The following is a 56,465-nucleotide window of genomic DNA, read 5'->3' as shown; positions in this document are numbered from 1 at the left end:
ACTAGGGAGGCAGAGGCAGGTGGATCTATTGAGCTCAAAGCCAGCCTGGTCTACAGAGTAAGTTCCTACACGGCCAGGGCTACACTAAAAACCTCTGCTCCTGAGTGCTGGATTAAAGGTGTGGCTACCCCTGCCCAGCTCTACAGTGATTCTTAAGCCTTGTTGCATGAGTGTTTGTCTGGACTTAACAGTTTGTTTTTTGAGACAGTCACCATATAGCCTTGGCTTACTGGAATCAGTGTAGATTAGGCTGGCCTGGAACTCACAGAAATCTGTGTCTGTCTGCCTCCCAAGCACTAGGATTAAAGGTATACATCACCATGGCTGTCTTATCCATGGGTTACTGAATTTTATTTGACCAATCTGCTTTTCAAGGTGAGGTCTGCAAATACTGTTCTGTGTCAATATTTTTTTCTTCTAGTTTAATCAAGAAAAGCTTTATGGAATAACCAACAATTACACACACACAGACACACATTTATAAACTTATAAACTACAAATTTATGGGGCTGGGGATTTAGCTCAGTGGTAGAGCGCTTACCTAGGAAGCGCAAGGCCCTGGGTTCGGTCCCCAGCTCCGAAAAAAAAAAAAAAAAACTACAAATTTATAAACTAAAAGAAAAAAATAACATTTGTCAGATTGAAAAAATTCAGGGGGCTGGAGAGATGGCTCAGTGGCAGTTTAAGAGCACTGGCTGCTCTTCCAGGACTGGGGTTCAATTCCCAGCAACCACAGGGCAGCCTACACTGTCTAGAACTCCAGCTTCATGAGTTCCAACACCTTCACACAGACAGGCATGCAGGCAAAACACCAATGCACAGAAAATAAACATAACTTAAAATTCAGTTTTATTTGGCAAGTAAAATTTTAATTGTTCTAGCTAGAAACAAGCATACATTACAGATATAACACGGAAATATATTAGACGAAGAAGGCTATTATAAATTTCTCAATAACTAAAATAACATACCAGCAGCTACTAGCACTATCCCATACATGGTTCCAACTCTTCACTGTCCCCTCAGGCTCAACATGTGGGTATTAGGGGATGGCTGAACTTGGTGTGGGACACGAGACTGTCAGGCTGGCATGAGATGAGCCTTGTTCCTGAATGGACATGGACTGCATGCACTCATTCAGTAGATCCTCTTCCTTTGTCTCATCGTTCATGCATGGCTGATAATCCTTAGAAGAAACTAAAGGGAAGATAAGCGTTTATAATGTGTTCTGAAATAAAGTTCTCCAGTTTTATTACTGTCATTTTATGTGTATCGGTATTTTGCCTGCATGTTTGTCTATGTACTGTGTGTGTGCCTGGTGCCCACAGACTGCACAAGAGGGCCGCCTGCCTTAAAGGTGTGCACCAACACACAAGCCTGGGAGTGAACTTCTAAACACCACTTCAAGTGGCCCGGCTTACGAAGCTTTTGCAAAAACAAGTCCCCTACTGTTTTCAACTTAGTTACCTTTCACTTCCTCCAGTCTCTTTTACGGTAGTCACAGCACCCTAAGTGTGCTACGCATAGTATAGTATACACTATTCCCACTGATTTTCAAAGCCTTTCAGTGAGAGAATTAGAACTCGTGGCACTCAGTTATGTTTTCAGTGTCTCCATATCCTTTAGTTTTTCTTTCATGGTTTGAGGACCTTGGCAATGTGTCCTCTGCCAGGGTATCTATCCTTGGCCTTTTTGGACTGGACTCTTGGGATAGGACTGCACACTCTTAGCCAGCACCTACAAAATACATGTGATACTGGGTATACTGGCAAAGTCTATAGTCCTAGCACTTGGTTATCAGTCACTCTGTGCTAGAGAGAGAGAGAGACCCTGCCTAAAACAAAACCAACAGCAACAACAACAGACCCTGAAGGACTTGGGGTGAAAGTCTGTGTGCAGAGCACACGCCTAGCACAGGAGAAAAAGACTGAATCTCACTCTCTTGAGTAGTGAATTCTGAATGGAGGCATAAGTTGCTTCATGTTTAGTTTTGGGTTTGACATAGGGTATTCTTGAGCAGCTCTGACTGGACTTGAATTTGCTGTGTAGACCAGGCTGCTTTGGAGCTCAGATTCACTGCTTCTGCCCTGGGACCTATGTCATGTGCCACCATGGTCAGAACTCATCACACTTAAAATATTTAATCAAGGCTTAATTAGAATGACTGTATTTAGTGTTTTGTTTTGTTTTCCCCCGGAGCTGGGAACCGAACCCAGGGCCTTGTGCTTCCTAGGCAAGCGCTCTACCACTGAGCTAAATCCCCAACCTGTATTTAGTGTTTTTTAAGCAAAGTGTTCAAAAGTGCAAGGCAGACATGGTAACCCTGCCCACCTATAATCTTAGTGCTCAGAAGTAGGGACAGGAGGATTGGTTCTGAGACCTTGTTTCAAAAACAAAAATCCTTAACTGTGTGTGTGTGTGTGTGTGTGTGTGTGTGTGTGTGTGTGTGTGTGTGTGTGTGTGTGTGTGTGTGTGTGTGTGTGGTGTGTTACCTGGTAGCAAGAACAGTCTGCCTGGTCTTCTAAAAATCTTCAGGGACTTGCATCTTGTTTTAGATGCATATCCAATTTTTAACCTGTGAAAAGGGAAATATTTTAATTGGAGACAGTAAAGTGAACAGTGCTGTCAGTCTCAAACATAAAATAAGGTTCTTTTTACTAGCTGCTGGGATTACCAAAGACCCCCATTCCCCAGATTATCCTGTGATCCGCTAACCCTGAAGTGCAGCACTGCCATCAGTTTGGAGACTGACACATTTGTGCTGTAAGCTGTGGGTTATTTTCTGAACCACAATCTCATGTAATCCAAGCATGTCTCAAACTGACTAAGTAACCTTCTGATCCCCCCAAGTACTGAGCCTACAGGCTTATGCCACCACACCTGCTGAGAGCTGCTGTTCTTCCTCCTGGCTGTATAGTACTCCCCTCTGCAGGAGCACTACATGTTTCTGGAGGAATCTATTGTTTGGAATTTGAGTGGGAAGTGCAGTCTAGCTCTTGGTGATCCAGAATTCTTTTTATTATTATTTATTCTGTGTTTAAATATGGGTGGTTGCTATGGTTCATGTGATTCATGTATGGAGGTTAGAGGATAGTTTTGGGGAATCTGCTCTACCAGATTCTACCCTGGGTTCTAGGGATCAAACACAGGTTGTTGAGCGTGCATAGCAAATACTTTTACTTGCTGAACCTTCTTGTCCTGATTGAGAAATGCTTATACGTCCAGATTATGCTGTGTGGGAAAGTGGAACACCTGGTGTGGTGGCACGCCTATACTGCTAGCATGTGGGAAGCTGAGGCAAGAGATTACCCTGCATTTGAGGTATACCTGGGCTATACATCCTGTCACCGAAACTCAGACGCCCTTAATGTCATATCCCACTCACTTCAAGGAAGAGGAAGTGGCCTCCCTCATCTGAGTTTAGGGGAGTGATTGTAGGAAATGGGAGTTTTAATCTCAGGAGGCTCCCCAGATTCTGTACACAGAACTGGGTGGTTTTTCCTTCTTAAACTCAAGAACCAGACAGACCCTTCTTTGTGTCTCAGGGGTCTCCAAAGGGCATGTATGATCATTTCAGGTGCTTCTGCTGCAATGCCCAGAGAGTCTTCTCTCTCCAGATGGTGTCTCCATGTAGTGCAGGGGGAATGCTGTTTCTGTGAGTATCGAGAGCTGATATGGCTTCTATGATGAGTGAGGACACCTGGAACACAAATCACCTCTTAGAAGATGCTCTCACTTCTAAACTGACAAGAAACCAAGTGGGGGACACCTGCCTGGCTTCTGTAACCCGTGATGAAACAGATGCATGTACTGCCTCTTCATTAAGGTCCTCAGATAGCTGGAGTTGCAGATCTTAGCAATGCTGCACAGGTAGCGCTTCTGGCCTGAGGTGAGTTCTGGATGCTGAAAGACAGAATGGGGGCTCTTGACTGCTAGAGTGTAGGAGGCATGTAGGTCCTATGTTCACAGAGAGACACTGGGAGAGCTGGGAATGTCAAATATACAGGGTCCTCTCTTCTAAGGGAGAGATGTGGATATTTAACCTGCGTTTAATAGCCTAGAGATCACTGGGTTACCTGTGTTGCTCCTCCACACCCTTGTCAAAGAAAGACCTGTGAGCCTCTCTCCTCAGGTAATCTACAGTACCTATTGTCTACTTTACCAAGAGTCTTCATGTGGCCATGTCTTTCCTTTTTTTTTTTTTTTTTTCCCTTCGGAGCTGGGGACCAAACCCAGGGCCTTGCGCTTGCTAGGCAAGTGCTCTACCACTGAGCCAAATCCCCAACCCCATGTGGCTATGTCTTAAACTTTGCTGTGTACATGGGTAGAATTCTTTATCACCAGGAAACCTTTTCCCAAATTGGGCTGTGTTTACAGATGCCTGAAATAAGCTACTGGAGGTAAGACTCGAGTTGAGCCAACACCAGCTACTGAGTTGTGGTGAGCTGAATGGCCTTATCTTTCACAGAGTGACATAATGCTGCCCTTGGTGGTTGCGGAGACCCACGACACTGTACAACACAAGGCAGTAGTCTTCTTACTAAAAGGATGGGTGTTGAGGGCTGTCCCACCTCATCTTTATGGTTCTCACAAGCAAATTCAGTTATCTCGACTTGCCCAGAGGAAAAGGAAATGATGGTTTATTAAAACATGCAAATGGCTGTAGCTGCCACCTACAATAATTCATGTTATCTTTTGAGCTTTGAGAACCAAAGAGGGGCTCAGCTCTCTGTCCACAAGCTTTAGCTCCCATCTACCTTCTCAAGTTGGACATCTTGCTTGATTTACTTTGTGTGCATGTATGTGTGAGCTGTGTGTGTGTGAGTGTGTGAGCATGTGTATGTGTGTATGAGCATGTGTGTGTGTAAGCATGTGTGTGTGTGAGCGTGTGAGCATGTGTGTGTATGAGCGTGTGTGTTTGTGTGCATGTGTGTGTGCATGTGTGTGTGAGCGTGTGCATGTGTGTGTGTATGTGTGTGAGCATGTGTGTGTGAGCGTGTGTGAGTGTGTGTGCATGTGTATGTGTGTGTGTGTGAGTGTGTGTGCGTGTGTCTGTGTGTGTCTAACTTGCAGCTTTTGGTTGTCTTCTTCCACTGTGTGATCTCAGGGATCCAATGCAGGTTCAGGCTTGGTGTCCAACAGCTTCCCCAGCTGAGCCATCTGCCCTGCCACTGCCTGTCACTCTGATGTTTAAGGTATAAGATGGTGGTACCTGAAAGCACCTTAGTTTACTGTCTCAACTAAAGAAACACCTTTTCCAGAGCAGAAAAATACCTGCTAGTTTCTGTGAAACATACTGTCAGTTTCCAACCTACAATTTAAAAACTTGTGTGTCTATCTGTGGGTATGCACACAAGTACAGATGATGCACGGGGTGTCCAACCAACCCCTGGAGCTGGAGTTCAAGGCAGCTGTGAGCCACCATGTGGTTGCTGGGAATTGAACTCAGGGCCTCTAGAAGAGCACTCAGTGCTCTAACCACTAAGCCATCTCTTCAGCCCCTAATTTTTTTCCCCTGAAGCAGGCTCTTATATATCCCAGGCTGGCCTTGAATTTGCTATATACCTTGAACTTCTGGTCCTCCTGCCTCCATCTGAACACTGGGAATATAAGTGTGTGTCCCCATACTAGGTTTCTTTAATCAAATTGTGACTGAATGTACGTCCTTTTTTTAAAAAAAATATTTCCTTCCTTAAGATGCAAGACTCATGTATATGTAGGCATAAAATGTACATTACTGAATAAGTCGTTCACCTAAAGTAGGAATTTTGGCAGAAGAAACTACTAGTCTAAAGAACTCTTTACTAACTACAATACTTTAGAAATGAGACTCTAACCAGCTATGGGAAGTTTTCTTGTTTATTTGAGACAGAGTCTCCTAATGCCTAGGCTGGCCTCAACTCCCCATCTTCTTGCTTGTACTTCCCAACAGCCATGAGCCGAGCTACTACTCCTTAGACTTTTGGTCTGTTTGTTTGAACAAGGTGTCACTGTGTTACTGTGGCTTGTCTCAATTTCTGGACTCGAGTCACCCTTCTGCCTCAGCCTCCCCAGTAGCAGGAGCTACGGGTCCATGCCACCATGCTTAGCTCTCCACTGTGACCCAGGGAGAACACATGTCCATAGCTGTAAAACCCTCGATGCCATTTTCTCTACTGCTTGCTTCTAATTTTGTAGTCCTTGAGTGAAGGCTCTGAATTTGGGCTTTATCGCTGGAGTGTCTTGGTGAATGGCACTTGATCTTCCTAATAGAAATGTATTAGCTCTGAAGTTCCTGGAAAGAACCTTTGTGACTCTTAACTTATAATCCTTGAAGTCACTCATGAATTTATCCAACATATTTAATGAATGATTCTGTTTTGGGTGTGGGTGGGTTTTAGTTTTGGGTTTTTTATTTGTTTTTTGAAACAGGATTTTACTATGTAGTCCTGGCTGGCTTCAAACTTCCTATGTAGACCAGGCTGACCTTAGACTTAGAGAGATCCGCTTGTTTCTGTTTTTCCGGTGCTGGGGTAAGGCCTAGTCCTACTCTTTTTTGTTTGGTTTTTGAAGACTGAGGACAATTTTTTTTTTTAATTTTGAGGGGAAATATAATAAGCCAGGCAAACTGAAAATGCCCGCAGCTGCCAGGAGGAGAGAAGTGGAGAAAAAGTCATGCCTTTCAAGCTAGGTATGGAGGTCAGAGATGCAGTGAGGAACTAGAGTGGCAGCGGAAGCATGCTTAGCTTTGGCCAGCATCCAAAGGAAAGAGCTAGAAGAAAAAAGGAAGCAGACAGGCTCCCCAGTGTTAGATCACCACATCTCTGCAGGAAGCTCCCTTCACGGACTCACTGACGGTCTGTTAGGTGTGTACCATGTGGTCTGCAGCACCTTAGATTCTACCTGAGCAGTTTATCTTCAGACCCAAGTTCTGGCCCTATAGCTCGGGAGCTGAGCTTGTTAGGATGTGCGAGGCCCTGGGCGTCCCCCAGAAACATCTCAGGGCTGGTAACAGGGCTCTGCAAGCAAAAGCGCTTGCTGCCAAGCCTGGCAGCCTGAGTCTGACCTCTGCACGCACAGGGTGGAAGGAGAGAACTGGTTCTCATGAGTTTTCCTCTGACCTCCACACATACCATAGTTAACACTTAGAAATCTGTCTTACCTTTAGAAAAGACGCATCTGTCATTGATTTAGGGATGTGAATTGTTTGGATTTGAGTAGTTCTCCATAACTCCTGCAGTTTGGCAGTGTGTGAGGACATTCTGTGTCCCTCCTTGATTCTCTCTGTGGGCAAAGACATCGTATGACTTCCTGAGGCAAAGATTATTAATAATATTTATGACTACCAACGATTACTGTGAAGCAGAGTTAAATATTGAGACAATATATAATATGCCCTTTATTTTTAAAACACACAAACATCTGGAATCCACGTGTCTCACATAAAAAGATGCTCGGCATCACCCCAGTTCAGTGCAAGTAACATGAGGTACAGGCCTGACGACGGTAAAGGATTTGCCCAGCATGTCTAGCTGTCTGAGATCAGTCCCTGGACTGTCAAACAGAAGGAGAGAATGACTCTACAGAGTTGTCCTCGAACATCCCCTGTACACACACCCATGTCTCCAAGGCCAGCGCACTCTAACCCCCCTTATCCCTTAACTTGCAAAAGGCCTTTAGGGACTTTTTTTTTTTCTCTTAACTTCATCAGAAAAAGAGCTATTTTGAAAGAGCTCCCTATGAAATAGTTTATGGTTTTTGAAGCTGCTCATGCAGGATTCTTCCCTTTCATCCACATGTAAAAAACAGGTCTGCCCTGTGCATTCCAACCATTGCTAATTCTCAACATATTTTACAAGTCATTGGTTTTTGTTTTTTTTTCCCCTGAGCTGAGGACCAAACCCAGGGCCTCAAGCACTTTACCACTGAGCTAAATCCCCAACCCCTGTCACTGGTATTTTTAAAAAAATGTTATACAGGGGCTGGGGATTTAGCTCTGTGGTAGAGCGCTTACCTAGGAAGCACAAGGCCCTGGGTTCGGTCCCCAGCTCCGAAAAAAAGATCCAAAAAAAAAAAAAAGTGTTATACAGTAACAAAAGGTAAAGAGCTTTCATCTCTCATCTTTGAAACTCTTTTTAAGAGTACAACTCAAAAAAAAAAAAAAAAAAGTTCTCCCCTCCCTGTGGGTTCTGGGGGAAGTAAACTCAGGTAGTCCAGCTTGACTGCAAGTGCCCTTAGCAGCTGCTCCCACCATCTTGACAGCCCTTTGAGCCTATTGTTAAAACTCCATTGTGGGGCTGGAGAGACGGCTCAGCAGTTAAGAACACTGACTGCTCTTCCAGAGGTCCTGAGTTCAAATTCCAACCAACCACATAGTGGCTCACATCCATCTGTAATGAGATCTGATGCCCTCTTCTGGTGTGTCTGGAGACAGCTACAGTGTGCTCATGATAAATAAGTAAATAAATCTTTAAAACAAAACAACAACAACAAACCCTCCATTGTGTACAGTTACAGGTAACCTGTTTCTCTCAAATCTGTAATCTACATGTATTACCTGCTTTATGCTGCTCACCAGTGCCTTTGGAATTCTGGTGATAAGACTGTCCAGCTGACCTGTCAGAAAAGAACACATATTATACGTAATCAGGCATCCTGACAGTCAATGTCAATGTCTAATGACAGCTTCACGTGCTCCTTACTTTCTCCTGTTTTCATCAATGTCTTGCAAATTTTTTCCTCTAATTTTGCTACAAAAAAGAATGAATAAAGCTTTTTTTAAGTGAGCTGTCAGATTTTTATCACACTAGGATGAAAGTCTGAGTGTATGTGCCACTAGGAGATAGAACCCAGGGCTAACCAACACTACACAAGTGCTCTATTAATACTGAGCAGTATCCCCAGTCCAATTCTTACTTTACCAGAAAGGACTTGGTTAAATTTGGTTTCATAGCTTCCTAGTCTAATTCTACAGTGAGATCAAGCGTGTAGTATGTTTGGTTCCTGTACTTATATCCACATGGTATCTTTCTTGTTCTTTAATAAAAGTAATTGCTGTACTGAAAAGAGTAATTATGTTGTGCTGTAACTAGTTCGTCCGTTTGTAGTGTTTCCAATCTTGTATCCGTTCTTTTTACTTTTCGCAAAAAGTTAAATTGCTTCCTGCAGTTTCTCAGTGACTGCGGGACCACTGAGCCAGCACCCTGACAAGCATTATGAAACAGGCAAGCAAACAGGAACCCCGTCGCATGTTTAATAAGTCTTAGTACCAAATATATATGTACAATAAAATGTACATTTAATAACAGTATATACTTAATAAACATAAATATATATTTATTTCATGGCCATGGATTCAGATTCAACAAGAGCCATGGTCGTGGGCCTGTTTGGATCCCAGTCATCCTGCTCTTGATTTTAAGGAAAGGGGCAAAGGGGGGAACAGGGGAGCTGTGACATCTTCTGAATGAACTGAATCAACTGTCCTCAATCATCTTAGGGAATAGTTAAAACCTTCCCAGGTCCGGGGCGGCTGGGCCCTAGACTCGCCCCTAGGTTAGGGGCAGAAAACGCCAGCGCGCCGCAGTCTCTGTCCGGCTTCGAGGCCGCCTCGCCAGCCCCTGGCCTCACTAGAGCCTTCTCCCCGGCTCGCGCCTCCTCAGCAGGGGTTCCCAGGCCTCACCCTTCGCTGCCTTCCGTCCGGGCCAAGGCGGGCGGCCCCGCGACCCCGGGACAACGGCTCGGCATCCTGTCCACACGCGTGCGTCAGTCCGCGGTGAGCCTGCGGCCTCCGGCTCTACCCTCTGACCCTGCTCAAACGACTCCCGGATGGTGCGGAGGACGACCCGAGATCCTGAAACTAGACCCGAGGCGGAGGAGACCTCAGGTAACCAGACTCCTGCGCCTTGACATCTCTCCGTGACCAGGACGCGTCAGGGCAAATCCATACACACGCACCCTAAAGCAAAAGGTGTCTTCCACCTCAGTATTCTAGACCCTCGGAGGATCTGCAAACCTTGGGTTGTCACCCTAGGAGTCAAAGCCAAGAAATCAGTGCTCCGGCCCCGGGGCGCGGAGCGTTATTCACGATCCGCTATCACCCAGGCAACCGTCTTCGCCTGTTGGCCAACCGACAACGGCTCGCAGCGCTTTCTCTTCTCTGCGCACGCGTGAACTCCTGTCTCCGCCTCTTCGTTTTCCTCGGTACGCGTTTCACAGGGCACTTGGCCCTTGGGACGCTCCGTAGTCCTAGGTGTAGTAAATACCAGCGATGGACAAGAGATCTGGGTTGCGATTGGCTTCTACCCACGCTCCCGGAACTCAGTGGCCGTCGCGCGAAGGCTGAAGGGAGTGTGGCAGATCGCTGTGAGAACCCGGAGAACCGGCATGCCTCGGTATGCGCAGCTTGTCATGGGCCCCGCGGGCAGCGGGAAGGTGAGGCTGGAGGACCTGCGGCTCGTGGGCGGTTGGGCCGCGGGGAACCCTGGGTAATTCGCTTCCGCTCTCTGCTCGTACCTTGGTTTTTGTTTGGGAGTAATAGCATCTTTAATAGCTATGGGGCGGATGGAGAGGTGGCTGAGCGCTTAAGAGCTTGTTCTGACCTTCCAGAAGACCTGAGTTCAATCCCAGCATCCATACAGAGCTGTAACCTCAGGCCTCCACGAACAGAGTGCACACATGGTCACGTACTAACGCAGGACACGTATCTTTAAAATAATGGTAGTAGGATACCTTTGCTCCAGACACTGTCCTGGTCGTTCCAGGTGTTTTCATAACGTCTCCATGTGCTTGATCTGTAATCTGTAGAATACCCAGACACAGAAAGGGTTTTTTTTTTTTTTCTAGAATCATACGCTTAGTTATGTCCAGAATCAGAGTCTGTTTCTGTCTTAACTCCAGAACAGGCCTTCTGCCACACACCCAGTATGGGGTCTCGTCTTTCTCTGTTTCTCAGAAGTTTAGACCTTGGGTTCCATTCCAACACCAGGAGCTGGGGGTAAAGTTGGGGTATGGGTTTCTGATACGTGTATATGTGTGTATATATGCACCATTCGTGGGCACTGCCCAAAGAGACCAGAAGAGGCAGTCACTTGCAGAAAACCCAGGTCTTCTGTAAGAGCAGCAAGTGCTCTTAAGTTTTCAGCCATCTCTCCAGTTCCCAAAGAATGATTATAGCAGACTTTCTTTCCTTGTATGTGTGGAAGGCTGAGGGGTTAGGTTTGGTCTTTTCATTGTTCTTTGTGTTGTTCTTCTCCCCCCCCCCCCCCATCGGAGGTGGGGACCAAAAGCGCTCTACCACTGAGCTAAATCCCCAACCCCTCATTGTTCTTTGTGAAGCAGAGTCTTAACTAGTTCTTAAGTGGCCTGGTACTCACTGTGTATATGGTGCTATCTACCTGTCATCTGCCCACCTCTGTCTCCTCAAGTGCTGGGATTAAAGGTGTGCTCCACTAGATTCTGCTTTTTTCCCCTCTTTGAGACAAGGTTTCTCTCTATGTAGTCCTGGCTGTCCTGGAACTCACTCTGTAGACCAGGCTGGCCTCAAACTCACAAAGATCCGCCTGCCGGGATTAAAGGTGTGCAAGGCAGAGGTCATGTCTATAATCTAAGTTAATTTGTGCACTGTGTTTAAAAAGTTTGCTGAGCCCAAGCCCTGCATCTTGATCTGCAGCTCTGATTTTGCCCCTTCCTAGGGTTTTCCCTGGAGATGTAGTTTGGTCTGGGTGGACAGTGGCTCAGAGAGGGGAGAAGTGTCTGACAGTGTGAAGGGTGGCAGCATACTGCCTTGGGTGCTAACTCCCTACCTTGTAACCTTACAGAGCACCTACTGTTCCACCATGGTTCAGCACTGCGAAGCCCTCAACCGATCTGTCCAGGTAGTCAACCTGGACCCAGCGGCAGAACACTTCAACTATCCTGTGATGGCTGGTAAGTCCTGGCAGGGCCACCTTCTTCAGGCACAGTAAAGCTCAGAAGGCACTGAAAACTGACTGCTCAGCCCAGAAACTGACGCTCAGTCAACTCACGTACTCACCCCTGGTTTCATGGTGAGCGGAGATAAGGCCAAGGGCCATTTGGTGGTGGTAGCGGTGTTTGTGGGTGTGGGGACAATGGCCTCCTTTTCTGGTCTTTTTTTTTTTTTTTTTTTTTTTTTTTTTCTTTTTTCTTTTTTTCGGAGCTGGGGACCGAACCCAGGGCCTTGTGCTTGCTAGGCAAGTGCTCTACCACTGAGCTAAATCCCCAACCCCCTTTTCTGGTCTTTGCTGGAAGACTCCAAGGTGATTGGGTTCCTGCCTACCTGTCTTTCTGTCTTGTTCCTTTGTTGCTTACTTTGGTAAGATGGTTTGTCTGCAGTAAACAGCACCTGTGCTGGCTTAGAAAGGTGAGGCTCAGGGCTGGGGTGTGGCCTGGTGGTGGAGTGCTTCCCTGCGGTCCATGAAGCCCTGGGTTTTACCCTCAGCACCCCATAACACCAAGTGAGGTGCATGCTCGTAACCTCGGCGCTCAGTGAAACAAAACAAAGCAATTAGGGGTTGGGGATTTAGCTCAGTGGTAGGGCGCTTGCCTAGCAAGCGCAAGGCCCTGGGTTCGGTCCCCAGCTCCAAAAAAAAGGAAAAAAACAAAAAACAAAAAAAAAAACAAAGCAATTAAAAAAAATTAAAAACAGTCGACCTCAATTAAACAGAAACTGCTCACTTAGATAGATGGAAGGTGCAAATATTTGAGCCAGCAGCAAAATAAATAAAATCTCAGCACATTGAGTTCCAGGATGGATGACCTCGTGTTCAGAGGGAGTTTCCTTATAGAAGAGGGACAGAGTCTGAGTCCTGAAGCTGTATGTTCTCTGGAGGCTCTTAGAGGTGGTGTATCAGTAAAGTAAGCTTCAGAAAAAACAAGAGGGAATTTTTTTTTTTTTTTTTTTTTTTTTGGAACTGGGGACCGAACCCAGGACCTTGCGTTTGCTAGGCAAGCGCTCTACCACTGAGCTAAATCCCCAACCCCTAGGGAATTTTTCAAGAAAGAGGTGTCCACTACATAGGTCCAACTGAGCTGTAAAATGGCCACATGTAGCTCAGGGACCATAGTGACATTGGCAGCTTTGACCAGAGTTAGCAGTGGGACGGTGGGGCTGACAGCTAGCAGGAGGGGACGGAGAGTGGGGGAGAAGGTTCTGCAGTGTGGACGCTGCCACAGAATGTTTTTATTTATTCCGAGTTTTGAAATAGTCTCACACATCTTTTGTCCTCAAACATCTTTTGTAGCCAAGGATGGCCTTGTACTTTTAAACTTCCTGCCTTTACCTGTGACGGCTGGGATCACAGATGTGAGCCAGGAGTGTGTTCTTGATAGTGTAGCCCTGTAGCAGGTGGAGTGGGGGAGCAGGCTGAGGAGGAAGTGGAAACCATCTTCTTGTCTTTCTCTTGAGAGAGAAAGGCAGGCTGTTGTTTGGGATCCTGTCAGCAAAGGCACTCAGCTTCCTTAAGCAGAAAGATGTTTGAAGGACCTGGGGACCTCACAGAGGGCAACTTCCTGTTCTGTTTAGATTGAATACCTTTCTGGAGGTCAGTCACATAGGCTTAGGAGTTAACTGGCTTCTTGGTCATCAAGTTAAGAGGTAGCAGTTGGCCTCATTTTAGCTTACTTCTTTTTTTTTTTTTTGTTTTTTAAAGATTTATTCATTTATTATATATAAGTACACTGTAGCTGTCTTCAGACACACCAGAAGAGGGCATCGGATCTCTTTACAGATGGTTGTGAGCCACCATGTGGTTGCTGGGAATTGAACCCAGAACCTCTGGAAGAGTAGTCGGGTGCTCTTAACCGCTGAGCCATCTCTCCAGCCCTTTAGCTTACTTCTTGATGTAGGCACTACATAGCCAAATGGTCCAAACTGTAAGCCACACGGGAAAAATCCTGAGTCGTGTGTGGCCCAGCAGTCAAGCCTGCTCCATAGCCAGTGTTGCTGGTTTCTGATGTGTTCCTCCATAAGCAACTTGTGCCTCTGAAGTCCAGCCTGAGTGTTTATAAAGTGTGTGCAGTGGACTTGTGTATTTTGTTGTGTTTGGTTTTGTTTTTTGCCTTGAAACAGGACCCAGCTCTCTAGACCTCCCTCCTCTCTCTCCCAAGAGCTGAGACTGGAGATGCGGGGCCATCACAGCCAGTTTTTCTCTCAGTACACCTGATTGATTCTTACAGGAAGTTCTGTGCCTTAAGTTTTTCACTTACTGATACTCCTGGGAGTTTATTCTGTAGCAGAGCTTAAAGAGCTTCTCCTCCAAGCCGGGTGTGGCAGTGAACGCCTTTAATCCCAGCACTCATGAGGCAGGGGCAGGCAGATCTATCTCTGTGAGTTCTAGCACAGCCTGGTCTAATACCTTGTCTCAAAACAAACAAACAAACAAACAAACAAACAAAAAAACAACAAAAAACCAAACACACAAAACAGCGCCCCTCTTATGTCTGCATATGTTTTACTGTGTGCTATCCCTGCAGTGTGTTCAGTCAGCTAGCTTGGTCTCTCTCGCTCTCCACCTTTGAGTCATGATCTCTAACTGACCTTGGACACAATCCCCAGCAACCCTCCTGTCTCTGCCCACAGCACTGCAGTTCTGCAGTTACAGATGTGCAGCTATGCCCAGCTTCTTTTTTCCTTTTTTCTTTCTTTTTTTTTTTTTTTCCTTTTTTCTTTTTTTTGGAGCTGGGGACCGAACCCAGGGCCTTGCGCTTGCTAGGTAAGCGCTCTACCAACGAGCTAAATCCCCAACCCTATGCCCAGCTTCTTACATGGGTGCCCGAGGCTCACACTCTGGTCCTCACGCTCGTGCACCAAGCACTGAGCCGTCATCCCAGCCCTGTGTGTGAGTTTCTTATATGTCTGTTGATTTAAGTTCTCCAAGTGGACACTCACTGTGGTCCCTGCCTGACTCTCCAGACATCCGGGAACTGATTGAGGTGGACGACGTGATGGAGGACGATTCTCTGCGGTTTGGTCCCAACGGAGGGTTGGTGTTCTGCATGGAGTACTTTGCCAATAACTTTGACTGGCTGGAGAACTGTCTGGGCCACGTCGAGGACGACTACATCCTATTTGACTGTCCAGGTACATCCCCAGCTTGAATGTACAGTCTGCCCTGAAGCTGTGACATTGTGTCCTCCTTGGGGACAGTGGTGAGCAACTACACTGCAGAACCCAGTTGGCCCCAGTTTATCCCTTGGGTTTATCAAGTGCTTACTGGGGACAACTGGAAGAGCGAAGGAGCCAGGGCCAGGGCCAGGGCTGTGGAGCTCAGGGTCCAGTGGTAAGCAACCGGGATGAACAGTCACCCCATGATTAATGTCTTTGTCAGGTGACCCACAGAAGGAACACAAACTGCCCTACAGGAAAAGGGTTCCAGAGGCAACTGGGCAGTTGTCCTTTAAACTAGGCCATAGGACAAAATAGAGACAGCTGTGCAGGCAAAGGGCCTCAGACAGGAAGCTATGGGGATGACTGGGTGAGCAGAGGTGCTGTGAGATGAAACTGAGAAGGGACAGGTGACGTGTGAGCTGTGGACTGGAGCCTGGCCAACCTCACTTGTATGTGTGTGTGTGGGGCTTCACTTGCTTTCTTTCTCTTACTCGTAATTAAACACGTGAACTCCCTCAGAAGCAAGCACGCTCAAGTGCATGCATGGGTTCGTTCGTTCGTGCATGCGTTATGGGTGTGAATATCCCCAAGCTGCCTCTTTGTGCTTGGGTTACTGTCTTTCTGTGCTGAGGGTTGAGTCCTGGGCTAGTTCATGTCAGGGAGGTAGTCTGCCACAGGGTCACATCCCAACCCCAGCACTGGGGAAAAAATATAAAGTCTGCTTGCTGTCCCTGTGGTGGCTTTTCCTCAGGTTCTGTGATTGTCCTGAGAGCCCGTGATGTCCCCGTGACAGCTGAGTACATGTGGTGGCTCAGAGGTTAAGAGCACTGCTGCTCTTCCAGAGGACCTAAGTTCAAATCTCAGCAACTTCTGTAACTTCAGCTCTGCCACCCTGTTCTGGTCTCCATCGGCACCTGCAAACACATGACATACAGATACATAAATCAAAACAACGAAGCTCAGGAACAATGCAAAAGCCCCACAGAAGTCAGGGGAGAGCTGCACACTGCACAGTCTGAGGGAATGGAGACTCACGGCAAACTTGCCGAGCAGGTACAAGCTGCAGTTCAGTCCGCAGCACCACAGACGACACAAAGCGAAACACCTGGATGTGTAGCAGGATCTGATATCCTTCTCTTTCAGTACTGGGGCTTGAACCGAGGGCTGCACACACTGTAGGCATGCGGCCGCTGTGCCCTTCCTGCTTTTCCTCCATCTCTGTGGCATCTGTGTGCAGGTGCTGCCTGTGACCTGATCTGACTGCTGTCCTGTGCTCCCCCTGCAGGTCAGATTGAGCTCTACACCCACCTGCCCGTCATGAAGCAGCTGGTCCAGCAGCTTGAACAGTGGGAGTTCCGAGTGTGCGGGGTGTTCCTGGTTGATTCTCAGTTCATGGTGGAGTCATTCAAGGTCTGAGGGTGAATCTCTTGTAGATTTTTCAGTCCTGGGTAGAAAGCTACTGACTGCTCTGCCCATTCTATGTGAGTCTCCACATTTCATTGGCTCTTCCATTTATTTAGTGTCTCCCGTTGTCAAATGACTATGTGAATGTATGTTTACCTAAGATAGATTTAGCTGGGTGTGGGGACTTTATTCCTAGCACTCAGGAGGCAGACTCAGAAGAATCTGAGTTCAGGACCGGCCTTGTCTACAAATCAAGTTTCAAGCTAGCCAGAGTTCCCTGCCTCAAGAAAATAAGAAGGAAAATAGATTGGGGACCTGCTTAAGAAATAAGAACTGAGGGGCTGGGGATTTAGCTCAGTGGTAGAGCGCTTACCTAGGAAGCGCAAGGCCCTGGGTTCGGTCCCCAGCTCCGAAAAAAAAAAAAAGAACCAAAAAAAAAAAAAAAAAAAAAAAAAAGAACTGAGGCAGATGGGCATCGTTAGAGAGTATGTTTAACCACACACTGAGCTGAGTATGTGGTTCATGCCTGCAATCGTAGCACTCAGGAGCCTGAGGCAAGAGTGTTGCTGCAAGTTCAAGGCTAGCCTGGGCTACAGAGTGAGACAAGCTGAAAAATCTGCTTTTAATTTCTAAGGACCTTTAGTCCCGTTTAGAAAATATAGACTCCATGTTCTCATTAGTAGTCGTGAGGGGTGTCAGTGGGAAAGAAGGCCAATATCATGGTCAAAATCCAAAGAAGAAATCAAGGTAGATCCAGTGACTCATTGATGGGTTTGGGACAGTCTTTTGTGTAGCAAAGACTGGCCCAGAACTGGATTTTCATCCGCACAGCTGGGGTAAAGGCCTGCCACACCTCTGCTCACATAGATGACGTCTCCTCTCCTCTCCTTCAAGGCCAGGCCTCCGTCACCTTCTGAGCCAGTGTCTTTCCCTGTGAGATCAGTGTCTTGGGTTCCCTTCCAGTGAGCAGGAGGCCCTCGTTGGCAGTAACTGGTCTGTCTGTTCTCTCTCCTTCCCCAGTTTATCTCTGGCATCCTGGCAGCCTTGAGTGCCATGATCTCCCTGGAAATCCCACAGGTTAACATCATGACGAAGATGGACCTGCTGAGCAAGAAAGCCAAGAAGGAAATTGAGAAGTGAGTTCCCAGCTGAGCTCTGTGGGGGTGACGAGCCTTCTGCCCTGAGACAGTCTCTGGCGTGGTCTCTTCCCTCGTGTACTCCTCCTTCCCTGTCTCCCTCTCACTTTAAAGGTTTCTAGATCCAGACATGTACTCTCTGCTAGAAGATTCAACAGGTGACTTAAGAAGTCAGAAATTCAAGAAGTTGACGAAGGCCGTGTGTGGTCTGGTAAGCCTTGCAGTGGTACCTTTAGGCCTCCTCTAGTGATGCCCCTGGCCAGTCAGTGTCCACCTGTGTGGGCAGCACAGCCCAGTGCTATCCCCTAAGGGAGTGTTGGGGGAACCAGGACGTGATGGTTAGTTCAGGCAGTTAGACAGGGGGACAGCTCAGTGCTAGCAGGTCAGAATCAGAAAGGTCAGCCATTGGTGCTGTCTGTCGCCAGGGCTCCTTTTCCCAGCCCAGTGCATGTGAATGTTTATTTGTGTGTGTGTGTGTGTGTGTGCAAGCATGCAACTGTGCATGCGTGCAGGTATGCATGCATGCACGTGTGCCAGGACGACAGTCTGCAGGAGTTGACTCTCTGTTTATCATGTGCATTTTGAGGACCAGACCCAGGTTGTCAGGCTTGGCAGCAAACACCTTACCCCCAGCCATCCTGCCTGCCGGCTGGCACATGAACCTTTAAGGAGAAGTATAAATGATTATAAAACAGACCTGCCAGGGAATCGAACTCTGCACTGTCAGAGAGCCCGTTTCTCCACACCCGCGCCTGTAGGTTGATGACTACAGCATGGTTCGGTTTCTGCCGTACGATCAGTCAGATGAGGAGAGCATGAACATCGTGCTCCAGCACATTGACTTCGCCATTCAGTACGGGGAGGACTTGGAGTTTAAGGAGCCCAAGGTAACCTAGGCTTCACTGCGTGGACTCTGATGAGGTGTCCCGAGAGCAGGGAATGCATTGTCTCTTCTGTGTTTCCTTTGTGTCAGGAGCATGAAGAAGAGTCTTCCTCCATGTTTGATGAGTATTTTCAAGAACGGCAGAATGAGTGAGGTTGACTACGAAGCTCCTATCCCGTTGTGGCCACATCGAGAAGTGCTCTTCCCCTGGAGGATGTAACATGGGAGGCTGCTGCTGCTGTCTGTAAGGAACGCTGGGCTCTAGGGGTGAGCCAGTAAGTAAGCGATTGAGCGAGCGAGTCTGGCCTGTGCATGAGCTCTGCAACTGCTGCTCTTCCAGGAGTCAAAAGTCAAAGTAGAAATTAATGCACAAAGACTTGTATATAATATAAATCAACCTAGTCACAGATATACATCGCCCATGTGTGGTGCGTGCGTGCGTGCGTGTGTGTGTGTGTGTGTGTGTGTGTGTGTGTGTGTGCAATTATACCCGATATAAAATCATTATTACAATTGGATTTTTATTTTTTGAGGGGTCTTCTTTTGATTTACTTGTTTGTTTCTGGAGAGGTTCAAATTATTGTGACAAAAATTATAGATCTACATCAAATCAAAAAAATTGGAAGGCTATACATAAATCTTATTTTCCAAAATGAAACATGTATTATTTATATAATTAAAAATGAAAACGGTGTTTGAGATTTGCATATATGGATGTATGTATAGGAAAGAAACAGGTCCTCTTTACATTCTTTTTTCCAGCAGACTGTGAATTACACATTCCAGAAAACCTCTTAAAACAGGCTACTTTCCCCAGGGGTCGAAATGTTGGCAGTGACTGTTTAGAAATCTAGTGTGTGTCTGTGTGAGTACGGTGACTCGTGACTGTAGTCCCAGGTTTTGGGAGGTTGAGGTAGGATTATCATGAGACCAATGCCAGTCTGGGCTACAGAGTGAGTCCGTATTTCAAAAATGAGAAAAACAAGCAAAAAAAAAAAAAAAATTGGCTTGTTTGTAGTCTCTGAGAATTTAAAAGCTTAGATTTTCCTGGAATACTGCATACCCTAAAGCAGAAGAAAGGGTTTTCACTTACACTGAATGAGTTCAGCTCTTCTGAGTCCAGTGGCAGCAGGTGTGTGTGTGCAGGTGTTGGGGAGCAAGCAGCCAGCTGAAGGCTCCCGCATCCCTCAAAGGCCAGGCTCTGGCACAGTGAGGCCGGATCTCATCAGTCCAGTTAGACGTGACATTCCCAGAGCTTATCCCATGATTTCTTTCACTGAACCCATGCACTAAGGCCCCTCAAGTTATTTGGTGACCATTCTACCTGGTGACCCTAATTCAGCCCTCATAGAAGTGTAACTCAAGTCAGATGTTGTCCTGTCGGCCTGCAGTACTGCATTTGATCCATTGTCAGTAAAGCCAAGCCAGACTCTGAATCAGTCGCCTGCGCCTGGAGACCAAGGCTTGGGAAGAGGCAAGTGTCTGTATCTTGACTGGTTTGGCTGTGTGCAGGGCCCTGGTATGCGGATGGGCTGAGCTGCCAGTGGCTTTCTTTGGCCTAGGAGTGTGAGAGGATTGAAAACATCCTGGTCTCTAGACTCCCATTGAACAGGTTCTCAGGACCCGTCCATCCCCTGTGGGGGGGAGGGTTGTCAGGGTTTGTAATTCCCATCTCCTTGGTTTCAGTCTCAGAAGTGTGTGTGCTAGGGGCTGGTGTCCTCGTTGGACCTCTGGCCTCTAAAGAACTTGACTTCAGAGATTTGTCCACCTCACTGGAGGTGGACATAACCATACAGATGGCTTCTGTAGAGCAGAGGTCCTCACACACATGCTGGCAAAGGAAATGCAGGAGTGACAAAGTGGGGGCTGCCTTAGTCTCAATCAGAACAAATGTCTGAAAGGTGCTGTGGGTCTAGAAGCAGACATGGGTATTCCAGTCTGAGGGACTGCCGTAAGAAAGGACTAGGAGACAGCAATGCACTGCATTCTGAGGAAGGTGCTTGGTAATAATGAGTTCATTATGTTCCAGGTATATGGTGGGCAAGATGGCTGGTCAGGTCCTGTTGCCACGCCTGATAATCCAAACTCCATCCCTGGGGCCTGTGTGGTGGAAGGAAAGCCCATTCACAAAAGTTGCCTTCTGACCTCAGGACAAGTTTGCACACAACAAGGGATTTAAAATGTAACTGACTACAAAGCAAGTTCTAGACTAGCCAGGGCTACACAGCGAGACTCTCAAAATACTTAGATGATATATGATGGGGTCAGTGGTAGGTCTGTTTCCACCCTTTCAGACATGTGGCATCACCTGGGCCCTTATAATACTTGGTTTTCTTGCCCACCTAGTCCTTACCGTGATCAGGAAAGACCTAACACCATACCGTGTTGAAAGAGTAGGGATGGGGCAGGAGAGATGGCTCAGCGGTTAAGAGCACTGACTGCTCTTCTAGAGGTCTGAGTTCAATTCCCAGCAACCACATGGGGACTCACAACCATCTGTCATGGGATCTGATGCCCTCTTCTGCTGTGTCTGAAGATAGCTACAGTGTATTCATACATGAAATAAATAGATAAATATTTTTTTAAAAAGTAGGGATGATATATGATACACATTTTGTGGATGGCAGGTCAAGGGGTAGGGAGACAGAGATACCACCGTAGGCATTATAAAACAGCAAAATAAAATAACGGAGTAGTGGAGCACACATCTGTAATTCCTGAACACAAGTGGAGACAGATAAGTTCATGTTCATATATATGTATATGCCAGCCTCGACTTCTTGTGACTCTTAACAACATAAACATTGAAAAATAAAAATAATGGCCGCCGGGGCTGGGGATTTAGCTCAGTGGTTAGAGCGCTTACCTAGGAAGCGCAAGGCCCTGGGTTCGGTCCCCAGCTCCGAAAAAAAGAACAAAAAAATAATAATAATAATAATAATGGCCGCCAAGTCTGCTTAGTGTGCAAGAGTTTCTGAAAACAGTTTATCCCGAGTCTCATAATGGGAAGTCAGATCTCACTTCCCCCACTTCCCCCACTTGCACTGTGGTTAAATTAAAAAAAAAAATAGACATGGCAGAAGGGTAAATCGGGGAACTGAGTGTTATTGGCTTTGAAGCTGAAGCCAGGGAATAAGGAAAAAACGGGAGTTGATTATTAACCACTTGAGAGGGATTCTTCAATTCTAAAGCCCATCCATTTTTTCTGAGTGCGTTTTACGCATGCGCCACACTCAGAGCTTACTGCTGGCGCGCCCCCTGGCATTCATTGCGATCAGTGCAGCTGTAGCAAACAGCGGAAGCGGGTCCGGAAGTGCGTTTATTCGCTTCGCCCGCCTCTTCCGGCTTATTTCCGCCCACTCCACCCAGTCTAGTTTGCCGGAAACGCTGCTCCGCTTTACCTGGGTTCAGCATCTCTAGATCGAATCCGGACACCGACAAAATGCCGGTAAGTCTTCGAGCCCCAAGGTCGGGGAGCCGAGCGGGGCGAGGGCCTGAGGGGAGGCGGGAGACCTGCGTCAAAAGGCCTGGGGGAGAGGAAACCGCCCTGCTCTCTAGCCCCGGTCCTTTGCCTCCAGCACCGGCTCTCTCGCCCCGCTGCTTCCACTCCCAAACCCCCAGTCCTGCAGTGTTCCCAGGTCCCACTCTAGAGCCTCAAACCTAAAAATGATGGCTTTTATTTTTAAACCTAGGGTCCAGCTTCTCCCCCCCCCCCCCCCCCGCTCTTGTCATGTCCACTTCCTCCTCCGCCCCAGGGAGTGAGTCGGCCTGCTGCTAATCACCTGTCAGACTTCACTTCCCTGATGGACCCCTTCCATCGTCCTCCCTGCTGTAACTCCCACCCAACTCCCAGACCACCACTGAGTCAGCGCTAGTTTCCAGGAGTTTCCTTTTCCGTGTGCATCCGAGTGGGAGGAAATTGATGCCGATTGCACATTATAAAGGGACGCTTGAATAAGGTCTACCTTCATTGGACAAGTGTTACTACTGAACTCTCACTGGGAAGCCAGCACTGTTAACAGCAGCAGCTAAGGCCCTCTCGGGGAGCTGATACTTTAACGGAGAAACAATAACCGCGTAAATATAAATAGGAAGTAGCTTCAGATCTTAACAAACGCTGTGAAGAAAATAGATCGATGGCAACGATGGTGGCAATTATTTCATCCCAAAACTTGAAGGCAGAGGCAGGAGAATAGCAAATCTCAGATCAGTGTGGACTGTGTGTGTAGTGAGTTCTAGGTCAGCCTGGGTTACATAGCTGTAAGAAATGGAGAGAGGCAAAAAAAAAAAAAAAAAAATACTGGGGAAAGAGCTTGTTGTGCGGGAGTATAGCAGATCATGCTTCTGACCCCAGCTCTGTTGAGGCAAAGGACAGTCAGATCCTCCGAGTTCATTGGCCAGCCAGCCTAGCCAAAAATCAGCAAGTTCTGGGTTCAGTAAGAGACACTGTCACACACACAAATACATAGTAGGACTGAGGAGGTGTCTCAGTGGCACAAGTGTGAAGACCTGAGTTTGGATGCCTAGCACCCAAGTAAAACAGCCAGGGGAGGCAGCTCCTGTGGGCAATTCCAGAGCTGGGGATGTATAGAGATCCCTGAGGCTCCCAGTCTGAAAAATAAAGTGAAAAGCAGTGAAGAAAGAGACCTGTGGCCTCCAGCTGGGGACATACACATACGTACCAGTATGCGCGCGCGCGCGCGTGCACACACACACACACACACACACACACACACACACACACACACACACGGGCATGCATGATCATGTGCAAAAAGTAAAACCAAACCAGTGCCTGATGACGGGTTGGGGGAACAAGGGACCTGGGGATGTGGGCAAGAGGTTGGCATAGGTAAGGCTTCTTAGGGCAAGCATAACCTTGAGCTGTGTGTGTGTTTGGGCAGCAGTGGGGAACTGAACCCAGGGCCCCATGGCATGCTACATACACAGATGCTCTACCACCGAGCTAGATTCCCGTGTCTTTCTTATTTTTGTAAAGGGGTCTCATAAAGTTGCCCAGGCTGGCCTTGAATTTGTTATCCTCCTGCCTCAGTTTTCCATGCAGCTAGGATCGCAAGCCTGCCTGGCATCACCATGTTTAGCCTTGGAAGATTTATGATTTTTATGGTTTCTGACTATTGAGGTACATGTGAAAACCCAGAGTTATTGTCCAAAGAGCCCCCAACTCTCAGGATGACAGTGTAAAAGAGATGTCCATGGCATTAATATCCTGCTGAAGGACTTGGGGCTCAGCAAAATTCAATGACTTGGGCAATGTTTTGTGGGGTTTTTTTTTTTTTTTTTTTTTTAAGATTTATTTATTTATTTATTTATTTACTTATTTGTATGGGTACAGTGTGGCTATCTTCAGACATGCCAAAGAGGGCATCAGACCCCATGACAGATGGTTGTGAGCCACCATGTGGGTGCTGGGATTTGAACTCAGGACCTCTGGAAGAGCAGTCAGTGCTCTTAACCACTGAGCCATCTCTCTCACCCAACCTAGCAGTGTTGCTCATGAGTAGTGAAGCCAAAGTTAAAGCTAGAACTGAAAAGCTCTGTGTGCAAGCCAGGTGGACACAGAACGAATGCTCTAGACTTAGTCTGTGATTGCTTATTTGGTCTGCTTTCTCTGTTAGCTGGAAACATCGTATATATAGCTTCATATCAGGAGAGACGGTTCAGCTTGCTGCTATTGGAAACACATGCACAAGGCGCCATGAGCTGGACCCAAACTGGGCTATCAAGCACACTGACCTGGGAATCAGTGCGGTTCTTGTCTCTTCTCCATTAGCTGGGGTCTAGCCTCATAGCCTTTCATGGCTGGCAAGTTTTAAGAGAATCTTCACGTAGGACGTGAAGGGCAGGGCGAAAGGGTGGACCCCTCAGGCCCTGGAGTTGCAGCAATGCAGACACATCTCAGGATAACAGAAGTGTTACCAGGTGGTGAGATGAAAAACCACCTAAGGGTTGGAGAGATGGCTCAGTGGTTAGGAGCACTGGCTGCTCTTCCAGAGGTCCTGAGTTCAATTCCCAGCAACCACAATTCTGTTCCAGCGTCCATACCCAGCAATTCATAGCTGCCTAGTTCCAGCTCCAGGGACCCCAGCGCCATCTGCTGGAGTGCGTGGATACTGTATACATACAGAAATACCCGTCCGCAGATACAAGCGTACACACAATTAAGATTATTTTTTAATCTTTAAAAAAAAAAGTCACACTGTCACTCGTATCTTGCACAGAAAAGGTGCCGAGCGGTCATTTGATGAATGAATGAATGAATGAATGAATGAATGGTTTCGTTCACACAAGACATGAAAAGCTAGTGGGAACCTGAGTAGAGCTTAGTTGGTAGAGCAAGCAGTTGCCTAGGGTGCCTGAAGCCCTGGTTTAGTCGCCAGTTCTGTGGTTATCTAGGCCCGTCATCCCAGCATTGGGCAGGGGAGGTAGAAGTTCAAAGTTGGTGCTGGAGAGATGGCTCAGTGGTTAAGAGCACTGACTGCTCTTCCAGAGGTCCTGAGTTCAAATCCCAGCAACTACATGGCAGCTTACAACCATCCGTAATGAGATCTGATGCCCTCTTCTGGTGTGTCTGAAGATAGCTAAGGTGTACTCATATAAATAAAATAAATTTTAAAGGTGTTCAAAGTCATCCTCACCTACATAGTGAGTGAGAGTGAGAGACCACCAGCCTGGGCTACGTGTTGTGGTTGAAGGGGCTGGGGGTGGGGAAACAAGTTCAAGGAAGAGTCATGTTGTGGTCATAAGGCAGGAAGTGGCAGATTTCAAAACTAGGGCTTGGGTCCTGGCTAGCTGGCGGGTGGGAAGCCTGTTTTGTGTGGTCTCTGCAGTGAATGTCTAGGGAACGGCTGTGCTCACTAACCAGCTGACAGAACGTCTCAGAATCCACCAGTCTGTTCTCTTGAGTCAGGAGCTGTCTCTCTGTAGCTGCCACCAGCCCTCTCCTCCCACAGTTGGTCCTGAGGGTGTTTTCCTTTGGAGGACTAGCCTTGTCTCCTAGTGACACTTGTTCTTTCTCCCCTGCTGGCTTCCTTCCGCAGGCTTACCACTCTTCTCTCATGGACCCTGACACCAAGCTCATTGGCAACATGGCACTGCTGCCCATCCGAAGCCAGTTCAAAGGACCCGCCCCTCGAGAGAGTAAGTCTCGCTGTCCTTTTGTTCGGGGTCAAGACAGACCTGCTGACTTGAGAACGAGCTTAGCTTGATTCACGTGTACTCAGCTTCCTGTTACACTCTACGGGGCGGCATCACAGTTACCCACGCCACAGGAAGCTGCTTTCTCAAAACCTAGGATGTTTGCGTGAGCTTAAAGGAAATGTGGCCGGGTTGGTAGAGACCTTGCTTGGCATGGAGGAGAGCCTGGGTCCCATCTACGGTACACTGAGAGCCAGGTGTTGGGGCGCACACCTATAATCCTAGCACTTGGGAGGAGGCGGCAGGAAGATCAGAAGTTCAAAGTCATTCTCAGCAAGTTCTAGGCCAACTTGGGCTACTTGAAACTCTGTCTCAAAAAAAAAAAAAAAAAAAAAAAAAAGAGGAAATGTGTTGAATTCTGGCCACAGTCCCCACAGGCACTGTCAGTCATTTCAGACTGGCTGAATGGCAGGTCCCCAGCCTTCTTCTGTCACCATGCTGGACAAAATAAGCAACAGACAGCGTTACGTGGGCACGGGCAGTACCTAGGAGGCTGAGGTAGGAGGTGGTTGGAGTCTGGTAGTTCAAGACCTGCCTAAGCAAGGGCGAAACCTGTCTCCAAAAATGGAAGGAAGTCCAAGGTGATTCCCTCTCCAAAGGGCTGACTGTGTGCCCTTTTCAGGGACGTAGCAACTTGGAAGAAAGCCAGGCATGCCCAAGGTCTCTGGTGAACAGGGAATACTTGTTTCCTTTGCCTTCCTTTGGCTGCCCACATATATAAAAATAATAATAATAATAATAATAATAATAATAATAATAATAATAATAAATAAAATTTACAAAAAATGGAAGGAAAATGAACCTTTCTCCACCAAAGCTATTATTTCTTTGGTCAACTTTAAAAACAAAAAAGTAGTCATTTTCTTTTCATTCTGATTTGTATGTGAGGGCCCATGTGAGCCACCGCCCACAACTGGAGGTGAGAGGATAATAAACCATAAATCACTAAACCACGTCTGACTTTACACTGAGTCCTGGGGATTCGAACTCAGGTGATCAAGCTTTCTCTGCAAGCCCTCTTACCCACTGAGCCATCTCTGCAGCCCTCTGTCAGTTTCTTACCATACCCCAGTGTTATTTAAGCCTTGCTTGGATATGTGAGAAGAAAAATCTCTCTCTGAAACCCTGGTGGGCCTGGAGGTCAAACAAGCCAGCCTCAGTTGTGGTGCTCCTGCTGCCTTCTTCCCCGGGTCTGGGGTAACAGGCGTGTGCTCCCTTCCTGCCTTCTTCCCCGGGTCTGGGGTAACAGGCGTGTGCTTCCGTACTTCAGTCTTTTTTTTTTTTTCCTTTAAGACTTATTTGTGTTTTTTTTTATTGTTTTTTTTTTTTGTTTGTTTGTTTGTTTTTTTTTTTGGTTTTTTTTTTTTTTTTTTTTTGGTTCTTTTTTCCGGAGCTGGGGACCGAACCCAGGGCCTTGCGCTCCGTAGGCAAGCGCTCTACCACTGAGCTAAATCCCCAACCCCTCTTATTTGTTTTATTTATATGAGTACACTGTTGCTATTTTCAGACACACCAGAAGAGGGCATCAGATCTCATTACAGATGGTTGTGAGCCACCATGTGGGTGCTGGGAACAGAACCCAGGTCCTCTGAAAAGCAGTCAGTGCCCTTAACCACTGAGCCATCTCTCCAGCCCATAACTTTGGTTTTTTTGTTTGTTTGTTTGTTTGTTTTCTTTTTTTTATCTTTATTAACTTGAGTATTTCTTATTTATATTTCGATTGTTATTCCATTTCCCAGTTTCTGGGCCAACATCCCCCTAGCCCCTCCCTCTCCCCTTCTATATGGGTGTTCCCCTCCCCATCCTCCCCCCATTACCGCCCTCCTCCCAACAATCATGTTCACTGGGGGTTCAGTCTTGGCAGGACCAAGGGCTTCCCCTTCCACTGGTGCTCTCACTAGGCTATTCATTGCTACCTATGAGGTTGGAGCCCAGGGTCAGTCCATGTATAGTGGCTTAGTCCCTGGAAGCTCTGGTTGGTTGGCATTGTTGTTCATATGGGGTCTCGAGCCCCAACTTTGTTGTTTTTTAAAGACAAGGTCTTGCTGTGTTGCCATGGCTGGCCACTGCACCTCATGGTGTCAGAGTTCCTAATGATCGGCTTCTGGCTATGGTGAGGTAGTGTCTCACTCAGAGCATTTAAATTGTGTACCCCTGAGACCAGAGGTGTTGAACACTTTTCAAGATAGTTACTGGCCATTCATGTTTTAGTTTGAAAAGTGTCTGTTTACTGGTCCATTTTGGTTGTGTGTGTGTGTTTCTTTTCTTTTTTTCAGAGCTGGGAACCGAACTCAGGGCCTTGCGCTTGCTAGGCAAGCGCTCTACCACTGAGCTAAATCCCCAACCCTGTGTATGTGTGTTTTAAGACAGAGTTTCTCTGTATAGTCCTCACTGTCCTAGAACTCATACTGTAGACCAGGTTGCCCTCAAACCACAGAAATACTGCCTGCCTCTGCCTCCAGCAGATCACAGCTTTGTTTCCCAGTCTGGTCTGAGAATTTTGGGGTTACCCACTTTTACCACCTGTTGTTAAGTGTTTGCAGTCATCAGGGTGCAATGTCCACTCCGCCCTCAGCTGTACTCTGGATTCCCCATTCAGTTCCTGAGGTAACTTTTCACTGTTCCCTAAGCTGACATGTCTTGAGATGTTCCGCCAACAACGTCCTTTCTGTTGTTCCTGACCCTGCAAATGTCTGGCCCGAGTTCCGTTCACGGTTTCCAAGCCCACAGTTACAATTCCCACCTGTGTCTCTTCTCTGTTGCCCTTCCTTCCTCTGCCAGAGTATTTGACTTGACTTCCTCTTAACTTTTTTTTTTCTTTTTTTCGGAGCTGGGGACAGGCGCTCTACCACTGAGCTAAATCCCCAACCCCTTGACTTCCTCTTAAATGGACTTGTCTGCACCACTAGTTGAAATATAAGTAAATTCAATGGATTTGGCAAGTTGCCCCAGTGCTCACCTGATCCTGAGAAAAGGGAGCAGGTGGGAAAAGGCAGCCTTGAGGAGAACAGCAGTACTTAAAAGTTACGGGCCAAAGACAAAGACAAAGAGCATTGGCCACCGAGCCCTCTGTCACATGGCTACAGATAACACATTGCACTAGAAGACACAGCCAGCCAACCCAGAGTGGAGAACACCCTAACCACCTTCGAAAAACTGAGTCCTCAAGGAAAAATGAGACCGTAAGAAACTGAGCACGTGAGGGTGACGGTTCTCTTCCTGCAGGGGCTGGAACAGTTGGAGTAGATGTCTGTGTTGTGAGCTGAGCTGAGCTGAGCTGAGCTGAAGTCTGACAGAGCACCGCCATGTGATAGGATACAGCTTGCGTGAGGCCCTGGGGTCAAGCCTCGGCTATAGAAGAATCCTTTTCTGCTGTGCAGATATCTTTCCATGCCTATTGTGTACCAAGCTCTGTCCAGGTCTCCACTCCTCTGCCATCTCCTTAGCTGCTCTGGAGAAGTTTCCTTTTCTTAGGAGGAGGATGCCAAGAACAGGAAGCTAGAGTCAAAAGTTCCGAAGAGACCCTCGGCAGAGGCACCAGCTAGGCTGTAAGGGAGGTGTGCAGGGCGCTGTGCGAGAACGACAGAAGCCCAAGCCAAGGATGTCGGTGGTGCTGATGCAACCAGCTGCTGCTTGTCAAACCCGGGAAGTCTGACCTTTGAAAATGAAAAAAGAGACAACAGATTGCCAGAGAAATTATGTAATGAGCTGTGTGTCTGTCACAGAGTGCTCTGGCTTCCCTCAGTTTGTGACGACTCAGAACATGCTGGATTTAAGCCACAGTTTTCATAAAAGGAAGGAAATGTCCCCAGTGTTCCTAAATACCTTCAGTAGTTCTCCTGAAACTACAGTGTATGGGTTCGAATAACATCATATGGAACACTTCGTTACACTGTGTTCCGGCTGAAGGAATGGCTCAGAGGCTAAGAGCACTTCCTGCTCCTCCAGAGGACAGAGTTCTGGTCTCAGCACCTACGTCGGCCCCACAGTCAGTCACCTGTAACCCCAGCTCCTTGGGACCTGATGCCCTCTTCTGACCTCTGTGGGCATCTGCACACATGTGGCACACGTGTAAGGTTTTGTTTGGTTCTGGTTTTCAGTTTAGTTTGGTTTTGGTTTGTTTTTCTTTTAAAAAAAGCCATACATACATACATACATACATACATACATACACACACACACACACACATATATATAAACACACACATACACTGTAGCTGTCTTCAGGCACACCAGAAGAGGGCATCGGGTCCCATTACGGATGGTTGTGAGCCACCATGTGGTTGCTGGGTTTTGAACTCAGGACCTCTGGAAGAGCAGTCAGTGCCCTTAACCGCTGAGCCATCTCTCCATTTCTTTGGTTTGTTTTTCAAGACAGGGTTTCCTTGTGTAGCTCTGGCTGTCTTGGAACTCTCTCTGTAGACCAGGGACTCCAACCAAGAGACCCACCTGCCTCTGCCCCCAGAGTGTTGGGATTAAAGGTGTGCGCTACCACTGCCCAGCATATACGGGTTTTGCCTGCATGTACTGTGTGCTGCTTGGTGCCCTGGGAGCCCAGCAGAGGGTGCCAGATCCCCAGGAACTGAACCCAGCAGAGAACCTTGGTTTCCTTTATCCAGCTCTAGATCTTGTGATAATGAGGCTTGGACACCTATGCTCACAGCCTCTGGGTGTGAAGTTTACCTTTGGTAATGGTCTCTGTCTTCGTTCTTGTTTCCCGCTTAGCGAAAGACACGGATATTGTGGATGAAGCCATCTATTACTTCAAGGCCAACGTCTTCTTCAAGAACTATGAAATTAAGGTAACTCCCGGGAGTGCTTACTTTTCAGACGGGATAAAAATCTGCCTCGAGTCAGGGTTGTTGTGAAGGCTAGGTGGTGAGAGTGAGTGTAGAATTTGAGAACAGCCTGAGAAGGATGCTTGTTCATCCATCCATCCTCCTCCCTCCCTCTCTCCGTTCCTTTCTTCCTTTCTTGCTTCCTTGCTTTATTTCATGTTGTTTATTGTGGGCTGGGCATGGTGGCACACACTGTTAATCCCAGCACTCAGGAGGCAGAGGCAGGTCGATCTCTGTGAGTTTAAGGCCAGCCTGGTCTACAGAGGTATTTCCAGGACAGCCAGGGCTACACAGTGAAACCTTGTCTAGAAAAATCAAAAATCAAAACAAAAAATTTGAAAAAAAAGTATTGTGTGCGTGTATGTGCGTGCATGCGTGCGTGCGTGTGTGTGCTCGCACACATTTATGTGTTTATTCCATGTATGTTCAGTTCAGTGCCTTTAGGGGCCAGAAGAGGGAGTTAAATCCCCTATAAGTCAAGTTAGAAGTGACTACAAGCTACCATGTGTGCAAACCCAGGTCCACAGCGAATGGAATCGCTCTGAACTGCTGATCCCTCACCTCACCCCTCGTCCATTTTCATTCTTTCCCTTCTACACTCTTTACTGCCATGCAGGCCAAATGACTCTCCCTCTGCCTCTTTTTGCAAATTAACTTCTTTGGAGCACAGCTGTGCCCAGTATTTTGAGTGCAGCCGTGCCTGTTTGTTTCCACATTCGCAGTGTCTGTTTTCACACTGAGCAGTGGCCGACCAGTCACAACCGGTCATTAGCCACAGAGCCTAACCAGCTTATTATCCGGCCTCGTCAGAGTTTGCCAAGCTCCCGTCTAGACGCATCTCTGTTTATTCAGTATTGATTAAGCCCCATGACGAATCAGACCCACGTTCGTGGAGAAATGGTCAGAAGTCTCACGGGCTGCTTGTTTGATTTGAGACAGGGTTTTGCTATTAGCCTTGGCTGGAATTCGTTACATCGGCAGAGCTGGTCTGGAAGTTAGGGAAATTCTCCTGCCTCAGCCTCCCATTCCGTTCTTGGATGCAGGTTGGACATTGAAATAAAGTGCTGTCATCTCAGCACTTGGGAAGCTGAGACAGGAGAATTGTGAGCTACATGCTGAAATTGTGTTTCAGAAAAGTTTAAACAATGACCTCCCGCCTCCGCTCTTAAGTCAGACAAACCTGAAATCCTTCAGAGTCCTATACTACAGACTGGATTTGGGAGTTTCTGATTCGGGGCGTTTAGCTGGTGAAGCCTGTGCAGATAGCCCCACGTCCAGACTACTCAGGCGTCTGGACCACTTTGGTCCCAAGTGTTTCAGGTGGTCTGTCACACCGCTGTGCTGTGGACCTGGGGTGGGAATGAGGGAAGATGAGTGCTCTGGGCCTTCCTGGGCCTGCTTCCTCCCTTCCCTCCCTCTGAGGAGGGAGAGTAGAGGGCCTGGCTGTAAAGGGGACGGGTGGTACGAGACAGACACTCTATCCAGCGCCAAGCAGCGTTTCTGTCACTTGCAGCCAGCCTGTGCTGTGTTTGTGACAGGGTCAGGCTCCATGTGAGGCTCGCCTTTGAGGAGCCAGAGGCTTAAAGGTTGTCCAAAAATGAGAGGCCAGCCAGGCTGTGGAGCAGAGACCCTACCTCAGAACCAAACCGAGAGCAGAGGCACGAGTAACCTTTTTCTGACTGTAACTGTAAAACAGGCCACACGTGATCAGTGGTCACCGGCTGTCTTCTGTCCTTACAGTCGGGGATGATGTTGGGCCTGTTGAGTTCCCCCAGAACTTGTTGTATGTGCAGTGGCTTTTCCCACTGCCAAGGAAGAGGTGTGTCTGTTCTCAGAGACACTCAGGGGAAAGGGTTTTTTAAATGAGCCCCGCTGTGGCTCAGGGCAGCCACAAGACTGGGTTAGGAAACTGAGCACCCTAGGGATGCCAGTGGATAATGGAGGCCGACGCTCGAAGGATCCACCTCCCATGGGTACCGTTGTTCTCTTCTCCCTGTAGAATGAAGCGGACAGGACCTTGATCTACATCACACTCTACATTTCTGAGTGTCTAAAGAAGCTCCAAAAGGTAACGAGACTTGGCTTTTCTCACACGAGGACAGCAGAGCGAGAGGCTACCCCTGGCAGCCACCCGGGTCTGCCAAGACCTGAGGGCAAGCTAAAGGCCTCTCTGTTAGGGGTGTCTGAACCCAGAGGGGACTGACACGGAGCAGAGGGCTGGGAGGTGTTGGACATGTGAAGACGGGAGTCTCCTTCATCCTCTGAGGACAGCCAAGCACTTGTATCGGGGGTGGAGTGGACAGCAGCACAGCCATGTTCCCGTCTTCCCCCATGTAGAGGCCTCAGGCATTTCAGAGCTGACTCTGAAGTATGTCCGTGCTCATCACTGCTTCAGAATTTAACCAGGAAGAGCCTATGGTAGGATTGGAAGCACACACCCTCGATCCCAGCACTCAGGAGCCTCAGGCAGGCAGGTCTCTGAGTTCGAGGCCAGCCTAGTTTATATCACCAGTTCAAGGACAGCAAAAGTCATATACTAAGACTCTGTCTGGGGCTGGGGATTTAGCTCAGTGGTAGAGCGCTTGCCTAGCAAGCGCAAGGCCCTGGGTTCGGTCCCCAGCTCCGAAAAAAAGAAAAGAAAAAAAAAAAAAGACTCTGTCTCAGAAAACTAAAAAATAAATATATAAAAGATACTGTGTGCATTCACGAAGAGAGATGTGTACCTGTATGACATTTGGTTTTTAGTATTTAAACTACTGTATTCCGGCTGCTGTGGTAGTCTGTCTGGGCTTAGTCCTTGGAGCAGAGCTAAAGAGGGCTGCAGGTTCTCCCTCTGCAGACGGGCGCTCCCGGCAGCTGCTTGCAGTGAAAGGTTGCATTTCCGGCATTACGTTCACATTTTCTTACCAACTGTGTCATTTGATTTTAGTGCAACTCCAGAAGCCAAGGCGAGAAAGAAATGTACACGCTAGGAATCACCAACTTTCCCATTCCTGGCGAGCCTGGCTTTCCCCTCAACGCCATTTACGCCAAACCTGCCAGCAAACAGGAGGATGGTGAGAACAGGACTGTGAGCGTGCAAGAGTGTGTGTGTGCGCGTGCGTGCACGTGTGTAGCCATCCTGTCTCTCTGTCTTACTCTTGGCATTGGTGTGTGCTTTTTTTGGTCCTTTCTTAGACATGATATCTCTCTCTCTCTCTCTCTCTCTAGTCCAGACTGGTCTTGAACTCATGATCATCCTGCACCAGCTCCCTAGGTGCTGAGATTACAAGGCTCTGCCACCGTGTCCTGTCCAGTTTCTCTGACTCCCTTTCTCCCCACTCGTTTTCTTGACTGTATTGGTATTAGTGTTTTGTGTGTGTTTGTGGTGTGCACAAGTCAAGTGGGTGTGAATGTTCTTGTGGGCAGGTGCACGTCTGTGCATGTGTGCTCCAAGGCCAGAGGTTGATGTCAGGCCTTTGATCACTGTCCACGTCGCTTTCACTGAACCTGGAGCTCATGTATTGAGCTGTTGTAACTGGCCAACTTGCTCCAGGGATCCCCTGACTCTGCCCGCTGAGGGCTGGCCTTGCAGGACAGCCACTGAGCCCGCTCTACTTTTATGTGGATCTACGATTCTAACTCTGGTTCTCCTGCGTGGCAGCCTCTTTCTCCCCTGAACCATCTCCCCAGCCGGCTGACTGGAGCTCAGAGTATAACGGGGTGCTTGGCACACATGTGCTGCCTCCCTTTCACAAGAGAGCTTGCTAACAAGTGTAGCCTGCAGAGACTGTTGAACCAAAATGGATGCAGTTAGAAAACCATCCTGAGTCAGCAGGTGGCCCAGCTGGTGAAGGCACCCCACTGCCCAGCCAGCCTGACAGTCTCACACACACACACAGAGAGAGAGAGAGAGAGAGAGAGAGAGAGAGAGAGAGAGAGAGAGAGAGAGAGAGAAATGTAAGAGGACCACCTGGAGCGCCCTTTCTTTGCCTAAGCTATCTGAATGTGTGCAGATACTTTGCCAAGGTCAGTATCTAGACACCAGGCCCCTGTTTAGGATCCCTCCCCACACACAGATCTCCTCGTATTGCAGAAACGATGCGCGCGTACCTACAGCAGCTGAGGCAAGAGACCGGACTGAGGCTTTGTGACAAAGTTTTTGACCCTCAGAATGATAAACCAAGCAAGGTGAGATGCTCCCTTCTGCCTGTTTAATCAGAGCTTGGCCTTTTGCCCCATTGCCTTTTAAACCCCTGAAGTCTGCTATCAAAAGAGTGTTTAACCTGGGAGACAAGGGTAGCTCAGAGTTCACTGTCTCCCTCTCAGTCATGAGCAGAGCTTATGTATGGGATGGGTAGTCTTTCCTTGGTAGCCTTATTGCCAGTCTGTTAAATGCTACTGCGTTTATATTTGACCTGTATGCATCCTCTGTGGGCTCTGAAATGTCCCAGGTTAGCCACACCTGCAGGATACTGTAAATGCCATGTAAATGGTGTCTCTGTTGTTGTAGGGAACAGCCACAGGGAGCAGTGTGTGTGTGCCAGGGCCCCTTGGTTGGGGGGGGAGGGGGAGGGACACAAGTGACCTTAGCTCCTCCTACCTCGGCCTCCAGTTCTGCAATACACAGGCATGCTACCATGTCTGCCTCACACACTTTCCTACCGGCGGGTGGATGCGAGTCTCACGCCTGTGGAGGGCCAGGAGGACATGTTTCGCTGCTCTGGGTGGGGGTGGGGGGTCACCTTTGAGTTTAGTGGAAGGTGCCCGCCCACTGTTTACACTGTTATGTGTCATAAAGTGACTGGAATGCTGGCCTGCCCCACACCTGCACTGTGCCCTGACCCTCAGTACGCTCTGTGTTGTGCCTTTGACAGTGGTGGACTTGCTTTGTGAAGAGACAGTTCATGAACAAGAGTCTTTCGGGGCCCGGGCAGTGAGAGGAGCCATGGTCAGCATCGCATTGAGGTGTACACAGTCCTATGTGTTTGTTCTTAACGTGTCACGAGAGGAGAGAGCCTGTCTACCGGGAAAGCTCTCGGTCAAGAGTTTGGAGGGTGGGTGTCGGGTTTGAATTTCAAGCTGGTACTTCATATGTAATAAATGTCGCTGCTTATGTTAGACAGACATTGAATTAAAACATTTTTGAGAAAAAGCGTACACAACACTGTACCTTTTATGGGAAAGGGTAGTATACTGAGGGGTTGGGCTTGGTTTTCTCTTTATGGTTTAGTTTGATTTGTCCTTTTTGAGACAGCCTTGCTGTGTAGTCCAGGCTAGGCTCACTGTGTAGTCTAGGCTGGCCTGCGGCTCATTTTGTCTCCCAAGCAGGCCTTAAACACCACTGTGGGCTCCATCATATCCTTTCAAATAATGAAGTTTGGTGGTTTGGTGGTATATAAGTACAGTTTCACAACCATGACCTACATCTAATTCTACAACACTGTTACCAGCCCAAAAGATGTTCCTTTAGCCGTGGCTTTCCTCCTTTGTTCGTAAGCCTCCCTGCCCACCATTTCTGGACTAATCTAATCTATTCTCTGTCTTCATAGACTTGCTTATTTTCATTAATTCATATAATGGAGCCTTCCAGTCTGGCTTCTTTCATGTAGCATGCTCCTAAGTCCATCCTCCCAGCCCCCCACTGCTCATGTAAGTGGAATCAAACAATAGTTATCTGTTCATATCTGGGTTCTTTCACATAACACAGGATCTTCAACATCCACTCATGGTGTCGCATCCGTGTGTTCATGTGCAGTCGGCTCCTTTTTCATGGCTGAGTAATATTCCACTTGGATACAGATCACATATTGATTCATCTGTGTTGTTTCTCTCTTGGAGCTTCCCTTTATTTATTCACTTTACATCCTGATTGCAGGTCCCCTCCTTACCTCACAGTCCTCCACAAACAGTCCTCTGAGAAGGGAGAGGCCCCCTATATACCAACCCACGCTGGGACACCAAGTACTAGGCACATCCTCTCCCACTGAGGCCGGAGGAGGCAGACCAGTTAGGGGAACAAGACCCATAAGCAGGCAACAGAGTCAGGACAGCTCCCATTTAGTTGTGGGTTCTATTGAGCCTAACAGTTTTGGCTTTGATTTGAGTTCCATTTGGCTGTTTCTTTAGTTACTTGTGCTGACTTTTTTTTTTTTTCTTTTTTTTCGGAGCTGGGGACCAAACCCAGGGCCTTGCGCTTCCTAGGTAAGCGCTCTACCACTGAGCTAAATCCCCAGCCCCTCTTGTGCTGACTTTTTAGATAGATAGATAGATAGATAGATAGATAGATAGATAGATAGATAGCTTTAATGTATATGAGTACACTGTGGCTATCTTCAGATACACCAGAAGAGGGCATCAGATCTCATTACAGATGGTTGTGAGCCACCATGTGGTTGCTGGGATTTGAACTCAGGACCTCTGGAAGAGCAGTCAGTACCATCTCTCCAGGCCCTCTTTATTCCCTTTCTAAGATCTGTAACACTCCCTCCCAGCCAGACCAGAGTTCTATGGATCTCTTTACCCCTTTTGTCCTCTGTTACCCTGTATAACGCCTATAATTGTGGGGGCGGGGAGGTTGGGGTGGAGTAGCCCAGGAACCCTGCTGAGGTGCCCTCTGAACAATCACATGATGTAAGGTGTTGCTATGCTAGGTAGCCACTGGGCGGAGCCTAGCGGAACTGTCTGTAAGCTAACACTCTGGAAGAACAGCTCTTAACTGCAGAGCCATCTCTCCAGCTCCTTGTAATTTTTTTTTTTTTTTGAGACAGGATTCTGGGTAGGCCTTGAACTTGAGGGAGTTCTGCCTCAACCACTCCATTTCTGACATACTGACGAAGCGTCTCCCATGCCTTAAGTAAGGTACTTAGTATCTGCCTGGAGACTGGGTCTCAGGTAACTCACACTGGCCTAAAACTGTCTCTATAGCCGAGGATGGTGGTGAACTCCACATCCTCCCGCTTCCACCTCCCCAGTGCTGGGATCGGAGATGTGTGCCAGCATGCCTGACTGAGTGTATAATTTGGATGCCTGAGCTGCACGCTCTGGGGCATATGGGCACTGAGCCTCAGACTGGTTAAGTACCACTTTCAACGCAGCCTGGCACGGGCTGTGTACAGACGTGTCCAGGGCTGGAAAGGGGCTGAGCAATAGAACTAAGCTGCCACTTAGCATGAATGAAGCTATGGGTTTAAGCCTAGTGTGAGGGAGAAGGAAGAAGAGGAGGGGGGTGGGGAAGGAGGAGGAAGAAGAAGAGGAGGAGGGGAGGAGGGGAAGGGGAAGGGGAGGAGGAGGAGAAAGGGGAAAGAGGAGGAGGAGGGGGAAGGGGAAAGAGGAGGAGGAAGAGGAGAAAAAGGAGGGGGAAGGGGAGGAGGAGGAGGAGGAAGAAGAAGAAGAAGAAGAAGAAGAAGAAGAAGAAGAAGAAGAAGAAGAAGAAGAAGAAGAACTTATGTAGATACATTAAAAGATATACCTTAAAGCAAAAGGGTGTTGTTCTTGGGTCATTTGCAGTTTTGTCTTGGTTTTTCCAATTCAATTTTTTTTTAAACATTTGTTTATTATGAATATGTCTTACAGCTTTCTGCCTGCATGTACGCCTGCAGGCCAGAAGAGGGCACCAGACTTCATCTCAGATGGTTATGAGCCACCATGTGGTTGCTGGGAATTGAACTCAGGACCTCTGGGAGAGCAGTCAGTGCTCTTAACCACTGAGTCATCTCTCCAGCCCTCCAATTCAATTTTTACTTGAGGCTCAGTGGTTGAGAGCACTTATTGCTCTTCCAGAGGCCATGGATTTGGTTCCCAGCACCTACATGGTGGCTGTAACTCCAGTTACAGAGGATCCAATGTTCTCCATAGGTCCTGCCCTCAACGGATAGACACACACACACACACACACACACACACACACACACACACACACACACACACACACAGAGCTAGGCCTGGTCCACATGCTTTTGATCCCAGCACTCCCAAGGCAGAGGCAGGGGATCTAAGTCTCAGGTCAGTCTGGGATATATGAAACCCTGGCTCAAAATAAATTTTAAAATTCTTACTTAAAAATCGACTTCTGTGGCACGGGAGAGGTGGCTCACTGGGTTAAGAGCATTGAGCTGCCCTTCCAGAGGACCTGGGTTCAATTCCCAGCACCCAGCAGCTCTCTCCTGCCTCCAATTCCAGGGGGGCTCTGGCACCTTCACAGACATCCCTGCAGACAAACCACAATTGCACATAAAATAAAAATAAAGAAATCTTTAAAAATCAGATTCTTGGCTTAGGGGTTGAAATTTGTTACCGACTCAGCGACATGTTAAAAGGAAAGGAAGCCTCAGTGATTAATTTTGAAAAAGTTTGTTTATTTGTTTGTTTGTTTTACAATTTCCCCACCCTCCTATATCCTGGTAGAAAAACAGCTTTCTGTGGGCCTGTTATTTTGTTATTTTGTAGGGGAGCAGGGCGCCAGGAGCAGGAGTCTTGTGTGGGAGCATCTACATATCAAGTTGTTCCAGGACAACCAGGAGCTCTACAGAGAGAGGAGGAGGGAGAGGGGGAGGGGAGAGAGACAGACTGTCACCCCCCCTCCCCCCACCATAAGAAATAGTCCTCTGGCCTCCTCACATACAGGCACCCACCTACACATAGATAACTGTAATAATAATAATAAAAAATAGCATCTTCTAACAGTCTCTGAATTTCAGCATTATGATTGGATTATAAGTTTGTTTTTTTTTATCAGAGGAAGGGTCTCACTGTGTAGACCAGGCTGGCCTTGAACTCAGAGCTCTGCCTGCCTCTGCCACTCACTCTGCCAACAGACACTGTCCTGTGTGGGACACACAGCCTGTAATGGCAAGTGGTAGTTGTTTTGTTTTGTTTTGAGACAAGGTCTCACTATATAGCCCAGGCTGGACCCTAGGATTTATGTTTGTTTTAGATAGGGTTTCATTATGTAGCCCTGACTGACTTGGCACTCACTGTGTAGATAAGATTGGCCTTGAGCTCACAGAGATCCACCTGCCTCTGCCTCCCCAGGGCTGGGATTAGAGGAGTGTGCTACCACACTAGAAGGGACCGTTTTAAAGGTAGATAGTTTAGAAATAGGCAACCAAAATTGTGTGTGTGCTGGGAACTGAGCCGGGTCTGCTGCTGACTGGCACCCAACCCTATCAGACATTTAAACAGTAAGTCTTCTCGATCCAGCCACTCACTGCTCTATGATGACAGAATCTACCAGAGAAGGCTCCAGCCATCTCTCTTCTATTCCGTCTCCAACACTTGCCTGTAATACTAGTACTCATGAGGGGGAGGCAGGCAGATTAGAATGTTACCGTCATCAGTGTCATAGAGAGTTCAGGGACAGCAAGAAAAGGAACTGGGGTTATAGCCCAGTGTTAGAAAACTTAACTAGCATGTACAAGGTCCTAGGTTGAACTCTCAGCTCTATAATAATAATGATGATCATGATGATAATAATAATAATAGTAATAACAACAACAATTTTTTTCTTTTTTTTTTTTTTCAGAGCTGGGGACTGAACCCAGGGCCTTGCGCTTGCTAGGCAAGCGGTCTACCACTGAGTTAAATCCCCAACCCCACAACAACAATTTTTTTTAAAGATTTATTTATTCATTTATTATATATATAAGTACACTGTAGCTGTCTTCAGATACACCAGAAGAGGGGATCGGATCTCTTTACAGATGGTTGTGAGCCACCATGGGGTTGCTGGGAATTGAACTCAGGACCTCTGGAAGAGCAGTTGGGTGCTCTTAACCGCCATCTCTCCAGCCCACAACAACAATTTTTAATGGGCCAGTCTGGTCACCTTATTCTTTTCTAAGAAGTATCCTATTTTTTTTATTTATTTTTATTTATATGAGTACACTGTAGCTGTCTTCAGACACACCAGAAGAGGGCATCGGATCCCATTACAGATGGTTGTGGGCCACCATGTGGTTGCTGGGATTTGAACTCAGGACCTTTGGAAGAGCAGCCAGTGCTCTTAACCACTGAGCCGTCTCTCCAGCCTGAAGTATCCTATTTGTATTCGTCACTTTAGCAGGGCACTAATTACGGCTATTTGTCATCGGGTAAAGTAAGGTCACAGCGCATAGAAATACTAGGACAAGATTGATTTGAATTCTTTTACTCTGACTTTTCCTTCTTCCAAAAACTATTAGTCAGTCCTGGAGGTCTTAATAAAAAATAAAATAAATAAAATAAAACAGTTGGCTGGCCAGAGAGACTCACGCTGCAAGCAATTTGCTTCGTGCGTCTTTCGTTTGTGTTTACAGAGGTTAGGGCAACCACTCCATTAGGAGGGTGTAATTTCCAGGCCACATCTGTTCTGCGTCAGTGCTGAAGTGAATCATCTGTGGGTTTCCACTCTGCTTTGGCTCTGCGGCTCCAGTTCACAGGTGACTTGCTGTGTGCTGAGACTTCGACATCCAGTTTAAGCCCTGTCAGGCTTGGTGGCACTTGCCTTTAGTGTCAGCACTCAGGAGGCAGAGCCAGTCAGATCTCTGGAGTTGGAGGCCGACTTGGTCTACAAAGGGAATTCCAGGACAGCCGGGGCTACACAGAGAAATCTTGTCATGGAAAAAAAAAAAAAAAAAAAAAAAGACTGTCACGTACAGGTGTGGGCAGTGTAAACCTTTAATTCCAGTACTCAAGAGGCAGAGGCATACTGATTGATCTCCATGAGTTCCGGGCTACCCAGGGCTACACAGTGATACCTTATCTCAAAAAAGAAAAGAGGGAAGAAAAGACAGAAATGTTTCATTGTATGGCCGAGTTTGGCATTTGCATTTTAGTATTGTATTTCAACCGTAGTCACTTTCTCTTATAATCCAAGTGGGGTTTATTCCATAGAAATAGAATTGACAGATTGCAGGTCCAGTGAAGCAGAGATTAGGGTCCCCAAGACATAGGGGCTCAGGGAAGAGGAAGTAGCCCGTGTGGCAGAAGTGAGGACTGGTGGGTGTGGCCCAGGAGAGACAGGGTTACCAGGGTAACTGGACTCTGGCTGGACCAAGTTACCCTATGTTGTGCCTGTCTCAAAGCTGCCTCGAATCACTCACTGTCTGTCCCTTGCACGAGTGTCATTTGAGGCATCTGAGAAGCCCTAAGTAGTGCCTTGTTGTTCAGTCCCTTCCGTGAGAAAAGGGACAGCTGGCTGGAAAGGTGGTATGATTTATCCATTCCCGTTGTTCAGACAAATTCTTTGTCCTGAAGTTACTTCCCCACTGGTGGGAAGCCGAACACTCCAGAAGACACTTAGAAGAGGCAAGTTACCTTAACTTCTGGACAGTTTACAGTGTTGTGTTTTTCCTCTTGTGGGAAGGACGGCCAAGAAACACAGCTGGGAGAGATGTTCCGTCATGCAAGGCACCTAAGCAGGTTGAAATGGCCCGGAGTGTGTGGGTTTCCTCCGCTGTGGCTCCTCCATGTCCCTGTGGGCTGCCATATGACCTACCTAAAGTTCAGGGAGCCTCTTTCCTTGCATAAAAAGAATGGAGGGCAGGAGAGACAGCCTAACAGTTGAGCGCACTTGTTGCTTTTGCAAAGGACCCAAGTTCAGTTCTCAGCATTCACATAATGGTGCACAACGGACTCTAATTCTAGTTCTAGGGGTCCCGATGCCCTTTCCTGGCATTCTGGGCCACCAGGCAGGCACATGGTACACAGACAAGCATGAAGGGGCTCACACATATACATTTAAAAGAAAGCTGGGGTTGGAGAGATGGCTCAGAGGTTAAGAGCACTGACTGCTCTTCCAGAGGTCCTGAGTTCAATTCCCAGCAACCACATGGTGGCTCACAACCATCTGTAATGAAATCTGATGCCCTCTCCTGGTGTGTCTGAGACACTACAGTGTACTCATACAGAATAAATGAATAAATCTTTAAAAATAAAGCTGGGATGTTTAATCCCAGTACATGGGAAACAGAGGCAGGTAGATGTCTATGAATTTGAGACTAACTTGGTCTGCATGCTGAGTTACAAGTTAACTAGGTATATGTATGTATGTGTGTGTATGCATACATGTGTGTATATGTATATATGTGTGTGTATACTATATATGTATGTGTGTATGTATATATGTGTGAATGTATATACGTGTGTGTATACTATACATATATATGTATGTATACTATATATACATATATATACACATACATGTATACATATACATATATACATACATACACACACACACACACACACACACACACACACACACCCCAAGATAATTTTGGCTCTTTACAGTCATAGAAACCTAATCACTCAGTCAGTCAGCCCTGTGGAATCTTCCATATGCATGTGGCTTTTTACTGAGAATTTCAGTTCACACCCCTTAGACTTTGGTGATTGTGTCTGAGACAGGCTCTCACTATAGAGCCAGACTTTTACTCACTTATTTGCCTTTAAAATTTTTATTTTTTTGCTCGGGATGGTAAAAACACCTTTAGTCTCAGCACTTGAGAGGCAGAGAAGATCTCAGAGTTCCAGCTCAGCCAGACCTTGTCTCTTAGACAAAATCCTAGGAGGAGCAGCAGTGACTCCTCGGCACTGAGCCAGCTCTCTAGTCACTGCTTTAAAAGAGAAAAGAGGGGTTGGGGATTTAGCTCAGTGGTAGAGCGCTTGCCTAGCAAGCGCAAGGCCCTGGGTTCGGTCCCCAGCTCCGGGGGGGGGGGGGGGAAGAAAAGAAAAGAGTTTCACTTGGATCTCCAGACTGGAGTTGATCTTACTCTGTAGCAGAAGCCAATTTTGGATTTTTGTTTTCCCATGCCCAGGAGCTGGGATTCCAGCTTAGGCCATCTTGCCCTGCCCCAATTAGATCTTCACGTTTGTTGCAACTTTATAGACAAAATATTAGCAATTATTGCCTGGAGTTCCAAACCACCCTGAGACTGTACAAGACGCTTAACAGTTTACCGTAATCTGTCGTGGTGGTGCACCGCTTTAATCTCAGCACTTGGGAGGCAGAGGCAGGTGGATCTCTGAGTTGGATCCAGGACAGCTGTAGCTACATAGAGAAACCCTGTTCCTGGAACCTGGGAAACAGACTCTGGAAACCAGTAAGAGTGCAAATCTACTGAATTACCCAACAGTAATCTTTTTTTTTTTTTTTTCCGGAGCTGGGGACCGAACCCAGGGCCTTGCACTTGCTAGGCGAGCGCTCTACCGCTGAGCTAAATCCCCAGCCCCCCCCCCCTTTTTTTAAATACAGCCTTTGGACCAGTGGGGAATCAACTAAGCCGTGGAGTAGTCAACCATCCCACTGGCACTATGGGGAGGTACATGGCAATCAGCACCCGAGGAGACTTCAGTCAAAAATGAGGCAGCAACCACCTCCCTGTTCCAGGCCCATTCTGAGGTTCCACTAGTTTCGCTAGGAGCCTCTATTTTGTGTGGTATGCTAGCAGACTTGGGCATTTGCACTATTAGAGTTGTATAGAAGCCTCCCACCAACCCCTGGGCCCCAAATCGGGGACCCAGCGCCCACAGGGGGAAAAGACTGCTTAATGTGAAGTAGGCTAGAGAGTCAAAGGAGAGAAGCCGTGCAACAAAACACTCCGACCAGCTGGACCCCACGTGGTGGACCAAGATGACCAGTAGCTGCCCTCTGTATAATTACCCATGGCTTCTCCATGTCATGAACCTTGTAAATTTCCCTGACCCTCAAGTCGGTGTAAGCCTCTGACTGAGAGGTGGAGGCAGGAGGAGCAGACATTTATAGCCAGCTTCAGCTCCATAGCGAGGTGGTGAGGCTAACCTTCACCGTCCTACCAACTCCGTACTTTGCTCCGAATTCTTGGACACACCTCACCAAAGGTAAAGAGTGCTAAATCCTTCTCTGTCTCTCTGTCTCTCTCTCTGTCTCTCTCTCTGTCTCTCTCTCTCTCTCTACCACTCTACCACTCGCTCTACCACTGAGCTACATTCCCAACCCCCCTCCAGTCTCTCTTAACTTCTCCCCAAACCCTCCAACACTCTTCCTCCTGCAACCTCCCCCAAGACAGGGTGCGAAGTTTCTCTGTGTAGCCCTGGCTGTTCTGGAACTCACTCTGTAGAGCACACTGACCAATACTTTCTATGATTGCTTTTTCCAACCTTAGAGTCAGTCATACATAGTCTTTCTCTGGCTTGCAGAGCAACACCCTCTCTTGGCACCGCCCTCTCTTGGCACCGCCCCCTATTGGCACCGCCCTCTCATTTTCTTCACATTTCATTGGCCACCTCTTCTCATCAGAGAGAGAATGCTTCTTCCATTTGCTCAGCCCCCTCAGTCTTCACACTCTAGGGCCAGGGCTGGTCAGGAGAACCCTGTTGTTATTGATGACTTCCTGGCTGTCTGGCTTTGTTTGTGTCTTGACACTTCACATAAGTGGAGTTGGCATTTGCAAGCACTTTACATCTGGTTTCCTTCACCTAGAGGAATTTTATTTTTAGCATGATATATTTGAGACCAGTTTTTCTTATTTCATGGTCAGTGATTTTTTTTTCCTTTTTCCTTTTCCTCAGCAGGGTCATGCTGCTGTAAAATTATTTAAAAAATGCTGTCTTTTACCCCTCACTAGGTCTGGCACCACGGTGCCCCAAGATATGTGGTAGATCTCTTCATCTCAGTCATCAAAGCGTCTCACCTGCTCTGCTCCATCCCATATCACACGGCCAATGGCCTCTCTCTGAGCCTGGCAACAATCTCTCTGCCCATCCAGTTACCAAGGCAGGCTGCCACCATGCCAGAAATATGCATCCCAATTCCGTGGCAGCCTAGTGTCTCCAGCCACCACATACTCTCTTGAACTTAAATCACCACATGAAAGAACACACAACAACCTCTGATCCAATTGATAAAATACAATTGCCCACCTAGACACACAAAACCCTATACACATTCATCCCTTAAGAACGTTCATAACAGGGCTAGAGAGATGGCTCAGCGGTTAAGAGCACTGACTGCTCATGAGTTCAAATCCCAGCAACCACATGGTGGCTCACAACCATCTGTAACAAGATCCGATGCCCTCTTCTGGTGTGTCTGAAGACAGTGACGGTGTACTCGTCATATATAAAATGAATAAATAAAATCTTTTTTTAGAAAAAGAACATTCATAACAACTTGTAAAGGTACAGAGTGGAATCTTTTTTTTTTCTTTTGGTTCTTTTTTTCGGAGCTGGGGACCGAACCCAGGGCCTTGAGCTTCCTAGGCAAGCGCTCTACCACTGAGCTAAATCCCCAACCCCACAGAGTGGAATCTTAACATCAGCCTCCATGTTCCTTCGGTGGTTTCCTCCCCCCAGTCTCCTCCCATTCCAGTCTCCTCCTCTTCCTTCAAACTTTTCTCCCACCCATCTTTTCTTCTCGTCCAATGACAGGCCTTATTCTATCTTGGCACAAACCCCAAATGGCAGCATTTTGCCTTTTTAGGTATATCTTTCTCCTTTTTTTCTTTCTTTCGGAGCTGGGGACCGAACCCAGGGCCTTGCGCTTCCTAGGCAAGCGCTCTACCACTGAGCCAAATCCCCAACCCCAGGCCTTATTCTATCTTGTACCCGCCTTCACCTGTATGACATCATCCCACAGGGTCCCACTGTATCCATTTGACTCTTCATTGATTGCTCAACACTTATTCCCGTTATGTGGCTACCGTTAAGAAGTAGGACGTATTTTTTTGTTTGTTTGTTTTTGTTTTGAAACAGGGTCTCACTATGTATCCCTAGCTGTCTTGGAATTTACTAAGGTAGACCAGGCTAGCCTTGAGCCCACAGAGATCCAGCTGCTTCTGCCTCCCAAGGGCTGTGCCTTAAGGATTTTGTCACCATGCCTGGCATGTTTTCTTCCTGACTTGGGTCTTCTTATAGATACATCAGGCTGGCCTGAAACTCACTATATAGCCCTGGGCTGCCCTTGGTTGTTCTTTCGAAGGTCCTGAGTTCAATTCTCAGCAACCACATTGGTGGTTCACAACATCTATAAAGGGATCTGATGCTCTCTTCTGACATGCAGCTGTACATGCAGACAGAACATTCGTGTGTGTGTGTGTGTGTGTGTGTGTGTGTGTGTGTGTGTGTGTTTCTGTCATGATTTTTCTTAGAATAAATGGACTTTCTTTCGCATCTGTTTCTTTAAGATTAAGTGAATAGGACTCAGTTGGTAAAGTGCCTGCTGCGTGCCTTGGATACTATTCTATTGCCGTGAGGAGACACCATGACCGAAGGCAACTTACAAAATAAAGCACTTAATTGGGGACTGCCTTGCAGTGTCAGAGGGTTAGCCCATGATCATCACAGTAGGAAGCAGGGCATCAGGCAGTCATGCTCTGGAGCAGTAGCTAAGGCCTTACATCTGATCTGAAAGGTGGAGGCAGAGAGGGAGTGAGACTGGGCGTGGTGTGGGCTTTTGAGACCTCGAAGCTCACCCATAGAGGTACACCTCCTCCGAGGCCACTCCTTCTAATCCTTCCTAAACAATCCACTAAGTGGGAACCAAACAGTCAACTATCCAAGCCTACGGGGCCATTCTCATTCAGGTCACCACCATACTACGGAAGCATGAGAATGTGAGTTTTAACCCAGTATCCATGTGAGTTCGTTCTCTCTCTCTCTCTCTCTCTCTCTCTCTCTCTCTCTCTCTCTCTCTCTCCTGGATTAAAAAAAAATGAAAACAAACCTTGAATCTCAAATCTAAACAAACATCTTCAGTTGTTTAAATTTTATTTGCATGTAGTTACTTATTTTGTGGGAGTGAAAGGCACATGCTGCTGTCTCAGAGGACAACGTGAAGGAGTCTGCTCTCTCCTTCCACCATGGTGGACACAGGGGGTCCAATTTAGAAAGCTAGCCTTGCTGATAAGTGCTTCTACTCTTAAGGTGCCCAGCTTTAACATTTGAAAGTTTGGGTTTCTTCGTTGGCAAGTAGGGAATGAATGACAATTCAGAGTATTTATCTATTTTAGGGGAGGCTTTTTCAGACACTGTTTCTCTATGTATCCCTAGCTGTCCTGGACTCTATAAACCATGTTGATGTCGAACTCACAGAGATTAGGCTGCCTCTGTCTCCCAAGCGCTGGGATCAAATCACCGCCCGGCCATAAGTTGTTATTTTTTTAATTTATTTTTATGATTATCATGCATTCCTGAATGTATGTCTGTATACCACATGCATGTATGTGCCCATGGACACCAGAAGGAGTCGGATGCCCTGGATCTGGTCTTACAGACTGTTGTGAGCCACCAGGTAGGTGCTAGGAACGGAATTCTTCTGCAAGAGAAGCATGCAGATTTAACTTCTGAGTCGGCTCTCCACCCTTTATGGGAATGGCTTCAGCGTTGCAGTTTGTGACTATGCAATGCAGTAACGAGTTCGTAAACGCTTGAGATGTTGACAGTGGAGCCATCAGAGATCCAGCTCACTCCTGGACCTATCCTTTCTTTGTACTTGGATTTAGCGGGCCACTTGAATTGGTAAACCATGACTTGTAGCAAGGAATCTACTCAGCGAGCGACAGGAACACAAGCCAGCAGATGAGGGGGCGTGGCACCTTCCCCTGGAGCGCACGCGTAGTGGAAAAAAGTCAGCCCTTGGGCGCCTGATTCAAAAATTCAATTTTAACTGTTAGTTTTCCGCCTCTGCTAGGTTTATGATGAACTCCTAAACATTGTTGCTAGCCTCTGAGAGGCGTCCATTCTTCTTGGGTTGTCTTTATCTCAGCAAAACCACTATTCCTACTCGGATATTCCTTCTAGCGTGGTCAGTCCTCAATAAAATTTATCCTTTAATGATGGGGCAACCCCTTTCGCCTCACGACTGCCTCTTTTTACGCAGGCACATCCGTAGCAACCTATATCTTCGGGGGGCGGAGCCGCGTCTGGACCAGAAGGACCCCGCCGCCGCCGCCATTTTGGAACTTTCCCTGAGACTCGGCTCCGCTCCTGGGGGTTCTGTCAGCTGCTGCTGGGTCACGGTGTCGCCGGGCAGGATGAGTGTGATAGATCATGTGCGGGACATGGCGGCCGCTGGGCTGCACTCCAACGTGCGGCTCCTCAGCAGCTTGCTGCTGACCATGAGTAATAACAACCCGTGAGTGGAGGCGGGGAGCGGCGGTCTGGGAGCCGGGGCTGAGATAGTGGAGGACGCTGTGGTCCGGCTGAGGCTGCGCGGATAGCGAGGGCCTCTTCCGGTGGTCTCGGAGGACTGGCTATTTCCAGAACGACGCAGTCCTCTTGCTGCCTCCCGGAGACCCAGTCCACCCAGTCAGACATGGAGGTTCCGCTCTGGCGTAGGGAGGGAACCCCACTTTCGAGACTGGGAGCACCCTTGGCGAGCGTCGTGGCGCCTTTTTTTTAAAGGACTCTGGCAGCCTTTTGTAAGGCCCGACGCAGCCGCATTGTCGTGACTGGTTTGTTTTGGTTTGTTTACAAACAGGCTCTCCTGTAGCCCAGACGAGCCCGCAACAGACTGTGTAGTCGAGGAAGACCTTGCTCCCAGAAGCTGGGATCGCTGGTTTTTGCCCCACTGTGCTCGGTGTACGTGTGGTCCTGGGGTTCGAACCCGGGATTTCATGCGTGCTAGGCAAACCCTACCAACGGAGTTTACTGAGTCTAGACCGGTTTACTGAGTCTCAGTTGAAGCACGGGACAGTTGTGGCCTTGAGTGCCTGTTGGGCCTTGATAAAAATTCCCCATCATTGCTTCACCCTTCGACGTGGCTTCCCAAGTCAACCTATTCATTCCTTTCTTTGATTTCTCACCTTGCCCGAACTCTCAGTACAAGTTCATTCTCTCCGGGCATTGGCACCTGTGGCTTCACTTCAGAACTGCTTGCTTCCTGGTTCAGTTTTCAGCTCAGAAGCCTCTTCTTAAACGGACCTCCTAGCACCAGACCTTTCCACTTTGATCTTTCCCCTTCTCTCTTGCCATCTGTTGAAAGAGCAGTTTCCATGTGTGAGAAGCACTATTAAACTTAATGAAAGTGCGTGTCTATTACAAGGCAGTCCAATAGGTCGACCAAGATTATACTCCGGAGAACTTAGAGGAGCAAGTGGGTTTGAGTTCTGGTTGTCTGTGATTGGAGATAGTTTCTACTGCAGTCCACCACTGTGTATGTGTGTATATATACATATACATATATATATGTATATATACATATATATATATGTATATATGTATATATGTGTGTATATATATGTAAAATATTTACATATATATGTAAATATGTAGTTGTCTTCAGACACCAGAAGAGGGCATCAGATCCCATTACAGATGGTTGTGAGCCACCATGTGGTTTCTGGGATTTGAACTCAGGACCTCTGGAAGAGCACTCAGTGCTCTTAATCTCTGAGCCATCTCTCCAGCCCCGATCACCATCTTCTTAATGTGACACGGGACGCACTGGTCTCTGTCAGTCTTCTATGTTGATTCTGAGGCCTTTCCCCCTGGGTCTGAGTGATTCGTCATAGCAAATAGTATTGGGGATTAATGCTCTAATCTTTACTCTTGAGTCTTGACAGTGTGTTAGCATTGTCTGAATGCTCTTGAGTTTGCTTCTCTAGCTAGTCTGACTTTGGCTAATCCATGCTTGTTCACACTAGGTTAGATCATCAGTTTTCTTTAGCTACAGGAAGCATTTAAGTTCTGACCTGTATCCTTTATATTTTGTTATTTGTTGAAGAGACAGTGTATACACTGTTGAAAAAAGTTCAGTGGTAGAATTCTTACCTAAAATGTTTGAGACCATAGGTTTCATCTTCAGCACTGCCCAAATCGAAAATGGGCAAGTTGGTTGAACAATGTGTGTAATGTCACATAGGAAATTCAAAGAATGAAGGGTGTTTATGGAGTGGTTTGTTACAGCTTTCCTCTAGAGGTTAGAGTTGTACCTCAGACTTGGAGAGCCTCCCTGGCATGTATAAGACCCAGGCTTGGGTTTATGGCATGGCCAATAGCAAAACAAATTTCTTGGAAGGCCTGATTATATGTATGTATTCACTGAAAAATAAGCGTTTGATGCTTTACTCCCGAAGTGGTCAAATGTTTATACACTGTAACATGCTTGCCTAGTAATGTCTCTCCATACTTGGAAAACAAGGAAAACAATTGTTTTCTCTGGAAAAGGAAGGTGGTTGGGTAAGGTTAAAACTGAGGAAGCAGTGCTCGGCCTTCCTCTATGTTGCTGTTTGAATGTTCTCTTGTTTTGCCTTTTTCTCCCCCACCTCACAGTTTTGAGTGTTTTTGCTTTTGTTTTTGTTGTGTGTACATGTACACAGACATCCAAGTACACATATGTAATAATAAAATTTTTTTTTATGAAGGTACTATAGTTTATTCCCTGCCAAGTGAAATCTGATTAGGGAATGACTGTTAATAGACTTGGAATTACTTTGATTTTTATATTTATGTGCCTGGTGCATTTGGAGGCCAGAAGAAGGCATCGGATTCTTTGGAGGTCAGAGCTGGAGTTCAAGCAGTTGCAAGCTGCCTGATGTGTGTGCTGAGATTCAGACTTGAATCCTCTGCAAAACCCACATGCTCTTATCTACAGAGCCCTTCTAACCCTACTTTTTGAGAGAGAGTCATAGCCCAGGCTGATTTTGGACTGATTATATAGCCAAGGATAGCTCTTTGAATTCCTGGTCCTCCTGCCTCTGCTTCCAAATGCTAGGACTACCAAAGTGTATGATCATACTGGCAGTGGTACCTAATTGTTTGTTTTTTTAAATTTCTCTCCCATTTTGTTTGAGAGAGACAGGGTCTCTGTAGTCCTAACTGTCCTGGAACTGGCTGTATAGACCAGGCTGGCCTTGAACTCCAAGATCTTTCTGCTTCTGCCTCCTGAATGTGAATTAAAGGCCTATGCCACCACATATGGCTTCCCCTATGTTTAAAATACTTGGGCCAGACATGTTGGCACACACCTTTAATCCCAGCACTCAGAAGGCAGAGGCAGGTGGAACTCTGAGTTTGAGGCCAGCCTGGTCTACAGAGCAAGTTCGAGGAGAGCCAGAGCTACATAGTGAGACCCTGTCTTCAAACAAACAAACAGCCAAAACTAAATAATAACATGAAGCAAACTCCTGTTTATAGAATTGCTTGTCCTGGTCTGTTCTTCACTTTCAGAGAAAAATGTATAAACATCTCTTAATTTGGGAAGGAGTGGGACTGGAGGAACAAACATAGGAGTGGTAACCAGGGTTACAGATAGAGCTATGATGGAATGCTTGCATAACGTGTAGAGGCCTTGGACAAAAAGTAAAGCAGTGTCTCGGCATTTAACCTGGCTTATAAGGACTGCTGCATCTTTTTGAGGGTAAAGGATGAAGTTCTGTGATAGGCTTGCCTGTGTGCTCCATGTGAGACACTGAAAAACAAAGAGGAAAGGAAAGTCCGTTCCCACACATTGACTTTACACACCTGAGAGTCCAGGAGCTGTCGTTTGCTTTTTGTATGTAAAATTGAAAGAGACTTCAGGGCCTCGAGAGATGGCTCCATAGCTAAGAGTGTTGGCTGCTCTTGTAGAGGATCTGAACGTCCCAGCATGCATGTCAAGTTCCTAGCAGGGGATCCAACATTCTCCTCTGGGCAGCAGCATGCACGTGTGCACATATGCACATACACATATGAATAATACTAATGACTCTTTAAAAAGACTCATTAAGACTAATCCTTTTCATTCTGCCATTTTGGCTTTCCAATTCTGTTCTCGTACTGGCTATTTTCTTTAGTATTTGGAGTTTTCAGGTGTCTGTTTTTGTTGAGTTTTTCTAAAAAGAATCCAGAGTGGTACATTTTCTCCTTTCTTGAGTCTCTAGCTTTTTGGTAACACTCAAGTTGTAGTTGCTATCCTTTGGCAAAATTATCCCTAAAATTTGATGTTAACCTAAGGTAATATAGGTATATGTAAAACAGCGGTAAGTTAAGAGGACTTACTGAGTAGACGGAGCGGTCCATTCTGTGATCCTACACTTCCAAGGCAGAAGCAGGAAGACTTCAAGGCTACCCGGACTACAGAGTGAGTCACTTTCTCAAAAAGTCAGAAAAGGATGGAAGGACTTAAAAATAGGAAGGAAAGTATGCTTTCTTCATCTGTTTATTTGATTTGTAGGTATCATTAGCTTCTATATTAAGAAAACACAAATTGTACAAAAACAATACAGTAAGGTCGTGGTGCTCTAGATGTGTTGGCCATGTTTGAGTGATATTCAGATGTGCCTGTCTTTTTTATTAGGCTTATCTGTTTTCTGTTTGTTTGTTTTGCAAGCTAACATGATAGGTTTTTGTGTTAGACTTAGGTAAGATATTCTTTCTGATTTTCAAAATAACCCATGCACGATTTGCTTCCTTTATGTTCTAGTGAGCTGTTTTCCCCGTCTCAGAAGTACCAGCTTCTGGTGTATCATGCAGATTCTCTCTTTCACGATAAGGAATACCGCAATGCTGTGAGTAAGTATACCATGGCTTTACAGCAGAAGAAAGCCTTAAGTAAAACTTCAAAGGTGCGACCTTCAACTGGAAATTCTGCATCTACTCCACAGAGCCAGGTGATTAAGAGAGAAGAGACTCATTCATGCATTCCTTTATTCCTTTTAGTTTTTCAGGATAGGGTTTCTCTATGTGGCCCTGGCTGTCTTGGAACTCACTCTGTAGACCAGGCTAGCCTCAGATTCAGAGATCTGCCTGACTCTGCCTCCCAAGTGCTGGGACTAAAGGGCTGTGCCAGCACTGTCTGACCTGTGTATATGTGTGTATACTGTATATGTTCATGTATGTGTATGTATACACATATTAAGAGACAGGGTTGAAGTACCCTTTTCAGTGACGAGTTGGTTGGTCGTAGAATGAAGCAGTTCTGTAGTCTTTGTTGTTATCATGTGACACTCATGCTGCTTTTCGTCTTTTATCACTGGACATTGGGTTGCTTCCACTTTGGCTTACGCTGCTGTGGTGCTCTGTGTCCTGGTTTGGGTGAGCTTGTTCTCATTTTTCTTTCTCTTTTTTTTGGTTTTTGGCTGGCCTCAAACTCCTAGAGATCCAGCTGCCTCTGCCTCCCGAGTGCTGGGATCAAACAGTGGTGTCTGATTTTTTGATTGCATATGTAGGAGCAGAATTGCTCTAAAGTTGTAAGGTTATTCTTCCTAACACTTTGAAGAACGGTCACGGTGTTGGGATCATATTTAGGAAGGTGTTTGTCGTCTCCTAGTGTCTTCCATCCGAAATTGAAGTGAAATACAAAATGGCTGAGTGCTACACAATGCTGAAACTGGACAAGGACGCCATTGCTATACTCGATGGGATCCCTTCAAGACAAAGAACCCCCAAAGTAAGTTCTCTGTCCCTCTTCCCAATTTCTGTTGACCCTGCCATGGTCTCTGTTCTCCATGTTTCAGGAAGTCTGAACTCTTACCTTTCCCCAGTGGAGTTAGGGTTCAGATGATGAGTTTACTTTGTTAGTGAACCCTGAGAATTCAGCCAGCTGTAGTGACACTTGGGAAACGGAAGCAGGAAACCAGGAGGTCGAGGCTATCTCAAAACAGATGTGTTTGGTTAAGTTTTGTGGTACTTGAGTCCAACCCAGGGTCTCAAGTGTGCTTGGCAAGCACTGTAATTAAGTAGCAGCCTCACCCCTTGTCCTTTCACTTAAAAGTTTCACTTAGAGACACGGACTTACTAACGAACTCACTCACACTCAGGCTGGCCTTAAATGGTGTGTCTTCCTTAGGGCTCTGTTGCTGTGAAGACACACCATCGGGAAACATTCAGTTAGGGTTGGCTTACATTTTATCATGGTGGGAGGCATGGTAGTGTCTAGGCAAACATGGTACCACAGAAGGAGCTGAGAGTTCACATAGGCAGCAGAAGGCGACCATGTGCCACACTGGGTGAAGGATGAGTATAGGAAACCTCAAAACCCAACCCCACTGTGACGTACTTCCTCCACAAAGCCACACCCACTCCAACAAGGTCTCACCTCATAGTAGTGCCACTCCCTATGGGCCAAGCATTCAAACACAGGAGAAGATGGCACCATTCCTGTTCAGACTGCCGCCTTGTATAGCCCAGAATGCCTTAGGCTTTGGTTCTTTCTACCCCAGCCTGCCTAGTAATTGGGATTGCATTACCAGCACCAGTTATTTCTTAGCCTGCCTACCTGCCTGCCTTCCTCCCTTCCTCTCTTGTCTTTTTTTTTTTTTTTTTTCTTTTCTTTTTTTCGGAGCTGGGGACAGAACCCAGGGCCTTGCGCTTGCTAGGCAAGCGCTCTACCACTGAGCTAAATCCCCAACCCCCTTTTTTGTTTTTTTGGTTTTTTTTTTTTGTTTTTTTGGTTTTTTTTTTTTTTTTTGGTCTTTTTTTTTCGGAGCTGGGGACAGAACCCAGGGCCTTGTGCTTCCTAGGCAAGCGCTCTACCACTGAGCTAAATCCCCAGCCCCCTTTTTTGTTTTTTAAGGAGATTATTTGTGTGTCTGTGTGGTAGTGCATGTTAGTGCAGGTGCTTGCAGGGTCCAGAGGCATCGGATCCCTTGGAGCTGGAGTTAAGGTCACTTGTGAGTCATCTGATAGGGATGTTGGGACCAAACCTAAGCTCTCTAGAGCAGTCAGTGCTCTTAATTTCTGAGCCATCTCTCCAGCCCTCTAAGGATTTTTTTTTTTTTTTTTTTTTTTTCCAAAACAGGGTCTCCCTATGTAGTCCTGGCTGTCCTGGAACTCACTCTGTAGACCAGGCTGGCCTCAAACTCACAGAGATCCTCTGCCTCTGCCTCCCGAGTGCTGGGATTGAAGACCTGCTTCATTATAGCTGGCTGTATTTGTTTTTATTATTTTTATTTGTGTGTGTGGGGTGTACGTACCAGTAGAAGCTAGGGGTGTCAGATCCCCCTAGATGTGGGTACTAGGAACTGAACTCAGGCCCTCTGAAGAGTAGTGCATGCTTTTAATATCGGGGTTGGGTGTGTTCTCAGCCTTTGACATTTTCCCCATCAGGAATAATGATCTGAAGAGTATGGCAGGCACAAAAACTTTTTTTTTTTTTAAGCTTCTTCCTTTTTTTTTTTTTTAATATTCGTTGGTGCAATAGTGTATTCATTTGATAACAGGAATATTTAATTGTGTTGATCTCTGCCATTGTAAAGTCAAAACTACAAGATCCCCCTGGGGCTGGGAAGGTGGCTCAGTGGGTGGAGTGCTTGCTGTGTACCCTTTAGAGCCTATGCGAGTTCTCAGCACCAGTGTGGAAGCTGCTGTTGGAGTTTGTGTCTAACCCTCAATCTGAGGGAGAAACATGTTCAGGAGAAAGCCAGCATTGCCGTCTGGCCTCCACTCGTGTGCTCATGTGTACCCACACACATTTGCGTGCATCTGCACATGAACTCACACACGAAACTCCTACAGTGTCCCTTGGTACTTTCTGCAGAATATCTGTTTGTGTTTAATTTGGCAGTGTCTTAACGAGTGTGCCTTCAACTAGAACTGAAAGCTTTGGCATCCATTCTGAGTTGAGATATTTGGTCTATGTGTACTGGCAGTGAGAGCAACAGCGTTCTATAATTTTTATTTTTTAATTTTTTAATGTGGACAATAGCATCTTCTTTGTTAACTTTTGTAAAAACCCAGAAAGTTCATGGATGTAAAAATAACTTTATCTTTTATTTTTTCTGGACTGGGAATTGAATCTGTAGCTTCATGAATACCAAGCGAGCCTGTTGCCAATGGTTTCGCTCCCAGCTGTGAAACTATGGTTTAAAGTGCTGGTCCTTAAAAAAGATGGAAAGATGAGATTCTGGCTTGTAAACAGTGATAATTTAGGTGTCTGTCCATTTAATTTCACTTTAGAAGAGCAATAAAAATTAAATATTTGTTCTATTTCTTACTTATTTTTACTTATTGTATATTCCCCTCAC

At 46.9% G+C, this 56,465-nt stretch overlaps 4 protein-coding genes, 1 long non-coding RNA gene and 1 other non-coding gene across 17 annotated transcripts in view; 4 read left to right on the top strand and 2 right to left on the bottom strand.

The window, feature by feature from the left end:
• Positions 1-847: 847 nt before the first annotated feature.
• Fam216a (family with sequence similarity 216, member A) lies at positions 848-9,991 on the bottom strand. The gene is made up of 7 exons (NM_001008290.1): positions 9,662-9,991; positions 8,537-8,595; positions 7,142-7,263; positions 3,774-3,903; positions 3,529-3,700; positions 2,493-2,575; positions 848-1,197 (listed from the first exon to the last, which is right to left on the bottom strand). Exons 1-7 carry the CDS (start codon positions 9,724-9,726, stop codon positions 1,043-1,045), a joined length of 786 nt encoding a protein of 261 aa, NP_001008291.1. The 5' UTR covers positions 9,727-9,991; the 3' UTR covers positions 848-1,042.
• A 274-nt stretch (positions 9,992-10,265) lies between these two features.
• Positions 10,266-19,228, top strand: Gpn3 (GPN-loop GTPase 3). Of its 3 annotated transcripts, none has more exons than NM_001393837.1 (8): positions 10,266-10,373; positions 11,799-11,907; positions 14,912-15,079; positions 16,392-16,516; positions 17,531-17,646; positions 17,761-17,857; positions 18,405-18,533; positions 18,620-19,228. In NM_001393837.1, the coding sequence occupies exons 2-8, from the start codon at positions 11,817-11,819 to the stop codon at positions 18,680-18,682; spliced, it is 789 nt and encodes a 262-aa protein (NP_001380766.1). In that variant the 5' UTR covers positions 10,266-10,373; positions 11,799-11,816; the 3' UTR covers positions 18,683-19,228. The 3 variants fall into 3 exon arrangements, with proteins under 3 accessions (NP_001380766.1, NP_973720.2, XP_063127604.1); NM_201991.2 differs by having other exon boundaries at positions 10,266-10,413; XM_063271534.1 differs by having other exon boundaries at positions 10,333-10,466.
• A 2,633-nt stretch (positions 19,229-21,861) lies between these two features.
• Positions 21,862-35,729, top strand: Arpc3 (actin related protein 2/3 complex, subunit 3). Its single transcript, NM_001105933.1, has 7 exons — positions 21,862-21,977; positions 25,591-25,690; positions 30,473-30,549; positions 32,585-32,653; positions 33,515-33,641; positions 34,661-34,755; positions 35,442-35,729. The coding sequence occupies exons 1-7, from the start codon at positions 21,972-21,974 to the stop codon at positions 35,502-35,504; spliced, it is 537 nt and encodes a 178-aa protein (NP_001099403.1). The 5' UTR covers positions 21,862-21,971; the 3' UTR covers positions 35,505-35,729.
• On the top strand, positions 26,322-26,464 carry LOC120096106 (small nucleolar RNA SNORA67). Its single transcript, XR_005492135.1, has one exon. It is a non-coding gene; the product is annotated as a small nucleolar RNA SNORA67 (small nucleolar RNA).
• LOC108352447 (uncharacterized) lies at positions 28,943-33,515 on the bottom strand. Of its 6 annotated transcripts, XR_010056774.1 has the most exons (4): positions 32,220-33,515; positions 31,766-31,934; positions 30,431-30,618; positions 28,943-29,403 (listed from the first exon to the last, which is right to left on the bottom strand). It is a non-coding gene; the product is annotated as an uncharacterized LOC108352447 (long non-coding RNA). The 6 variants fall into 6 exon arrangements; XR_010056773.1 differs by having other exon boundaries at positions 31,766-33,515; XR_010056776.1 differs by lacking the exon at positions 31,766-31,934.
• An 11,954-nt stretch (positions 35,730-47,683) lies between the features above and the next one.
• Anapc7 (anaphase promoting complex subunit 7) overlaps positions 47,684-56,465 on the top strand; it is a 28,097-nt gene continuing 19,315 nt past the window's right edge. The window contains exons 1-4 of one of the 5 annotated variants that reach the window (NM_001107142.1): positions 47,684-47,812; positions 48,401-48,655; positions 52,925-53,111; positions 53,771-53,890. In NM_001107142.1, coding sequence (NP_001100612.1) covers positions 48,555-48,655; positions 52,925-53,111; positions 53,771-53,890 — 408 coding nt within the window. In that variant the 5' untranslated portion in view covers positions 47,684-47,812; positions 48,401-48,554. The other 4 variants (XM_006249365.4, XM_039089466.2, XM_017598334.3 and 1 more) reach the window with 4 other exon arrangements.

The sequence above is a fragment of the Rattus norvegicus genome, chromosome 12, assembly GCF_036323735.1.
Source record: "Rattus norvegicus strain BN/NHsdMcwi chromosome 12, GRCr8, whole genome shotgun sequence".
Taxonomy (NCBI): domain Eukaryota; kingdom Metazoa; phylum Chordata; class Mammalia; order Rodentia; family Muridae; genus Rattus; species Rattus norvegicus.
The sequence above is the reverse complement of the archived record's forward strand: the minus strand, read 5'-3'. Positions and strand labels throughout refer to the sequence as shown.

Coding starts and splice junctions, on each gene's coding strand:
- Arpc3 (NM_001105933.1), top strand. Junction 32,654..33,514: donor GTCTAAAGAAGCTCCAAAAG/GTAACGAGACTT, acceptor ATTTGATTTTAG/TGCAACTCCAGAAGCCAAGG. Junction 34,756..35,441: donor AGAATGATAAACCAAGCAAG/GTGAGATGCTCC, acceptor TGCCTTTGACAG/TGGTGGACTTGCTTTGTGAA.
- Fam216a (NM_001008290.1), bottom strand. CDS start 9,726: ATGCCGAGCCGTTGTCCCGGGGTCGCGGGGCCGCCCGCCTTGGCCCGG. Junction 3,904..7,141: donor CAGATGCGTCTTTTCTAAAG/GTAAGACAGATT, acceptor TCTGTCTTTCAG/CATCCAGAACTCACCTCAGG. Junction 3,701..3,773: donor TCACGGGTTACAGAAGCCAG/GCAGGTGTCCCC, acceptor TTTGTGTTCCAG/GTGTCCTCACTCATCATAGA.
- Gpn3 (NM_201991.2), top strand. CDS start 10,366: ATGCCTCGGTATGCGCAGCTTGTCATGGGCCCCGCGGGCAGCGGGAAG. Junction 11,908..14,911: donor CAACTATCCTGTGATGGCTG/GTAAGTCCTGGC, acceptor CTGACTCTCCAG/ACATCCGGGAACTGATTGAG. Junction 17,647..17,760: donor GCCAAGAAGGAAATTGAGAA/GTGAGTTCCCAG, acceptor CTCACTTTAAAG/GTTTCTAGATCCAGACATGT.